Source organism: Amblyraja radiata, chromosome 1 (assembly GCF_010909765.2).
Source record: "Amblyraja radiata isolate CabotCenter1 chromosome 1, sAmbRad1.1.pri, whole genome shotgun sequence".
NCBI lineage: Eukaryota > Metazoa > Chordata > Chondrichthyes > Rajiformes > Rajidae > Amblyraja > Amblyraja radiata.
This window is the reverse complement of record NC_045956.1, coordinates 169,035,251-169,107,339: the sequence shown is the minus strand read 5'-3', so window position 1 is coordinate 169,107,339 and position 72,089 is coordinate 169,035,251. Positions and strand designations below refer to the sequence as shown.

At 46.1% G+C, this 72,089-nt stretch overlaps 1 protein-coding gene across 1 annotated transcript; it reads right to left on the bottom strand.

The window, feature by feature from the left end:
• Positions 1-36,015: 36,015 nt before the first annotated feature.
• LOC116981931 (transmembrane protein 127-like) lies at positions 36,016-70,106 on the bottom strand. The gene is made up of 3 exons (XM_033035157.1): positions 69,849-70,106; positions 43,047-43,211; positions 36,016-36,629 (listed from the first exon to the last, which is right to left on the bottom strand). Exons 1-3 carry the CDS (start codon positions 70,060-70,062, stop codon positions 36,352-36,354), a joined length of 657 nt encoding a protein of 218 aa, XP_032891048.1. The 5' UTR covers positions 70,063-70,106; the 3' UTR covers positions 36,016-36,351.
• Positions 70,107-72,089: the final 1,983 nt, after the last annotated feature.

Below are 72,089 nucleotides of genomic sequence, written 5' to 3'. Positions count from 1 at the left end.
ATCTGCCTCAGAAAACAATCCCACCTGGACAGTCCATCCTCAAATTTAAAATATCCAGCCCTGGCACATCCTGGTAAATCTCCAGGTGGGCAGCACGGTGACAGAGCGGTAGATTTGCTGCCTTACAGCGCCAGAGACCCGGGTTCGATCCTGACTGCAAGTGCTGCTTGCACAGAGTTTGCACATTCTCCCTGTTACCACAAGGGTTTCCCCAGGTGCTCTGATTGCCTCCCATATTCCAAAGATGTACAGGTTTGTAGGTTAATTAACAGGTAAAAAATGGTGAATTGTCCCTAGCGCTAGTGTACGGGGATCGCTGGTCGGTGCGGACTCGGTGGGCTGAAGGGCCTGTTTCTGCGCTGTATCTCTAAACTAAACTAAGGGCACTCCCTTATGCTTGAATTAATTGAATTCCATTTGAATTTTCCTGACCAGATGAACGAAAAAAGGCTCAAGGTGCTTTATAGCCCTGTCCCACGGTGCAAGTTCATTCCAAGAGCTCCCCCGAGTTTAAAATAAATCAAACTCGTGGTAAGCACGGAGAATGAACGTAGTGGGTACGTCGGAGCTCGGGGACGTCTCTTAGCGCTAACGGCAGGTAATCGGGAAGACTTGCTAACCACAGGTAAGCATGGGAAGACTCGTGAAGATTTTCAACATGTTGAAAAATGTCCACGAGTGCCCCGGATACCGATGGGTGGCCATTACCGTAAATCTCCGAGTTCGAATCAGGGCAAACTCGGGAGAGCTCTTGGAATGAACTCCTACTGTGGGACAGGGCTATTAGTCACTCAGTAGTTCTTAAAGCATCTCTGGAGAACATAGGTGACATATTCAATTGGGACCCTTATTCAGACTGATGACAAATGAATTAATAAATGGGTGTGCTTACGCATGCATATTTGCACGCCTAAGTGTTTGTGCGCATGCATTTGCATGTGTGTACACACATACTTATTTTGTTTTTAGTTTAGTTTAGAGATACTAAACTAAGGCTCTTCAGCCCACCAAGTCCGCGCTGACCAGTGAACTCCACACACTAATAGTATCCCACACACACACCAGGGAAAATTTACAATTTTACCAAGCCAATTAGCCTACAAACTTGTACATCTTTAGAATGTGGGAAGAAACCGGAGCTCCCAGATAAAACCCACCACGCAGACACAGGGAGAACGTACCCGATATTCCCGATGTTGGGGAAGTCCAGGACAAGGGGTCACAGTTTAAGGATAAGGGGGAAATCCTTTAGGACCGAGATGAGAAAAACATTTTTCACACTGAGAGTGGTGAATCTCTGGAACTCTGCCACAGAAGGTAGTTGAGGCCAGTTCATTGGCTATATTTAAGAGGGAGTTAGATGTGGCCCTTGTGGCTAAAGGGATCAGGGGGTATGGAGAGACGGCAGGTACAGGATACTGAGTTGGATGATCAGCCATGATCATATTGAATGGCGGTGCAGGCTCGAAGGGCCGTAAAGGCCTACTCTTGCACCTATTTTCTATGTTTCTATGTTTCTAAACTCCGTTCAGACAGCACCCGTAGTCAGTATCGAACCCGGGTCTCTGGCGCTGTGAGGCAGCAAATTTAGCACTGCGCCACCGTGCCACCCTCTGTCACTTGACACATTTCATTAAAGCAAGATGACTAACTGCACCTGTCTGAGCGAGCTGGCAATGAGTCAGTGCCATTCATCTAAACTCTATTTATATTATCAAGCAGCTACTCAATAGAAACATCTGAGATTAAGTTTGTAAACATATTTGCGGCATCAAACCCGAGGAATAATCTATCCCGTGAGATGTGATCTTCTCACCATTCAACCAGACAACAACACACTTTGTTTTGTTCCACTGTGTGTGCGAATCCAAAATATATGAAGATGAGAGACAACAGAAGCAGATTGATGGCCATCTGGAATCAGTGAAGTACATCAATCACAAACCTCAATACACTGCAAGTTTTTCCAGTTCATTCAGATGTCTACAGATCATGGTATTTTCAAATCAAGTTTCTTTGCCTTAATTAATGATGAGTAATCAGGCTGAGCCCAATTTGATCTGATAGGCTATTAGGAGAAAGGGAATGAAATTCAATCCTAGCGAAAGGGACCAGGTTACAAAAAATTGTGTCGCCCTTATGAACTTATGAACAAACATCATAGTGTCATAAAGAAATGGGCCCTTCGGTCCACCACGCCCATGACAAGCTAATTTCCTATCTATACTAATCCAATAATTTCCCCACATTAAGTCCATTATGCTCCCATGTCTTGCCTATTCAAGTCTCTTTCTTAATGTCTCTTCAACAAAACGATCGTACCTGATTCCACCACTCCTCTGATAGTGAATTACGGATATCTCTGCCAATTCATTGCCACAGAAGGCTGTGGAGGCTGTCAATGGATATTTTTAAGGCAGAGATAGATAGATTCTTGATTAGTATGGGTGTCGGGGGTTATGGGGAGAAGGCGGGTTGAGAGGGAAAGATAGATAAGCCATGATTGAATGGAGGAGTGGGCTTGATGGGCCGAATGGCCTAATTCTGCTATCACATGAACTTGAACTTATGAACGTGGTCTTGGTGGGCAGAAGGGCGTGTTCCCATGCTGTATGACTCAATGAAGATAATCATGCTATATGCCTTCTTCACCCCCCTGTCTACCCAAGTCAACATCCTTACTGCTCCACCATTTACTGTACATGAGTGCCGGAGTAACTCAGCGGGTCAGGCAACATCTGTGTTGGCGATGGACGTCAATTTGGAGGAGCCCTTCTTCAGATGTATGTGTTCCACACCCGTTTGACATTCCAAAATCACCAGCTCACACTTGGGATTCAATTCCACCCACCAACGCCCTGTTGGACTTTCCAACTAATCTACACACTGCTGTAGCTTTACCAATTGTCCTCGCTATCGACAACGCTGCCAATTCTTACGACAACCGCAAACTTATTAATCACACATTCTGCATTCACGTCCAAGGAATTTATATATATATTTAAACAAAGGTCCCAGTACCAGTACCAGGGATCACAGACCTCCAATCGGAAAGGTGTCGTTCCACCACCTCACTCGAAAACGTCAACCCATTACTAGCTAAAGAAAGACCGAGCATTTATAAAAGCAACTTTCTCGTTCACAGATATGAGAAATGATTACGGCTGTTGTGACAAGCCATGAGGAATTTTTAAAATACATTGTGCACACACATACACGTGCCTATGTACACATTTGCATATAAACACACATACACGCGCACGCACACACACACACATACGGCATGGTGGTGCAGCACTAGAGTTGCTGCCTTACAGCGCTTGCAGCACCGGAGGCCCAGGTTCGATCCTGACTATGGGTGCTGTCTGTACGAAGTTTGTACGTTCTACCCGCGACCTGCGTGGGTTTTCTATGAGATCTTCGGTGTCTCCCACACTCCAGAGACGTACTGGTATGTAGGTAAATTGGTTTGGTAAATGTAAAACATGTTTCTAGTGCGTGTAGGATAGTGTTAACATGCGGGGATCGCTGGGGGTCGGCAAGGACTGGATACAGGAGCCTGAAATCTGGTACATCCAGGTTCATGAACAGATTCTTCCCCACAGCCATCAGGCTATTAAACTCACCATCAAACAAACTCTGAACTATAACAGCCTATTGCACTGTATCTGTTTATTTATGGTCTTTGCCGAATAGACACACTGAACTCTTCTGTATTTATGCTTATATTCTGTTGTGCTGCAGCAAGCAAGAATTTCATTGTCCTATCTGGGACACATGACAATAAACTCTCTTGACTTGACTTAATGGACCAAAGTTGTCCGTGTTGTATCTCGAAATTAAATTAAACATATGCGTTTTAACCTGGACAGCTAAATTAAACATATGCGTTTACACACACACACACACACACACACACACACACACACACACACACACACACACACACACACACACACACACACACACACACACACACACACACACACAAAGGATTACCCCCTTATCCTTAAGCTGTGACCCCATGTTCTGGACTTCCCCAACATCGGGAACAATCTTCCTGCATCTAGCCTGTCCAACCCCTTAAGAATTTTGTAAGTTTCTATAAGATCCCCCCTCAATCTCCTAAATTCTAGCGAGTACAAGCCGAGTCTATCCAGTCTTTCTTCATATGAAAGTCCTGACATCCCAGGAATCAGTCTGGTGAACCTTCTCTGCACTCCCTCTATGGCAATAATGTCCTTCCTCAGATTTGGAGACCAAAACTGTACGCAATACTCCAGGTGTGGTCTCACCAAGACCCTGTACAACTGCAGTAGAACCTCCCTGCTCCTATACTCAAATCCTCTTGTTATGAATGGCAACATACCATTCGCTTTCTTCACTGCCTGCTGCACCTGCATGCCTACTTTCAATGACTGGTGTACCATGACACCCAGGTCTCGTTGCATCTCCCCTGGAAGTTTGGGGGGCTCTGTCCCTGTTGCGACTGGGGGGAGGGGGACCAAGTGCATAGCTGTGGGATGCAAAGGAGACTCAAGTGAGGGCCTCATCTATGATTGAAGAGGGGAACCCCCATTCCCTAAAGAATAAGGACATCTCCGCTGTCTGGGTGTGGAACACCTCATCATAGGCACAGATGTGGCGTAGACAGAGGAATTGGGAGTAGGGGATAGAGTCTTTGCAGGAGGCAGGGTGGGAAGAAAAGTAGTGTAGATAGCTGTGGGAGCCAGTCGGTTTATAATAGATGTCAGTCAATAGTCTATCTCCTGTGATGGAGGCAGTGAGATCAAGAAAAGGTAGGGAGATGTCGGAGATGGTCCAAGTGAATTTGAGTGCAGGATGAAAATTTGTAATGAAGTTAATGAAGTCAGTGAGTTCTGCATGGATGCAGGAGGCAGCACCGATGCAGTCGTCAATGTAGCAGAGGTAGAGTTCAGGGATAGGGCCAGCGTATGCCTGTAACATTGATTACAAGGATTTCAAGAGAGAGTTAGATTTAGCACTTTGGGCTAACGGAATCAAGGGATATGGGGAAAAAGCCGGAGCGGAGTACTGATTTTGGATGATCAGCCATGATCATATAGAATGGCGATTCTGGCTCGAAGGGCCGAATGGCCTACTCCTGCACCTATTTTCAATGTTTCTATGCTCAACTTACCTTACAAAGAGGCAGACATAGCTGGACCCATACAAGTGCCCATGGCTACGCCTTGGATCTGGAGGAAGTGGGAGGGGTTGAAGGAGAAGTTGTTAAGAGTAAGGACCAGCTCTGCTCGGCAGAGGAGAGTGTTGGTAGACTCTGAGTCGCGCTGAGTTACACCAACAGGGTTAATCTTCGTCAGGTGTACCCGAGCTACAGTGGAAAGCTTTACTGCATGTTATCAAATCAGATAATGCTGTACCTAAATACAATCGGTATACCCTCGTGTCTTTCATTTAATAAACCAACATCTGCAGACCCTTGTATCTACATGTAGCCTCTGTCAAGGACACCTATGTTACTGCTAATTGGTGGGCACAGTTAATGGACTGTTTCCCCACTATACGTCTCCTTGTCTATTAACTTAATCTCTTTCTAATGAGTTACAGCAGCAATGATCAAGGTGGGCTCTGAATGCAAAGCAGAGGTGTTGGGATGAGGATAATTACCCCACCTGTACTCACTGCCAAAGGAGAGAATTACATTCTGCTGATTCTGCCTCTGGTGCTAACATCAACATTAAAAAACTGTAGACTTTCCTATTTCATTAGTGTGACAGAAAGGTGAATGCTCATGGTGTGTGTGTGTGCAGAAATCATAAAAATCAGGGCTATTATCCTCAGAATGGAATGAGAGCTTGTGCCATTAAACCTTTAATGATGTTGTGGTGTTGCACAAGGCTGCTGCCACAGAGAAGCTGAGTTTTCGCTCCACAACATTCGCTGAGTGTTGAGAAAGGTCATCAGATGCCGTCCTCTACCCTGCTTATAGCTTCGCCGTTTCTGCGGGGGTCAGTTATTGAAGCACCCCTTCGTCGTGGATGCTTTGCATGCAAAGGAGATTCACGAGGATGTTGCCAGGACTAGAGGGTGTGAGCTACAGGGAGAGGTTGAGTAGGCTGGGTCTCTATTCCCTGGAGCGCAGGAGGATGAGGGGTGATCTTATAGAGGGATACAAAATCATGAGGGGATTAGATCGGGTAGATGCACAGAGTCTCTTGCCCAGAGTAGGGGAATCGAGAGCTAGAGGACATAGGTTCAAGGTGAAGGAGAAAAGATTTAATAGGAATCTGAGGGGAAACATTTTCACACAATGGGTGTATGGAACGAGTTGCCAGAGGAGGTAGTTGAGGCTGGGACCATCCCAACGTTTAAGAAGCAGTTAGACAGGTACATGGATAGGATAAGGTTGGAGGACATGGACCAAATGCAGGCAGGTGGGACTAGTGTAGCTGGGACATACTGGCCGGTTGGGTCAAAGGCTTGTTTTCACACTGTTTCACTCTATGACATAGGCGAGCTGTGGGTATAATCTGAGGTAGCATTGATTTGAAGTTAGACATAAAAAGCTGGAGTAACTCAGCGGGACAGGCAGCACCTCTGGAGAGAAGGAATGGGTGATGCTTCTTCAGACTCTCAGCATTGATTTGATATTTCTTTTCCTTTGTAGGTGGGATTTGCAACAACAGCAACAATTTTTTTTTTTTTATGATATTGATTCTATTTAATAGTCTATTTAATAGTTGCCAACACCTTTTCACTTCAGGGATGGTAAACTCAAATATAAAGTGTTAATCCAGAAACTTTCAGGTAGTGAGCATAGGAACACAAGAAAGTCGGAGCAAGAGCAGGCCTCCAGAAGGCTCCAGCCACACCAGCAATTAAATGAGATTTAGGTTTAGTTTTAGGTTTAGGGCTTGGAAACAGACCCTTCAGCCCACTGAGTCTACGCCAACCAGCAATCCCTGTACACTAGTTTAGTTTAGAGATAGACACTGTACTCTTGATTAGTACAGGTGTCATGATATTATGGGGACTGGGGTTAGGAGGCAGAGATAGATCAGCCTAAAAGGGGTCTCAACCCGAAACGTCACCCATTCCTTCTCTCCAGAGATGCTGCCGCACCCACTGAGTTTCTCCAGCACTTTTGTCTATCCCTATACACTAGTTTAGTTTAGAGATACAGCACTTGATTAGTACAGGTGTCAGAGGGTATGGGGAGAAGGCAGGAGAATGGGGTTAGGAGGGAGAGATAGATCAGCCTAAAAGGGCCTTGAAACGTCACCCATTCCTTTTCTCCAGAGATGCTGCCTGTCCCGTTGAGTTACTCCAGCATTTTGTGTCGATGATAGGTCAGCCATGATTGCTGGGCAGAGTAGACTTGATGGGCCGAATGGCCTAATTCTGCTCCTATTCCTTATGAGCATGGAAAGAGTATCTTCGGCCCACCGAGTCCACGGTCCTCACACACTAACACTATCCTACACACACACTAGGGACAATTTACAATTTTACCAAATCCAATTAACCTACAAACCGGCACTTCTTTGACAAGTGGGAGGAAATTGGAGCACCCGCAGAAAACCCATGGAGAATGTACAGACGCACAGATCCACACAGGTGTATTTCATTTATTTCAGACTTCATGCCCACTTCTGAACTTAGAACATAGCACAGGAACAAACCTTCAGGCCCACAATGATGCCAAGTTAAACTAATCCCTGCCTTGCCTGTGATCCATAGCCCCCCCCCATTCCTGTGCCAGTTCCCCATAGGTCTCAATCAGAAAATTTGATTTTTCAAAATGTTCCTTTATCCCTTTTAATACCTCCAATGATCCAACCTACACAACCCTGTGGGGTAAAGAATTCAAGAGATTCACCACCCTCTAGGTGAAGGAGACTTTTCCCCATTTCCCACTGATCCTTTCACTAAAGCCTGTTGTTAGATACCATGTGAACTAGGGCCTTCCTGCTCACACTTTCTAGGGCTCTCATTATTTTAGATTGCTCAATTAAATCTCCATCTGCCTCAGAAAACAATCCCACCTGGACAGTCCATCCTCAAATTTAAAATATCCAGCCCTGGCACATCCTGGTAAATCTCCAGGTGGGCAGCACGGTGACACAGCGGTAGATTTGCTGCCTTACAGCGCCAGAGACCCGGGTTCGATCCTGACTGCAAGTGCTGTTTGCACAGAGTTTGCACGTTCTCCCTGTTACCACAAGGGTTTTCCCCAGGTGCTCTGATTGCCTCCCATATTCCAAAGATGTACAGGTTTGTAGGTTAATTAACTTAGGTAAAAAATGGTAAATTGTCCCTAGCGCTAGTGTACGGGGATCGCTGGTCGGTGCGGACTCGGTGGGCTGAAGGGCCTGTTTCTGCGCTGTATCTCTAAACTAAACTAAGTGCACTCCCTTATGCTTGAATTAATTGAATTCCATTTGAACTTTCCTGACCAGATGAACGAAAAAAGGCTCAAGGTGCTTTATAGCCCTGTCCCACGGTGCAAGTTCATTCCAAGAGCTCCCCCGAGTTTAAAAGCAATCAAACTCGTGGTAAGCACGGAGAATGAAGGTAGTGGGTACGTCGGAGCTCGGGGACGTCTCTTAGCGCTAACGGCAGGTAATCGGGAAGACTTGCTAACCGCAGGTAAGCATGGGAAGACTCGTGAAGATTTTCAACATGTTGAAAAATGTCCACGAGTGCCCCGGATACCGATGGGTGGCCATTACCGTAAATCTCCGAGTTCGAATCAGGGCAAACTCGGGAGAGCTCTTGGAATGAACTCCTACCGTGGGACAGGGCTATTAGTCACTCAGTAGTTCTTAAAGCATCTCTGGAGAACATAGGTGACATATTCAATTGGGACCCTTATTCAGACTGATGACAAATGAATTAATAAATGGGTATGCTTACACATGCATATTTGCACGTCTATGTGTTTGTGCGCATGCATTTGCATGTGTGTACACACATACTTATTTTGTTTTTAGTTTAGTTTAGAGATACTAAACTAAGGCTCTTCAGCCCACCAAGTCCGCGCTGACCAGTGAACTCCACACACTAATAGTATCCCACACACACACCAGGGAAAATTTACAATTTTACCAAGCCAATTAGCCTACAAACTTGTACATCTTTAGAGTGTGGGAAGAAACCGGAGCTCCCAGATAAAACCCACCATGCAGACACAGGGAGAACGTACCCGATATTCCCGATGTTGGGGAAGTCCAGGACAAGGGGTCACAGTTTAAGGATAAGGCGGAAATCCTTTAGGACTGAGATGAGAAAAACATTTTTCACACTGAGAGTGGTGAATCTCTGGAACTCTCTGCCACAGAAGGTAGTTGAGGCCAGTTCATTGGCTATATTTAAGAGGGAGTTAGATGTGGCCCTTGTGGCTAAAGGGATCAGGGGGTATGGAGAGAAGGCAGGTACAGGATACTGTGTTGGATGATCAGCCATGATCATATTGAATGGCGGTGCAGGCTCGAAGGGCCGTAAAGGCCTACTCTTGCACCTATTTTCTATGTTTCTATGTTTCTAAACTCCATGCAGACAGCACCCGTAGTCAGTATCGAACCCAGGTCTCTGGCGCTGTGAGGCAGCAAATTTAGCGATGCGCCACCGTGCCACCCTCTGTCACTTGACACATTTCATTAAAGCAAGATGACTAACTGCACCTGTCTGAGCGAGCTGGCAATGAGTCAGTGCCATTCATCTAAACTCTATTTATATTATCAAGCAGCTACTCAATAGAAACATCTGAGATTAAGTTTGTAAACATATTTGCGGCATCAAACCCGAGGAATAATCTATCCCGTGAGATGTGATCTTCTCACCATTCAACCAGACAACAACACACTCTGTTTTGTTCCACTGTGTGTGCAAATCCAAAATATATGAAGATGAGAGACAACAGAAGCAGATTGATGGCCATCTGGAATCAGTGAAGTACATCAATCACAAACCTCAATACACTGCAAGTTTTTCCAGTTCATTCAGATGTCTACAGATCATGGTATTTTCAAATCAAGTTTCTTTGCCTTAATTAATGATGAGTAATCAGGCTGAGCCCAATTTGATCTGATAGGCTATTAGGAGAAAGGGAATGAAATTCAATCCTAGCAAAAGAGACCAGGTTACAAAAAATTGTGTCGCCCTTATGAACTTATGAACAAACATCATAGTGTCATAAAGAAATGGGCCCTTCGGCCCACCACGCCCATGACAAGCTAATTTCCTATCTATACTAATCCAATAATTTCCCCACATTAAAAGTCCATTATGCTCCCATGTCTTGCCTATTCAAGTCTCTTTCTTAATGTCTCTTCAACAAAACGATCGTACCTGATTCCACCACTCCTCTGATAGTGAATTACGGATATCTCTGCCAATTCATTGCCACAGAAGGCTGTGGAGGCTGTCAATGGATATTTTTAAGGCAGAGATTGATAGATTCTTGATTAGTATGGGTGTCGGGGGTTATGGGGAGAAGGCGGGTTGAGTGGGAAAGATAGATAAGCCATGATTGAATGGAGGAGTGGGCTTGATGGGCCGAATGGCCTAATTCTGCTATCACATGAACTTGAACTTATGAACGTGGTCTTGGTGGGCAGAAGGGCGTGTTCCCATGCTGTATGACTCAATGAAGATAATCATGCTATATGCCTTCTTCACCCCCCTGTCTACCCAAGTCAACATCCTTACTGCTCCACCATTTACTGTACATGAGTGCCGGAGTAACTCAGCGGGTCAGGCAACATCTGTGTTGGCAATGGACGTCAATTTGGAGGAGCCCTTCTTCAGATGTATGTGTTCCACACCCGTTTGACATTCCAAAATCACCAGCTCACACTTGGGATTCAATTCCACCCACCGACTTTCCAACTAATCTACACACTGCTGTAGCTTTACCAATTGTCCTCGCTATCGACAACGCTGCCAATTCTTATGACAACCGCAAACGTATTAATCACACATTCTGCATTCACGTCCAAGGAATTTATATATATATTTAAACAAAGGTCCCAGTACCAATACCAGGGATCACAGACCTCCAATCGGAAAGGTGTCGTTCCACCACCTCACTCGAAAACGTCAACCCATTACTAGCTAAAGAAAGACCGAGCATTTATAAAAGCAACTTTCTCGTTCACAGATATGAGAAATGATTACGGCTGCTGTGACAAGCCATGAGGAATTTTAAAAATGCATTGTGCACACACATACACGCGCCTATGTACACATTTGCATATAAACACACATACACGCGCACGCACACACACACACACACACACATACGGCATGGTGGTGCAGCACTAGAGTTGCTGCCTTACAGCGCTTGCAGCACCGGAGGCCCAGGTTCGATCCTGACTATGGGTGCTGTCTGTACGAAGTTTGTACGTTCTACCCGTGACCTGCGTGGGTTTTCTATGAGATCTTCGGTGTCTCCCACACTCCAGAGACGTACTGGTATGTAGGTAAATTGGTTTGGTAAATGTAAAACATGTTTCTAGTGCGTGTAGGATAGTGTTAACATGCGGGGATCGCTGGGGGTCGGCAAGGACTGGATACAGGAGGCTGAAATCTGGTACATCCAGGCTCATGAACAGATTCTTCCCCACAGCCATCAGGCTATTAAACTCACCATCAAACAAACTCTGAACTATAACAGCCTATTGCACTGTATCTGTTTATTTGTTGTCTTTGCCGAATAGACACACTGAACTGTTCTGTATTTATGTTTACAATACTGTTGTGCTGCAGCAAGCAAGAATTTCATTGTCCTATCTGGGACACATGACAATAAACTCTCTTGACTTGACTTGACTCAATGGACCAAAGGGCCTGTTGTCCGTATTGTATCTCGAAATTAAATTAAACATATGCCATTTTACCTGGACAGGTAAATTAAACATATGCGTTTTTACCTGCACCCACACACTCAAAACCGCACACACACGCGCGCACGCACGCACACACACACACACGCACGCACGCACGCACGCACGCACGCAAGCACACACACACACACACACACACACACACACACACACACACACACACACACACACACACACACACACACACACACACACACACACACACACACACACACACAAACTGCATAGAAAGTGTGTAGGAAGGAACTGCAGATGCTGGTTTACACAGAAGACAGACACTAAATGCCGGAGTAACGCAGCGGTTCAGCCAGCATATATCTACGGTGCATAGAAAGGCTTACAAGTGACAAGAAAAGAAAATGGCCAATTAAACTGTTTTGGTAGCATCTGTTCAGAGAAGATCAATGGCCGAGAGCCTATTAGAATTTTATCTCACGTCATTGTGTCTTTTGTGGAGCTAAATGTTATAAGTCTGTATTGAAGAGTCTGTATTTACAAGCTAACACCATAGAGGGGTTTGGATTTACATCTAGTCCAGATGATATAAGGAAAGGATGTTAAAGAACCAGATAGGATTTATTTTAGTTTAGAGATACAACGCTGAAACAGGCCCTTTGGCCCACCGAGTCTGCACGGAACAACGATCCCCGCACATTAACACTATCCTACACACACTAGGAACAATTTTACATTTATACCAAGCCAATTAACCTACAACCCTGTTCGTCTTTGGGGTGTGGGAAGAAACCGAAGATCTCAGAGAAAACCCACTCGGTCACGGGGAGAACGTACAAACTCAGGACAGACAGTTGGGATCGAACCCGGGTCTCTGGCGCTGCGAGTACTGTAGGGCAGCAACTACCACTGTGCCACCATGCATACAGTTTCACGGTTGCCACTTCTGAGACTTGATCATTTTTCAAATTCCAGATTTATTTAATAGCTCGATGGGATTAGAACTTGTTTTTTTTGGATCAATGATTTAAAAGCTCAGGCTGCCAGTTCTGCAATTTAATTGTTATGCTGTTATCTCCTGCTGTGGGCCATTAAACCATAATCTGCCGCCTCAGAATTCTGCTCATGGACTATCTTCAGGTAGCAATGTTACAAAATTTTGAGACTTTAAAAATCAAGTCTGCAATTTATCCCATAAGATAAAGCATAAAAAGAAGTTTAATTTGACACTTTAATTCACTTTCATATCTTCAGTATAAACCGTTGGAACAATTCTTCAGCAAAAGCTTGCACTCCGAGAAAATATATCCAGGACAGGTAGGAGAAAAAACGCATTTTAACCCTGCCCCCCCTCCCCCCTCAAAGGCGCCAAAGTCACGCACACGGCTAGTGGTAGAACTGCAGCACCGCTGAAGGTAAGTTTTGTAACATACCTACTTCAGGGGGAAACAAATAAATGTCTTTGAAATGCTTCCAGCGTTCCCACATTAACATCAGAAATAATCTTTCCTGGCCTTAAAAATAAATGTAATAACCACCTTCAGTGCTATATATAAACACACAGACCAAGGGGCATGTGCTACAGATTGATTCAGCGTCATTGCATTTCTCATTGCATACATTAAGAGCAGGGAGAAGAGGTGCTTGAGGTTCCAAGACCCAATAATCGCAAGACAAGTGCAGACTGGGCGATCGTTTCACTGAACACTTACGCTCATTCCGTTTTGGCCTACAAGATCTCCCAGTTTCCAAACACTTTACCTCCACTTCCTATTCCCACACTGCCCTTTCTGTCCAGGGCCTCCTCCACTGTCAGAGCGAGGCCACACGCAAATTCAAGGAACAGCACCTCATATTTTGCATAGGCAGCTCACAACCCAACGCTATGAATATTGATTTATTTAATTTTAAGTAACCCAATCAGTCCCTCTTTCACCATCCCGCCCCCTCCCTAGTTGTACTACAAACATAGAAACATAGAAAATACGTGCAGGAGTAAGCCATTCGGCCCTTTGAGCCGCACCGCCATTCAATATGACCATGGCTGATCATCCAAAATCAGTACCCCGTCCTGCTTTCTCCCTATATCCTTTGATTCCGTTAGTCCTAAGAGCTAGATCCAACTCTCTCTTGAATACATCTTGAATACAAGTGTAGACAAAATACTGGAGAAACTCAGCGGGTGAGACAGCATCTATGAAGCGAAGGAAATAGGCAACGTTTCGGGTCGAAACCCTCCTTCAAACTCCTGTTCTTCAGACAAATACAAATGTATTTTGAATACAGGTGTATCTTGACTACAGGTATATGTTGAATACAGGTACTGTCCTGCTAGATTCACTGCTCGGATCCTTCGTTATCACCGACCAACAATGGACCATTGTGGGCTCTGCCTTTCTTGAGTCACCAGTGCCGGCTCTGATTTGTTCTGTGCCTTTTGATACCCCTAGTTTTCCTTATCCCCTGACTCTCAGTCTAAAGAGAGGTCCCAACCTGAACCGTCACCTACTACGTTTCTCCATTAATGCTGCCTGACTCGAGTAGGAAGGAACTGGCTTAAACCAAAGATACTCACAAAAAGCTGGAGTAACGCAGCGGGCCAAACAGAATCTCTGGAGAAAAGGAATGGGTGACATTTCGGGTCGAGATTGGTCGATACCCATTCCTTTCCTCCAGAAATGCTGTTTGAGCCGCTGAGTTACTCCAGCTTTTTGTTTCTATAATCTACCTGATTAAAAATAGGCTTTAGTGTTTGTAGATAACAAATTGACTGGTTCGGATTCACAGTGCATTCTCTGGATACAAACAAAGTGCAGAAGACAAAAGGACAATTGATCCTAGAGGGCCCAGAGAGTAATACTTCATATCCACTCGTTAATTTTCACAAGCTGGCTGTCTTTACACCATCAACATCACCATCAACTAATCCTATTGCCGAACTCTGTCAGGGGAATGGTATTATGAATATATTAACCAAGAGAATACTAATTAATATAGTAATCATTCTTTTACTGATGGAATTTATCGCCCTAATTTTTCACAATTCTAATTTTCCTTGGCTTTGTTACGCTCAAGGCAGGCGAACATTGCAATGTATTAATCTTTCACTGTGCGGGTAATGGCTGCACTCATACATTCATCTCCTTCCTCCAACAATCCTGTCTTTATATTTGGTAGCACTGAAACATGACCTGTTTAACCTGACCTTTACTTTGAACCTTAGAGGATCATCTTGATTCATCAATAAAAGATTCAACAAAGAAAATTGGAACAGGTTGAACATGTTCTCTAGAGATGCTGCCTGACTTGCTGATTGCTCCCCTTCCCAGCTCTCCCACAGCCCACTGTCTCCGCCTCTTCCTTTCTTCTTCCTGCCCCCACCACCCCCACATCAGTCTGAAGAAGAGCCTCGACCCGAAACGTCGCCTCGTCCTTCGCTCCATAGATGCTGCCTCACCCGCTGATTTACTCCAGCATTTTTATCTACCCGCTGATTTACTCCAGCACTTTGTGTCACTTTTTCATCACATGGAGCAGATTTGGATTTGCATGAGCAACAGGCTTCACCAGGGCAATTCACTGGGTGAGCAAGTTCCACCATGTGATGGTCAAGATAGACACAGGTGACCTGACGTCCACGACCAACACCACAGCACTGGTCAAGAGAGCCCACCAGCGACTACACCCTCTCCGAAGACTACGGAAAGCAGGTCTCCCCACTACACACCTACAAACGTTTTATAGGGGGACAATCGAGAGCACATTAACCTACGGCATCACTTCCTGGTTCGGGAGCTGCAAGGCGTACGAACGGCACCAACTAGACAGGATTGTGAAGACCGCCAGCAGGATTATTGGTGCTCCACTCCCTTTCCTGCTGGACATATACAGGAAGAGATGTACCAGCAGAGCCATCTCCATCATCAAAGACCTCTACACCCATCGCATCACATATTCTCCATCCTGCCATCTGGGAAGAGGTACAGGAGCATTAGCTGCAAAACCAGCAGGATGCTCTTCAGCTTCTTCCCGCAGGCTATAAGACTGATAAATGGACTTTGCCCCCTGCCAAAGTATCGCACACCAACCACCAACCTGGACACACTGCAACAGAGCCACTGTCGTGCCACTGCCGATCGGAACGCCTGTTGATGTTTAGTAGAGAGTAGAGTGTTTAATTTGTTCATGATATATGTATTTTTATTTCTATTTATTTTTTACTGCACACTGAATGGACACTGGTTGAGCAACGTTTTTTCGTTTCCTCTGGGTATGTGAGTACTCAGGAAAATGACAATAAAGATATACTTGATGCTTGACTTGAAAATGCTGCAGTAACTCAGTGGGTCAGGCAGCATCTCTGGTGAAAAGGTAACGTTTCGGGTCGAGACCCTTCTTCAGACTGAGAGTCAGGGGAGAGTGTCTATCTTCATGTGATGGTCAAACTATCCTTTGTGTTCAGTCTAGATAGGCACAAAATTCTGGAGCAACTCAGCGGACAGGCAACATCTCTGGAGTGAAGGAATGGGTAACATTTCTGGATGAGACCCTTCTTCAGACTGAGAGTCAGGGGAGAGGGAGACATAGAGATATGGAAGGGTAAAGTCTGAAGACACAGACCAAAGGGAACAAAGACCAAGAAGATGTAGAATGGTACATTGTTAGCTGAGGAGAAGGTGTCAACAAGCCATACAATCTAATATTTAATCAGGAAGGCAATGAAACTAGTCAGAGAACTAGGATGGGAGAGGGATGGAGAGGGAAAGCAAGGGTTACTTGAAGATAGAGGAATCAATATTCATACCGCTGGGTTGTAAGCTGCCCAAGTGAAATATGAGGTGTTGTTCAGTCTACCCTTTCCAACTGGGCACTTGATTTTACAATGATAGAAGCAGAAAATAGGTGCAGGAGTAGGCCATTCGGCCCTTCAAGCCAGCACCGCCATTCAATATGATCATGGCTGATCATCCAAAATCAGTACCCCGTTCCTGCTTTTTCCCCATATCCCTTGATTCCGTTAGCCCTAAGGACTAAATCTATCTCTATCTTGAATACATCCAGTGAATCGGCCTCCACTGCCTTCTGTAGCAGAGAATTCCACAGATTCACAACTCTCTGGGTGAAAAAGTTTTTCCTCATCTCACTCCTAAATGGCCTACCCCTTATTCTTAAACTGTGACCCCCTGGTTTTGGACACCCCAACATGGGGAACTTTTTTCCTGCATCTAGCCTGTCCAATCCTTTAAGAATTTTGTATGTTTCTATAAGATATCCTCTCATCCTTCTAAACGCCAGTGAATATAAGCCCAGTCAACCCATTTTTTTTATCACCACAGCAAAGTTTGTGGCCCTTCTGCCCCTTTGTGTCTCAACCAGCTTTTTGAAAGTTTTCTCGAATTATCCCACTATGCAATTTCTATAGCCTTGCAAATGTTTCCACGTTAACTATTTATCCAATAGTTAATTCATTTCTCCACAGTGGGAAGCCCACGCTGCTAATTTGTACAATTTATTCAACCATTTCTTTTAGATTCTGCTTAGTTGACACCATTCTTCTTTCATATTTGTCCCATTACCCTTCACATATCTTAAATGAATATTAATAGTAGCTGTGGTGCTACGATAGACATAAAAGTGTTGGTTTAGTGGGTTAGGCAGCATCTCTGGAGAAAAAGGATGGGAGATTTTTCAGGTTGGGACTAAAGATCCACGTCATGGCGGGCTTGGGCCTCGTTGAGGTGGAGGTGGAGGAATACAAAAGGTGAGGCCTCTGTTGAGGACATACCATTCTGTTTCAGAAATGGGGAGGTCACGGGGTATGGTGAAAACACGACAAGGATGCGGGTTGAGGTCAGAGGGGAGTGGACGGGGGATTAGGTGATGTACTGCCGGGGGTTGATGGAGGTTCAGAGGGGAGGGGTGCATGAGGAGTCGTGAACGGGTGGGAGATAGTCGGGGTAGGCTGGTCTGCAGAAGCCATGATCACAGTGAATGGCGGTGCTGCCTCGAAGGGCCGAATGGCCTACTCCTGCACCTATTGTCTATTGTCTATTGATTCCAACCCAAAACGTTACCCATCCTTTCTCTCCAGAGATGCTGTCTGATCCGTTGAGTTACTCCAGCAATTTATTTCTATCTTGACCAGAAACATCAGTCTCAAGAAGGGTCTCGACCCGAAACGTCACCCATTCCTTCTCTCCAGTGATGCTGCCTGTCTCGCTGAGTTACTCCAGCATGTTGTGTCTATCTGGAGTTCCTTTCAACACAGTTCTGAAGCTAATCTATTTACTCTGCGACGTTATCTTCACAATACTCAGAGACCTGTTCCTGATATACCGGGCGCTCACTCTTCAGCAACAGTGGAAGCTTTCAGCTATTTAGTGAGTGTTTGAAACCCAAACAACAAGAAGCCTACAACAGCTCCAGCCGAGGCTCCCATAATAGAAACATAGAAAATAGGTGCAGGAGTAGGCCATTCGGCCCTTCGAGCCTGCACCGTCATTCAATCTGATCATGGCTGATCGTCCAACTCAGTATCCTGTACCTGCCTTCTCTCCATACACCCTGATCCCTTTAGCCACAAGGGCCACATCTAACTCCCTCTTAAATATAGCCAATGAACTGGCCTCAACTACCTTCTGTGGCAGAGAATTCCAGAGACTCTCTGTGTGAAAAATGTTATTCTCATCTCGGTCCTAAAAGATTCCCCCCTTATCCTTGAACTGTGACCCCTTGTTCTGGACTTCCCCAGAACAAGGGGTCACAGTTTAAAGATAAGGGGGGAAATCTTTTAGGCTGAATAATGGCAGAATGTCAATCAAAGGTGAGCGTTACAGCAACTACTAACACACAACAAGCCGGGATATGTGCTCTGTTGCAGTTCAGCAGCAGGGCAGACTGGTTCTGTTCTCAGGTGCGATTACACTGTGAATCCCAGTGGCAGAAGCCTTTAAGCACAAAGTAACGGCAGCAAAAACAACTGAGCTCTCACCTGGCTGCACAGCATGTGTTTCTGAATGTGCTTGCGGCAACTACATGCATTTACCCTGTGAATCACTCAATTTCCCTCGCCAATCCATTCCACCTCTCCCATGTGTAGTCCTCAGATCCTGCAGCTTATCCAACTCCATGCAGCAACCAGTTCTTGGAGTCTTCAGGTAGAGGTGAGGGAGGGAGTCTACATAGAGGGTTGCCATGGCAACAGCAGCAAGCCAATCAATTATTATAAAGATGCAGGTTTTTGGTTAAGCAACTGAGGGAATGCGTTTTAAAGCAACCTCAAAATTCATTGGACATTTCTTTTGTTGGCTGTTGGAGGCTGGGTCATAATTGACACTGCGGATCCAAGGCAGGTACAATTTGGATGGAGAATCAAGGAACCGGAACTTGGAGTAGCAAAGCAGCACGTTGCATCCACCGTGAGCTAAACTCGTGCGTGCGTGGCTAGGATTTTAAAATTGTTTGTATTGTAAGTTCCTCAAAGTGCGAAATGATGCTGGCAAATCCCTGGGTGAACGGGAAAAGTAAGCCAGTGGGGTACCTCCTTAATCAGGCAGACAGACAGACAGAGGGATCGCAAAATTAGCTGCCCATGGAATGCAAAGGAATCCAAGATCGAAGAAAAGGAAACCTTGAAAAATAAAGAATTGGGAAACAGAAAAATGGACTCAATAGGTAGTTGGGTGGGGAGGTAGGTAAGAGGTGGGTGTAACACAGTATACAGCAAGGAACTGCAGATGCTGATTTAAACCGAAGATAGACACAAAAGCTGGAGTAACTCAGCGGGTAACTCAGCGGGTAACTCAGCGGGTGACGTTTCGGGTCGAGACCTTTCTTCAGACTTATTGACCCAGTCTGACCTAGTCTAAAGAAGGGTCTCGACCCGAAACGTCACCCACTCCTTCTCTCCAGAACCACTGCCTGTCCAGTTGAGTTACTCCAGCTTTTTGTGTCCATCTTCTTCAACTAAATATAAGCGGATTACAAGGATTCGGATCAATGAATGGAGAAGGGACATTTTCCAAAATGCAGAACCCTAGCGGCACGGTGGTGCAGCGGTAGAGCTGCTGCATTACAGCGCCAGAGACCCGGGTTCCATCCTGACTATGGGTGCTGTCTGTAGGGAGTTTGTACGTTCTCCCCGTGACTGCGTGAGTTTTCTCTGGGTGCTCCAGTTTCCTCCCACATCCCAAAGACGTGCCGGTTTGTAGCTTAATCTCATCAGTCTGAAGAAGGGTATTGACCCGAAACGTCACCTATTCCTTCGCTCCATAGATGCTGCCTAAAGGGCCTGTCCCACGAGCAAACGATTGCATGCGGGAAGCGCGACCAAACCAGAAGCGGGGGCCGCGCGGAAGTCGAGTGAGTGACATGAAGTTCGAGCGAAGTCCGCGGGAAGTTCGCGCGTGATGTACGGCGTCGAGGCGGTGCGTACGGCGTTGAGGCGGCTGCGGGCCGGCAGGCCGTTGCCGCGCGGAATTTTTGAACACTGTCAGTTTTTCGGAGCCCCGCGTGATGTCGGGACCAGCTCCGCACAACTCCATACGGCTCCGGCGATTGAAGTAGGACCGGCCCCGCAAGGCCGTACGGCTCAAGCGACCACGTTAGGTCACGCTTGCCGCATGGAGTCGCATGCTCGTGGGACAGGCCTTTACCCGCTGAGTTTCTACAGCATTTTTGTCTACCTCCGGTTTGTAGGCTAATGCTTCTGTAAATTGTCCTACGTGTGATGACTGGTCGGAGCGGTCTCCGTGGGCCGAAGGGCCTCCTCCCATGCTGTATCCCAAAACTAAACTAAAAAGACCTTTCTGGTCCCAGTATGGATAATTAATTCTGAAGGTTATGATAGTTTGACTAATGTTAAGTGAATGGAAACACCACCCTCAGGGGGAGAGAGAGAGGTACTTCACCTTCGGGGAGGGAGGGAGGGAGAGAGAGAGAGAGCCCGGACATTGGTGTGCAAATGTCAGGCTTGTCGAGTTCTCAAAGCCAGCAATAGCACCCAGGAGTTTTGGATGTGCAGAGGGTGTGAGATGTTGCTTTGTCAATAATTATCCTGTATTTTGCTATAATTAATATCCTTGTTTGTACTCTCCAAAACACTCTTTCTCAATTCATTGGTCCAAATCTTTGAAACCTGTTTATATATTGTCACAGATGGTAGGTAGGTGAATGAGTTTATGAATGAATGAATGAATGAATAGATAAATAAATAAATGAACAAATAAATGAATGGACGAATAAATAGATAAATTAATTAATAGATAAATGAATAAATAACTGATTAGATAGATGGATAGACAGACAGACATGCAGCCAAAGATAGATAGATCTTTGGTGTGGGTGGTTGGATAGATAGATAGATAGATAGATAGATAGATAGATAGATAGATAGATAGATAGATAGATAGATAGAGAGAGAGAGAGAGAGAGAGAGAGAGCGAGAGAGCGAGAGAGCGAGAGAGCGAGAGAGAGAGAGGAGATAGATAGATAGATAGATAGATAGATAGATAGATAGATAGATAGATAGATAGATAGATAGATAGATAGATAGATAGATAGAGTCTCCACCGGTCCCCTCCTCTTGAACTCTCCAGAATGGCCCTTGCCCTCTCTAGACCTCTTTACTTCTAACTGCCGGCGTGACATCAACTGTCTCAACTTTTCCAGTCCCCTCACCTACTCTAACCTCACCCCCTCTGAAGGTACAGCCCTCCACTCACTCTGCACCCTGAAATTATAATCAAACCTGCCGACAAGGGAGGTGCTGTGGTAGTCTGGCGGGCCATGAACTCTACCAGGCTGAGGCTCCTCCTACTTATCCTTGGACCATGATTCCCACAGATTAGCACCAGGCCTTAATCTCAAACATCGTTACTGATTTCATCACTTCTGGCTGTTTGCGTCCACAGCCTCCAACGTTACCCTTTCCCAGCCCCGCACAGCCCGTATTTACCTTCTCCCAAAAATCCACAACTGCCCTGGCAGACCCATTGTTTCTGCCTGCTCCTGTCCCACGGAAATGATTTCCATGTACCTCAACTCCATCTTATCCCCCCTGGTTCAATCTCTCCCGAACTATGTCCAAGATACCTCACATGCCCTTCGTCTCTTTAATGACTTCCGCTTTCCGAGCCCCCACCCTCATCTTTATTATTGGCGTTCAATCACTCTACACCTCCATCCCCCACCAAGAAGGCCTTAAAGCCTTCCGTTTCTTCCTTGACTGCAGAACCATCCAATTTTACTAACACTCTACTCCACCTAGGTCCTCTGGTCCTCACCCTCAACAACTTCTCCTTTGACTCCTCCCACTTCCTCCAAATCCAAGGCGTAGCTATGGGCACCCATATGGGCCCCAGCTATGCCTGCCTCTTTGTAGGGTACGTTGAACAATCCCTGTTCCAGGAATACACTGGCCCTATCCCCGACCGCTATCTCTGCTACATTGATGACTGCATTGGTGCTACCTCCTGCACCAATGCAGAGCTCATGGACTTCATCAAGTTCATCACCAATTTTCATCCTGCACTCAAATTTACTTGGACCATCTCCAACACCTCCCTCCCCTTTCTTGATCTCATATTCTCCATCACAAGAAATAGACTATTGACTGGCGTCTATTACAAACCCACTGACTCCCACAACCATTTCGATTACACTTCTTCCCACCCTGCCTCCTGCAAAGACTCTATCCTCTTCTCCCATATAAATTTCTATTCCTATTCCCGTTAAATCTTTTCCCCTTCACCTTATACTTATGACCTCTGGCTCACTGACTCTGGTCAAGCGACTCTGAATTTACCAGATCTATTCCTCTTATCAGTCAATCTATCTATCTGTCTATCTGTCTATTTGTCTATCTATCATCTTGTTTGCCTGTCTGTCTGTCTGTTTGTGAGATCAAGGAACTACGCCAAAACGGTACACAATAGCACAAAAATCTTTGCAGAATCTTATTTAACTTTTCCCCATGGTCGTTAGAATCAAGTTTCTTCACATTTGATGTTTAAAGTCATTGATATTTAAAGTTTAAAAAAAGCCAACTTTGAAAATAATAACTGCCTGTGAGAGTAAGACTTTTCTAGCAGCTTCCAGTGATGATGTCACAATGCCTTCTCACAGTCGTCCAATCACAATGGGATCTCATTAGCACAAGCTGCCGTGAAGATTCCAAAAACTGAAAATGACATCACAATGTGATCTCTGCTGTTCTCGGCTGCTGATCTCTGTTGTAAGGAGAGGGAAGAAGTGGGGGAGCTTTAAAAGTTTTAAAGTGACATTTAAAAGTTGGTTTTTTTCAAAGCTGCATTGGCAGTTAGGCAGTTATGACGTTACAATACCCTACCGGCCACAATGTTTCTATCCCAGAACACTGAGTCCTTCACACCAAATGTCCTTTAGGGAAAGAATCTACCAGCCTAACCCGGCACAGCAAAGTTTAATGATTAGATTTGAATAACAAAAGATGGCCTTGTCGGTGGCACCAACATCACATTACATCTTAGTGCAATTGTATTTTTTTAAAGTTTAAAATGACTGGCACAGTGAGTGAGTGTGGAAACGGGTAGCGTTGGGGGAACAGGTTACGTTGGGGGAATGGGTGATGGGGGTGCCTGTCTCCAGGGTGAGCACCGACGCCGCATTCGGAGACCAACCCTCCTCCCGTGTGACGCCGCCCCCCCCCCCCCCCCGCATCGGGGGACAGGGCACAACAGGACCCACTTTGGCAACATCGCCAAACTCGGACCCTCTCTCACACCGCCCGCTGCTGAAAGACTCATCCATGCCTTCATCTCCTCCCGACTGGACTATTGCAACTCACTTCTCCTTGGCATCAGCTCCACCTACATCAACCGACTCCAACTGGTCCAGAACGCAGCCGCCCGACTCATCACCCACACCAAATCCTGGCATCACATCACTCCAGTCCTCAAAAAACTTCACTGGCTTCCCATCTTCCACCGGATCACCTACAAAATCCTGGTCCTCACCTACAAAGCCCTCCACCATCTGGCCCCCCCATATCTCACCGACCTCCTCTCCCCCTACCAACCCTCACGGTCCCTCAGATCCACATCAGCCGGTCTCCTCTCCATCCACAACTCCAACCTCCGCAGTTTTGGGGGCAGAGCCTTCTCCATGGCAGCTCCCAGGCTCTGGAACTCCCTCCCCCAACTAATCCGCAATTCCGTGTCCCTCACCATCTTCCAGTCCCACCTCAAGACCCATCTCTTCACCTCTGCCTATCCTTAGCCCCACGTCCCCGTCCCTTTTCATCTGTGCATTAATTGCGTCATACTGTTTTTTGTATTGAATTCTGTCTTTACTTTGTGTACTAGTCATGTCTCTACTATTTATTTCATTCCCCTTACATGTTTTTCCTCTACATGCTCATTTTTTGTAAGGTGTCCTAGAGACTCTTGAAAGGCGCCCATAAATAAAATGTATTATTATTATTATTATTAGTATTACAAAAACTCTCATCTAGTTATCTTCTGGTTTGCGTTGTTTTTACATTTGCACAAAAACGGTACAAGATAGCGCTACGATCTTTTGCCACCTTACTCACCATTCTCCTGTGCTGCAAGTGCAACAAGTTTTGATCAGATCGGCAGTATATTTTAAAAGTTATTAAGGTTTAAAAATATTTAAAACCACGCATGCACAAATTGGTCTCCTCTCCTGTCAGTCGTTATCGGGACGGTGAAGCCCCTTCCTCCACCATCGCCACACTGATTGGCTGCGTCCGCTGTCAGTCACCATCAGTGCCCGCCTCTGCCCGCCGTTGCCTCCGGTCGGCGCAGCCTCCAGTCAAGGCAACCTCTGGTCAGGGCAAACTCAAGATCCTGAGGAGGTGAGGAGGGAGAGTGGGGGAATTGAGGGAGTGGAGGAGGTAGGGAGGGAGAAGGTGGAAAGTGGTGGAGGTGAGGTGGGAGGGAAGAGTGAGGGTAAAGTGGTGGAGGAGAGGAAGGAGGGAAGAGATTGGGGAAAGGTAGGAGGACGGGGGAAAGAAGAGGGACGAGAAGGATGGAGAGTGGGGGAGGAGGGGGAATAGAGGGAGAGGAGGGGGAGTGCGGGAGGTAGGGAGTGGGGAGTAGAGGGTGAGGAGTGTAGTGGGGAGGTGAGGAAGGAGACTGGGGGATTGATGGAGAGGAGGGGCAGGGAGAGGGCGGGGAATGTGGGGGAGGTGAAGAGGGAGAGTGGGGGAGGAGGGGGATAGAGGAACAGGAGGGGGTAGGGAGGGTAGCGGAGTTATGGAGGGAGGGAGGGAGTGACTGAGGGTAGGGGAAAGGAGAGGGAGGGAGAAGAGAGGGAGCGATTGGGGGAAGGGAAGAGGAGAATGGAAAGAAGAGGGAGGGTGAAGAGGAGGGGGAGAGAGTACTGGAGATGAGGAGAAATGAGCATGTGGGGGCTATGGGTGAGTGGTGGAATATTGCGTTGGGGGAACGGGTTGCGCTGGTGGACCAGGCCTCCCGTGTGACAGGGACCCAACGGGTCCCACTTAGTCTAGTGTTTCTTAAATGTTGCGATCATACCTGCCTCATCTACCCCCTCCGGCAGCTCGTTCCCTACACCCACCATCCTTAGTGTAAAAATATTATCCCTCTTGTTCCTATTAAATCCTTCCCCCCTCACCTTAAACCCATGTCCTCAGGTTCTCGATTCCTCTCCTCTGAGCAAAAGACTCTGTGCATTAATCCGATCTATTCCTCTCATGATTTTGTGCACCTCTATATGATCATTCCTCATCCTCCTACGCTCCGAGGAAACTGTTGTAGCAGTAATGATGGAGTCTGGGACCAAACAGTTGCTTTATTTTCCTGGCACGTACACCTTGCTCTATAACTGTCAGAAGTGGCACTGAAAGAGAAAATTACCTGTCCTCTACAAATTTGATTTAATTTAAACGGATGTGTAACATGTAGCACAGGAGCTGTGTAGAATTAGTGGAGCAAATCCGACCCTGGGCAAGCTTGGCTAATCTGTTCACCCTGGGGTTTGTTTCACAGTCTGTAGCAAACGTGCAGCTTTGCCACTGAATAAATTATCGAGGTGAATCCTTTTAAAGTTAATGTGTAGGAAAGAACTGCAGATGCTGGTTTAAATCGAAAGTAGACACAAAATGCCGGAGTAACTCAGTGGGATGGGCAGCATCTCTGGAGAGAAGGAACGGGTGAGGTTTCGGGTCGAGACCCCTCTTCAAACTGATGCATTTTGTGTCTGCCTTTTAAAGTTAAACTCCATCTGATGAAGAGGTAAAGCAAGAGAAACAGGTGGTGAAAAAGGAGGTGAAGGTCATAAGGTGAGAGCTTACAACCCAAGAGTGGCCCTTGTGGCTAAAGGGATCAGAGGGTATGGAGAGAAGGCAGGTACGGGATACTGAGTTGGATGATCAGCCATGATCATATTGAATGGCGGTGCAGGCTCGAAGGGCCGAATGGCCTACTCCTGCACCTAATTTCTATGTTTCTATGTTTCTAAGTATGAACTCTTTTAAGCAACTTCTACAAACGCCACCAGTATAGTGGCGCAGCGGTAGAGTTACTTCCTTACAGCGCCAGAGACTCTGGTTTGATCCTGACTACGGGTGCTGTCTGTACAGAGTTTGTACGTTCCCCCTGTGACCTGTGTGGGTTTCCTCTGAGATCTTCAGTTTCCTACCACACTCCAAAGATGTACAGGTTTGTAGGTTAATTGGCTTTCTATAAATGTAAATTGTCCCTAATATGTGCAGGATTAGTGTGCGGGGATTGCTGGTCAGTGCAGACACGGTGGGCCGAATGGCCTGTTTCCGCGCTATATCTCTTAACTAAACTAAAAGCCTCCCTTCCCTTTCTCCCCAAATGTTCTCCCTCAACATTTAAAAAAAGTTTAGACAGGTACATGGATAGGACAGGTTCAGAGGGATATGGACCAAACGCAGGCAGGTGGGATTAGTGTAGAAGGGACATGGTGGTCGGCGTAGGCAGGTTGGACCGAAGGGCCTGTTTGCACACTGTATGACTCCAAGACTATCAAATATGGGTGACTTCCCACTGCGAATAGTGGACAAGAGAACAAACGTCACTTGGTTAAAGAGATTGCACGAGATTCAGTGAAGGCTTGTATTTTTCCATTTTCGGATGATTTGGCATTATGCCCATTGCGTCCCAAACTATGGAGGCAGGAAAAAACTATATGAATTTAAATTCTAAATGTTTTTTTTTCTAATTAGATGTATTATCTCTTGCTCAATGGCCATTGTCCATCATTAGGAGAGAATAGAAACTCCCAGAGATGTACTTTAATTTAGTTTAGTTTTTCCATACACATGTAAACAGGCCCTTCGCCCCACTGTCCTCACCAACCTGTTCACACAAGTTCCATGTTAGCCCACTTTTTCATTCACTCCCTGCCCACTAGGGTTAATTTGCAAAGACCAATTAACCTACAAACCCGTACATCTTTGGGATTAGCAAGGAAACCGGAGCACTCAGGAAACACATGCAGTCACAGGGAGAACGTGCAAACTCCACACAGAGAGCACGCAAGGTTAGGATCGAATCCGGGCCTCCAGTGCTTCGAGGCAGCAACTTTACCAGCTGCGCCGATGGAATGGAATTGAATACTTTATTGTCACATGTGACAAGGCACAGTGAAATTCTTTGCTTGCGTACCCAAGATATGCAAATAGTGGCCACCTATGGACAATGGCGCTGACAAAGCTATAAAGTACGCCGGGTCCTCCATTGTTTCCCCCCCCCCCCCCACACAGCGGCCCCCCCACACACACACAGCAGCCCCCCCACGCCAGGTCCTCCATTGTTTCCCCCCCCCCCACACACACACAGCAGCCCCCCCACGCCAGGTCCTCCATTGTTTCCCCCCCCCCCCCACACAGCAGCCCCCCCACGCCAGGTCCTCCATTGTTTTCCCCCTCCCCCCCCCCCCCCCCCACACAGCAGCCCCCCCACGCCAGGTCCTCCATTGTCCATTTTTCTTCCCCCTCCCTCACGTCGGTCTCCCCACGCAGGGTCCCAAGTGCCGCCCTGATGGGGAATGGGGATCTATCAGACCATTGACACAATGACTGTTCCGGTGTGCGGTTCATAGAAACATAGACAATAGGTACAGGAGGAGGCCATTCAGCCCTTTAAGCCAGCACCGCCATTCAATGTGATCATGGCTGATAATCCAAAATCGGTACCCAGTTCCTGCTTTCTCCCCATATCCTTCGATTCCGTTAGCCCTAAGAGCTAAATCTAACTCTCTCACCGATGGGTACTGCCGTACAGGGTGACTTTTGTCACTTTCACTCCCTTTCCCTTTCACCTTGAAAGTGCCTTCTAAATGTCTCCATTCCCTCAGCCGGAGTGAACAGAGAAACCAAACTAATAGCCAATCTGTACTCTGTCGCCATCTCCTGGGATGACCAGGTGTAAACGTGACTGATCGCTGCATGGAGACTGTAGGTGGCAGGTTCAGATCCAACTCTTAATTCACTGTAAGCCATCGTGCTGAGAGCAAGGTGCACCATTTTGTCCAGAAATTGTAATAAAAACTTTACTAAGCACTTCAACGCCAAGTCATTAATCGGCAATAGATTTTCACTGTGCTCTTGGCCCTGTGTTCAGCTCTTTGCATCGCGTTTTACCACAGATGGTGCATGAAGCTTAAGTGATGTCAACCTGTCTGCCACAGATGGTCGAACATCTCCAGAGAAGGTGAAGATTGAGTGACCGTGCGTGGATTGTTTGGAAGTCAAGTGAAGTGATGTAGTCTCTACATCAATCTCTGTGACCTCTTCCTGTCCAACAAATCATAAGATCATAAGCAGTACGTTACAATAATACAATAATAAACCAATACCAAGGCCACATGATGGGTTGGGGAGAGAGAAAGAAGGACACAGATCAAATGCCCACAAGCCATTGTTGCACTGCCCGCCCCAAGGCTCGTCGAGCATCTACACCAGTCCCACCACCTACTTTGGCCCATGTCCCTCCAAACCTGTCCAATCCATGTACCCAATGCTTTTAAATAGGGCAATGGAACTGTAGGGAATAGAGGGATATGGATCTTGTACATGCAGATGCAATCAGTTTAACTTGGCATCATGTTTGGCATAAACATTGCGGGCTGAGGGGCCCATTCCTGTGCTGTACACGAATTCCAAGAAAGAAGATAACTGAGGATAGTGGGAGAGCCTAGGACTAGAAGTCACGGGCCTCGGAATTAAAGGACATTTTAGGAATTTCTTTAGTCAGAGGGTGGTGAATCTGTGGAATTCTTTGCCACAGAAGGCTGTGGAGGCCAAGTCAATGGATATATTTAAGGCAGAGATAGATAGATTCTTGATTAGTACGGGTGGCAGGGATTAGGGGAGGAGGCAGGAGAATGGGGTGAGGAGGGAGAGATAGATCAGCAATGATTGAATTGCGGGGTAGACTTAATGGGCCGAATGGCCTAATTCTACTCCTATCACTGCGATACGGTAAAATCTGTTTTGCGTGCTATCCAAGGAAATTATTTCATACACAATCAAACTGTATACGAGTACATCAGGTTGTGCATGGAGAAAATATACAGAGTGCAGAATATAGTGTTATAGCCACAGAGAGACTTTGACCTGGAATGGAGATTGTATTGAGTGGAACGATTGTTGTGGATGATCGAGGATCCAGCATGTGAAGAGTTGTTACGCTCTGGTGCCATCTTGCTGCAGATGTCATCTCCCAACACCAGAGGAATTCTAGGCGATGACCTGCTCCATCCCCAACACTGCGGACAATCGGGCAGCACAGCAGTAGAGTTGCTGCCTTACAGCGCAGGAGACCCAGGTTCGATCCTGATTACGGGTGCTGCCTGTACGGAGTTTGTACATTCTCCTTGAGACCACGTGGGTTTTCTCTGGGTGCTCCGGTTTCCTCCCACACTCCAAAGACGTATAGGTTTGTAGATTAATTTGTTTCGGTAAAATTGTAAATTTAAAACTCTAGGGTAAGTAGGATAGTGTTAGTGCACGGGGTGATCGCTGGTTAGCACGGGCTCGGTGGGCCGAAGGGCCTGTTTGCCTGCTGTATTTCTAAAACCCAAAGACTCCAAGAAGTAGAAAGCAGCCCAATATCATTGAGAAATTTAATCATCCTAGCTGAGACTACAGTAAGCTTCTTGGGGCTGGAAATGGGATGAAAATCAACTAAGGTCCTGTACAAGAGTGGGCCATTCAGCCCCTTGAGTCTATCCAGACTTCCAATCCTAACCCCTGCATCTAGAAATGTCTCCAGGAAGATCGTTCTGCACTCACTACCTGCAAGACAAGTACTTCTGTGCGGGAAGGAACTGCAGATGCTGGTTTAATCTGGACAGATACAAAAAGCTGGAGTAACTCAGCAGCTCAGACAGCATCTCTAGAGAAAAGGAAACTGAGACATTTTGGGTCGAGACCCGTCTTCAGTAGTTCTGTCAGTCCAAACATACATAAGGGCTACCACTGCTTTTGGCCTTAGTGAGATATCAGAGAGTATTGAACTGGGGGTGAGATGGTGGGAATGAGACTCAGCATATCATAAAATCAGAAGTGATAGGAGCAGGATTAGGCCATTCGGCACATCAATTCTACTCCGCCATTCAATCATGACTGATCTATCTCTCCCTCCTGACCCCATTCTCCTGCCTTCTCCCCATAACCTGATACCCATACAGATCAGTAGAGTGCAATTTCTTTAAATGATGAATTTCACCCCAATCTTTTTAAATCCTATCTTCTGACGAGCCATAGAACGTCGCCCAAAACGCACATTTAATATCCTTGTTTTAATTTTATTAATAAAAAGAATGCAGTCTGAAGAACAATCACATGCAAACAATGCAAAGTGTGCATTATTGATGGTGGAAAGGTTGTTTGAGATAAGAACATTAAACAGATGGCTGCTAATCCCATCATATCCTTTACTGCAGAAAATGCAATTATATCCCATAACAATTTGCATATTTACGTTCCAACACAGCACGATGTTTTCTCATTAGTCCAGCAATGAAGTCTCTTTCATTAGTGAGATCCCAGCAGGAGGATGCTGTTGGATGTCTCTTGGGTCCACTGAGGATCATAGCAGCGGACTCCTTGCTGTGCACAATAACGCTGTCTCTGCCAAGCCAACCAGCCAGTCATTAACACCAGCGACCTTAACGGTGTTCCCTCCCCTCCCAGATCTCCCTCTGCGTCAATCTGCCCATTTCCTCCCTCTGTCTCTCCGATGTTTTACCAGAAACAGGTCGCCACCATCAACCTCTCATGTCTCCCCATCACCCCCCCCCCACCCCCCCTCAAACTAAATTGAATCTATTTCAACACATTTGTGTTCTTTTTCAACTGCTTGGTTAATGCTTCCAGCATCTCTGTTGATCATTTTCCTACTTTTCAGTTACATAACATAACACCCTGTTTTCCCGGGGGTTAATATTAGTTTAGTTTATTGTCACATCGGTACTAGTTTATCGTCACATCACCTCGGTACAGTGAAGAGTTTTTGTTGCGTGCTAACCAGTCAATACATGCCCCTCGGAGCTGGGGCAGCCGCAGCGGCCACCCGACCCGACCGCGGGCCCAGTGGACGACATCGTCGGGAGCTCGCAGGTCACAGGTTGGTGACCTGTTCTCCGGAGCTCCCGCAACAACAGCTGCGTCCGCTGGACTGGAGGGCGTCAGCTTCGGCAGCTTCGACCACCCCGGGCCGCGGAGTTGAACCGGCCCGTTCGCGGAGCTCGGATTCAGCCGCGGGACTGACATTACTTACCATCGCCCGGCAGGGTCACAACATCTGAAGCCTGGATCGCCTCGGTGCAGAGGGAGAATAAAAAGGGATGAGACAAAGACTTAAGACTTTTGCCTTCCATCACAGTGAGGAGGTGCCTGGTGAACTCACTGTGGTGGATGTTAATTTGTGTTTATTGTGTGTTTTTGTCATTTTTACTATATGTAGGACTGCAAGGCAACACAATTTCGTTCAGACCGCAAGATCTGAATGACAATAAAGGCTACTTTGACTTTGACTTTGACAATTGAGCCATCCACAGTGTACAGATGTGTGATGAAGTTCAAATATAGTCTGAGGGTTTCCAATGAGGCAGACAGCAGCACTGTTAACAATATTGATAATATGTCATAGTATTCCTCTGTGAGAATAACCCAACCACAATCTCTAATACATTAAACAATGCATGATCAGTCCCCAGGTGCCCTGTATGATCAATTCACACACAGAATGTAACAGATCACATAGTATCTGTTTAAACAGGTATTGGCAGCCTTGCATCCCCAACACACTATGATATAATATTACCAATCTAATTCTTGCACAGACTTAATTCAATCAGAAATATATACGTATATATATTTATTGCTCATATTCTATGTTCGCTCTTCTGGGGAGATGCTAACTGCATTTCGTTGTCTCTGTACTGTACACTGCACAATGACAATAAAATTTGAATCTGAATCTGATATAAAAGCAAACTATGACAGGGTGCAGGTATCAGAGTTGACATAGAATGAGCTCCAATAATTTTGAATCGTACAGCATGGAAACAGACCCTTCGGCCCAACTTGCCCACACTGGTCAACATGCCCCATCTACACTAGTCCCACCTGCCTGCGTTTGGTCCATATCCGACTAAACCTATCCTATCCATGTACCTGTCCAAATGTTTTTTAAAAGTTGTGATAGTCCCTGCCTCAACGGCCTCCTCTGGCAGCTCGTTCCACGCACCCAGGTGCACTGTAGGGTCAATTCACACACAGAATGTATCAGTTCACATGTAGAAGGTATCCGTTTGGGCAGGTATCGACAGTCTTGTGCCCCCCCCCCCCCAACACACATTTAATGGTGAACTATGATATAATAATTCCAATCTAATTCTTGCACAGCCTTAAATCATTCAGAAATATAAATGCAAACTTTGACTCGGGTATCACAGTTGGCCTAGAATGAGCTACAATAATTTAGAGTCGTTGCCCATACCAACCAACATGCCACAACTACCCTAGTCCCACCTGCCTGCGTTTGGCCCGTATCCCTCTAAACCAATCCTATCCATGTACCTGTCCAAATGTTTCTTAAATGTTGTGTTAGTACCAGCCTCAACTACCTCCTCTGGCAGCAGGTTCCATACACCCACCACCCCTTGTGTACTAAAGTTGCCCCTCAGGTCCCTAGTAAATCCCCCCCCCCCCCACCTTAAGCCTGTCCTCAAGTTCTTGATTCTTGTATTCTGGGTAAAAGACTTTCCTCCGTTTCAGTTACGTACATAACACCCTCTTTTCTCGGGGATCGATATTATTGAGCACATATTAGCAACCGTGATAATATGTCATAGTCCAATCTCAATCTCTATTACATTAAACAATAGGTGATTCTCAGGTGCATTGTATGGTCAATTCACACACAGAATGTATCAGTTCACATATAGAAAGTATCCCTTTACACTGAGTCTTGCACCGCCAACACAACAAGGGTTGCATTTATTGGTTAACTATGATATAATAATCCCAATCTAATAATTTGCACAGTCTTAAGTGTCAGAAGTATAAAAGGAAACTATGACTCTGGAACAGGTATCACAACTGAGCTACAATTTCCTTTAATTTCACACAGAAGAGATCGAGGTTGTGCATTTCAACCCTCCCACAGATTCCATCCCCTCCCCCATCTCACATGAAACACAAAGGGCTGAAGTGTAGGTACAAAAGATACTATCATGAGGAAGTGTAACAGAATGATAGGTTTTATTGTACAGATAGGAGCGAAAAGTACAGGATGTTGGTGAGTCCTTGAATAGTGCATACATTTTATTGGTCTCCATTTTAAAGAATATAAAAGAATTTCATAGAATTGCAGTGAACATTGCTTCCTGAGATATAGGTCAGAGTCATGGAGTGATACAGTATGCAAACAGGCCCTTCGGCCCAACTTTCCCACACCAGCCATCATGTCCCAGCTACACTAGTCCCACCTGCTGCGTTTGGTCCATATCACTTCAAATCTGTCCTATCCATGTACCTGTCTAACTGCTTCTCAAACGATGGGATAGTCCCAGCCTCAACTACCTCCTCTGGCAGCTTGTTCCATACACTCCCCGCTGTCTGTGTGAAAAAGCTACCCCTCAGATTTCTATTAAATCTTTTCCCCTTCACCTTAAACCTTTGTCCTCTGGTCCTCGATTCCCCTACTCTGGGCAAGAATCTCTGTGCATCTACCCGATCTATTCCACTCATGATTTTATACACCTCTATAAGATCACCACTCATCCTCCTGCGCTCCAAGGAATAGAGTCCCAGCCTACACAACCTCTCCCTCTAGCTCACACCCTCTAGTCCTGGCAACATTGTTATAAATCTTCTCTGAACTCTTTCACGCTTGGCAACATCTTTCCTATAGCATGGTGCCCAGAACTGAACACAATACTCTATCAACATCTTATACAACTGCAACATGACTTCCCAACTTCTAAACTCAATACTGACTGATGAAGGTCAATGTACCAAAAGCCTTTTTGACCACCTTATCTGCCTGCGACTCGACCTTCAGGGAACCATGCACCTGTACTCCTAGATCCCTCTGCTCTACAACACTCCTCGGATCCCTACCATTCACTTTGTAGATCCTGCCCGTGGTTAGACTTCTCAAAATGCAACACCTCACCTTTCTCTGTATTAAATTCCATCAACCATTCCTCAGCCCACCGATCAAGATCCTGCTGCAATCTTTCACAACCATCTTCACTATCTGTAGGTGGTAGGTTGAGAAGGTTAAGCCTGTACTCCTCGAAGTATAGAATGAGTTATAACAATATGTTATAAGATTTTGAGTGAGGCCAACAGGATAGATGCTGAGAAATGTTTCCCTGGACACATGTCTAGAACTAGTGGGGGGACATTAGAGAAGAAAGTGCCACCATTTAAGATGTACTCTACTCCTAGCTCGTCTCCTGCACGTCCCCGAGGCCTGGAACTCGGAGAGAGGGATGAGGCAGTCGGCGACGTTAGCGGTTGCTAGAAATAGGGCCGGTAAGAAGAGCCGGGGGTCTTGGCTTCCGCGCCCTCAAGATCGGCTGTGGGAGGCACTCCCAGGCCACAAAGGCTAAAGGTGGCCGAGCGAGGAGAGGAATAACAGTTCACTGGACAATGTGGATGGAGGCGATGGCTGCATACCTGGTGACTCTTGTATATAGACTCAGTGGGCTGTCTCTATACATACTGTACTTAATTGGGTTATACTTATGTACTATTGCCCCTAATTTGTCAGAAGTGGATATGAAAGTGGGATAACATAGAATTTTATAAAATTATTAAGGGATTGGACATGATAGATGCAGGAAATATGTTCCCTATGTTGGGGGAGTCCAGAACCAGGGGCCACAGTTTAAGACTGTTTCAGTCTGAAGAAGGGTGTTGGCCCGAAACGTTGCCTATTTCTCTCGCTCCATAGATGCTGCCTCACCCGCTGAGTTTCTGCAGCATTTTTGTCTGTCAGCCATAGTTTACGAATAAGGGGTAGGCCATTTAGAACTGAGATGAGGAAAAACGTCATGAATTTGTGGAATTCTCTGCCTCAAAAGGCAGTGGAGACCGGTTCACTGGATGCATTCAAAAGAGAGTTAGAAAGAGCTGTTATGGCTAGCGGAATCAAGGGGCATGGGGAGAAGGCAGGAACGGGGTACTGATTGTGGATGATCAGCCATGATCACATTGCATGGTGGTGCTGGTTCGAAGGGCCGAATGGCCTCCTCCTGCACCTATTTTCTATGTATGTATCTATATAACTAGTGAGAATGGGTGCTCAATGGTCAGTCTGGAGTCAAGGGCCTGTTTCCATGCTGTAGCTCTAAACTAAACTGAACTGCATTAATAGTGGTTACATTCAGGCCACCGAGAAACAGACAATTGGAATGTGTTAAAGGGAACCTTGTGGGTTAGATTCAGATATTCTCTATCCGCTAATGCCCCAACATTGAGAAATTCTTCGGGTCATGTTCACAAGTTCGAGGAGTAGGATTAGTCCATTTGGCCCATCTAATCTACTCCGCCATTCAATCATGGCTGATCTATCTTTCCCTCCCAGCCCCATTCTCCTGCCTTCTTCCCATAACCCCTTGACACCCGTACTAATCAAGAATCATCCCTGGTGAGTCAGACTCAGTGAGGTTTATTGGATATAAATCACCATTGTCTGAGCAACAACTTCAGAAAATCTACTACTTCAGAAAATCTACTACTTCAAGTGGTGGCGATTGTACAAAGAGTAAAAATATACATTTAAAATAATGTATAAAGCAAACATTACAGCTTTTCCTCCTCGTGCAGTCCAACACGTCGTTCCTGTTGCTCTACAGCGAGCTGTCCATTGCAACCTGGGCTGCATTCTGACCCTGTGCTTTGACCCCATCCGTTAGCACCGCTGCACACAGCTCACTGGGTCAAACGGACAACTCCAAGGGAGCCCAGAGGGCTGGTAGTGCAAAGAGTTTAGCCGCTCTCTTCATTGTTTTCACAGGGCTGTGGAGCCACCAGGGCCGACTCCTCTTCTGTCCTCCCCTCCGGCACTCTCACGTCCTTCAGAAGGACCTTGTGTAGACTCAAGGCCGAGGCGGTCACCGCAAACATGAGAGCAAACACGGCAATCACGAAGCTCTCTCCCAGCGTCGTCTGCATGGTCATCTTCTCAAATTTCTTCCTCCTCAGCTTTGACTTCACCTGGAAGTACAGGTAGGAGCACAGTGCCAGTGACCCAATGTCCAGAATGGCTGAAAAACACAAGGACAAAACCATCTGAGGTTAGTTCAGCTTATAGTTTAGCTTAGCTTGATGAAGGGTCTCCACCCAAAACATCACCCAGTTCTTCTATCCAGAGATGCTGCCTCTTCCGCTGAGTCACTCCAGCATCTTGTGTCCATCTTTAGCTTAGCTTAACATATAGTTTACCTTAGTATAGTGTACCTTATAGTTTAGATTAGCATCGTTTATTTTATTGTTTAGCTTAGCATAATATATCTTATAGTTTAGCTTAGAGTAGTTTGTTTATAGTTTGGCTTATAGGTTAGCTTAGTTTAGCTTATAGTCTTAGTTTAGCTTATAGTCTATCTCAGTTTATCTTATAGTCTATCTCAGTTTAGTTTATAATCTATCTTAGTTTAGTTTATAGTCTATCTCAGTTTAGTTTATAGTCTATCTCAGTTTAGTTTATAGTCTATCTCAGTTTAGTTTATAGTCTATCTTAGTTTAGTTTATAGTCCACCTTAGTTGCATTTATAGTCTAGCTTAAGGCCTAGCTCTAGCCTAGCGTGAGTCATCGTCACCATCCAGTACAGCTGGCGATCTCGAGGGGCAAGTGTTGGTATATTTTTGTCACGTGTACCAAGCTATGGCGCCCAGGCCAGGCGACTCTTTGTGTGCTGGTCACAGAAGTGGATCTGCAATCACGCATTACAATTGCTCTACTTTTTTAAATCTCTACTCCAACAGTGGCTTTAACTATGCTCACTAAACGCATTCCTTTATCCCGTATTTGTACACTGTGAATGGCTCAATTGTAATCAAATATTGTCTTACTGCGGCCTTTTAGCATGCAAAAAAAAGCTTTTCACTGTACCTTCTGCCCAGCTAATCCATTTGACCAAAATGCTCCATTCAAGCTAGATTTATTTGTCTACGTTTGGCCAATATCCCTCCAAACATTTCCTATCCAAGATCCTAGTCAGTGTAGAAATAGGAGGATATTGCAGATGAATAAGTGGCTTGAAAAATGGTGCAAGGGGGAGGGATTCAAATTTCTAGGGCATTGGAACCAGTTCTGGGGGAGGTGGGACCTGTACAAACAGGACGGTCTGCACCTGGGCTGGAATGGAACCAATGTCCTTGGGGGAGTGTTTGCTAGTGCTGTCGGGGAGGATTTAAACTAATGTGGCGGGGGGATGGGTGCAAGAGCAGAGAGACAGAGGGGTGTAAAATGCGGGTAGAAGCAATAGGTAGCAAGGAGAAAAGTAAAAGTGGCAGGCAGACAAATCCAGGGCAGGGACTGGGTGAGACTACACCTGGAGTATTGCATACAGTTTTGGTCTCCTAATCTGAGGAAAGACATTCTTGCCATAGAGGGAGTACAGAGAAGGTTCACGTGATTCCTGGGATGGCAGGACTTTCATATGAAGAAAGACTGGATAGACTCGGCTCGGCTAGATGCAGGAAGATTATTCCCGATGTTGGGGAAGTCCAGAACAAGGGGTCACAGTTTAAGGATAAGAGGGAAGTCTTTTAGGACCGAGGTGAGAAAATCATTTTTTACACAGAGAGTGGTGAATCTGTGGAATTCTCTGCCACAGAAGGTAGTTGAGGCCAGTTGAGGCCCTTGTGGCTAAAGGGATCAGGGGGTATGGAGAGAAGGCAGGTATGGGATACTGAGTTGGATGATCAGCCATGATCATATTGAATGGCGGTGCAGGCTCGAAGGGCCGAATGGCCTACTCCTGCACCTATTTTCTATGTTTCTATCCTGTCCAAGTGTCGTTTGAATGTTGTTATAGTACTGGACTTTACCTTGCTCTAAAAGGTATTCATGTTATTCCATCCATACACTTTGGATGGCTCATTTGTAATCATTAATTGTCTTTCCACTGACTGGTTAGCACGCACCAAAAGCTTTTCACTGTACCTCAGTACACGAGACAATAAACTCAACTCAATGTGTGGAAAAAGTTGTCCCTCAGGTTCCTATTAAATCTTTGCCCTCTCACCTTAAACCTATGCCCCCTGGTTCTTGGATTGCCTAAATCTGGGTAAGAGACTGTGCATTCACTCTCTCTATTCCCCTCATGGTACCCCACTGCTTCAGATGCTGAAAATGTGAACGACGAAATGGCAAACAGGCAATCAGGAGGTCAGGCAGCAGGTGTGCAGAGAGAGAAAGATTTACACCTTCAACTTTTTTAGTCAGGGTGGTGAACTGTGAAATTATTTGCCACAGAAGGCGGTGGAGGCCAAAACCAGTGGATATATTTAAGGCAAAAATAGATAGATTCTTGATTAGTACGGGTGTCGGAGGTCATGGGGAGAAGGCAGGAGAATGGGGTAAGGAGGGAGAGATAGATCAGCCATGATTGAATGGTGGAGTAGACTTGATGGGCCGAATGGCCTAATTCTGCTCCTATAGAAGCTGGGATGTAATGTTAAAATTGTACAAGGCATTGGTGAGACCAAATCTGGAGTATGGTGTACAATTTTGGTCGCCCAATTATAGGAAGGATGTCAACAAAATAGAGAGAGTACAGAGGAGATTTACTAGAATGTTGCCCTGGTTTCAACAACTAAGTTACAGAGATAGGTTGAATAAGTTAGGTCTTTATTCTCTGGAGCGCAGAAGGTTAAGGGGGGACTTGATAGAGGTCTTTAAAATGATGAGAGGGATAGACAGAGTTGATGTGATCAAGCTTTTCCCTTTGAGAATAGGGAAGATTCACACAAGAGGACATGACTTCAGAATTAAGGGACAGAAGTTTAGGGGTAACATGAGGGGGAACTTCTTTACTCAGAGAGGGGTAGCGGTGTGGAATGAGCTTCCAGTGGAAGTGGTGGCGGCAGGTTCGTTGGTATCATTTAAAAATAAATTGGATAGGCATATGGATGAGAAGGAAATGGAGGGTAATGGTATGAGTGCAGGCAGGTGGGACTAAGGGAAAAAAGTTGTTCGGCACGGACTTGTAGGGCCGAGATGGCCTGTTTCCGTGCTGTAATTGTTATATGGTTATATGGTTATCACTAATGATCTTATGGTCAACTTGATGAGCATTCATTAGATATTGATTTGATGATGGAGTAGACAAAAAGGAATCATTGTCAAATGGAAGGTTTTAGTTAATATATAATTAATAGTAATTAGTTTACCTGTGTCCACTGTGAGATCTGCCTGCAATGTTTAATTATTTTGCTCTCCACTGCCACGAAGCTAACTGCTATTATTTCTCACTCCTTCCATTGACAGACACCTGGTCCTAGATACACTGCTGTGTTACAGAGATTCTCGAAACATTAATCTGAGCATGTTTCTTCCTCTCCCACTTCCCTGAGACCATTAAGCAAATGTTCCATCTGGCTGGGATATTCTGCAGACACTTGGGGGACTTCTTTTGTAAACGCATTGTTAAATATATCTGCATTAAAAATTCAAGTGTCATTTTGATGAGGTATTTCAAATGCCTGAAATAAGCAGCAAAATAACATTTAAATAGTATTTTCCTCAAGGTAGCGACAAATGAAAATTAAGCCTAATCGTCCCAACTCTCTTGACGTGTACATGAGTTAATTATTTTGAGATAGCATTGCCAAGTCTGGTCTGAAGATCAGTCCAACACTTTGGCATCTCCCTGAATGGAATCCTAAAGGAAATATTTAGTCAGTAGTCACATACTTCAGTTGACAGCAGAACTCTTGGTATGTGTACTGAAGATTACATTCACTTGCTCCATGTGTTCACTCCTTCACCAGATTTGACGCTGAAGTCACCTTTAGTTCCTTCCTACATTTTGTCTGCTCTACTGCAAAATCTCCTCAAGGTATGTCTACTTTGAAGAAGTTCTCCTCCTCTCTCTGATGAGAGATCTGCATCATCCTCTCTTGCTGCTCCCCCTGTGATTCCTCCTACTCCACGACCATATTTTAACCCAGACTCAATATCACAGACTTTTTGCACATCTGTCATTCATTTGTTCTATATCTCTCTAGATCACTGTCTATATCTCTCGTCCCCATCTCCCTGACTCTCAGTCAGAAGAAAGCGAATGGCATGTTGGCCTTCATAACAAGAGTTGAGTATAGGAGCAAAGAGGTCCTTCTGCAGTTGTACAAGACCCTAGTGAGACCACACCTGGAATATTGTGTGCAGTTTTGCTCCCCTAATTTGAGGAAGGACATTCTTCCTATTGAGGGAGTGCAGCGCAGGTTTACAAGGTTGATTCCTGGTATGGCGGGACTGTCATATGCTGAGAGAATGGAGCGGCTGGGCTTGTATATCTGGTGTTTAGAAGGATGAGAGGGTATCTTATTGAAACATATAAGATTATTAAGGGTTTGGACACGCTAGAGGCAGGAAACATGTTCCCGATGTTGGGGGAGTCCAGAACCAGGGGCCACAGTTTAAGAATAAGGGGTAAGCCATTTAGTACGGAGACAAGGAAACACTTTTTCACACAGAGAGTTGTGAGTCTGTGGAATTATCTGCCTCAGAGGGCGGTGGAGGCCGGTTCTCTGGATAGTTTCAAGAGAGAGCTAGATAGGGCTCTTAAAGATAGCAGAGTTAGTGGATATGGGGAGAAGGCAGGAACGGGGTACTGATTGAGGATGATCAGCCATGATCACATCGAATAGGGGTGCTGGGTCGAAGGGCCGAATGGCCTACGCCTGCACCTATTGTCTATTGTCTACCTGAAACATCACCTATTCCTTTTCTCCAGAGATTCTGCCTGATCTGCTGAGTTACTCCAGTTTTTTGTGTCTAACTTTGGTTTAAACCAGCATCTGCAGTTCATTCCTACTTTTAGTTTAGTTTAGTTACAGCACAGAAACGGGCCCTTTGGCACAGAACTGGCGATCACCCCATACACTAGCACTATCCTACATACTAGGGACAATTTACAATATTTGCCGAAGCTAATTAACCTACAAACCTGAACGTCTTTGGAGTGTGGGAGAAAACCGAAGCACCCAGCGAAAACCCGCGCAGGTCACGGGGAGAACATACAAACTCCGTATAGACAGCATCCATAGTCAGGTTTGAACCTGAGTCTCTGGCGCTGTGAGGCAGCCACTCTTCCACTGGGCCACCGTGCCACTTGTACTGTCTCCCTCACCATGATATTTATTCTTTAAATGTCATAATGAATGAAAAGTTATCCACTTTTTCATTACAGTCTTCCATGTGAATGAACACCACTTACCAGATTTAATTATAATTACAAACAAAGAACTACAGATGCTGGTTCGTACCAAAGTTAGACGCAAAGTGTTGGAGTCACTGCGTGGGTCAGGCAGCCACATTTTCTGCAAAGAAGGTGCTGTCAGACGCGCTGAGTTACTCTAGCACAGTGTGTACATCTTTATTTTTATTTATCCTGCACACTCATGGAATCACCAGCAATGGCTTCACTTTCTATTCCTTCAGAATCCTGCAAAGTACACGCGGCCCTCTTTATTTTTGTTCTACTTACTGCCCAGGAGGACATGGGTGATATGGTGGGGCTGCCATAGAGTTGTTGCCTTGCCACACCAGAGAACAAGGTTCGATCCTGACTACGGGTGCTGCCAGTACGGAGATTGTACATTCTCCCCGAGACCAGAAGGGTTTTCTCTGGGTGCTCCGGTTCTTTCCACGCTCCGAAGACGTTTGGGGTTATGGGTTAATTGGCATTGGTAAAAATTGTAAATTGTCCCTAATGCGTAAGATAGTGCTAATGTACGGGGATCGCTGGTCGGTGCAGACTCAACGGGCCAAAGGGCTCAGTTACCACGCTAGGGTTGGACAGGCTAGATGCAGGAAGATTGTTCCCGATGTTGGGGAAGTCCAGAATAAGGGGTCACAGTTTAAGGATAAGGGGGAAATCTTTTAGGACCGAGATGAGGAAAACATTTTTCACACAGAGAGTGGTGAATCTGCGGAATTCTCTGCCACAGAGGGTAGTTGAGGCCAGTTCATTGGCTATATTTAAGAGGGAGTTAGATGTGGCTAAAGGGATCAGGGGGTATGGAGAGAAGGCAGGTACAGGATACTGAGTTGGATGATCAGTCATGATCATATTGAATGCCGGTGCAGGCTCGAAGGGCCGAATGGCCTACTCCTGGCATCTATTTTCTATGTTTCTGTGTTTCTATATATCTATAAACCAAGCAGGTGTTCGAGCGTTCGAAATGGGACTCAAAAAGATTTGGACTTTGAGATGAGAGAGTCAGTTATACATACCACATGCCTACTTTACCAACCAATGCTACTCCGATGCTACTAATTTCAGAGATCTTTGGACGCGTATACCAACGTGCCTCCATTCCACAGTATTCCCTCGCATCCCACCAATTAACAGTGCAAAAAACTCAGCCACAACCAATGCCCCAAGACAAGGGGAGGATTGGAAGAAAAACAAAGGCAAATTAAACAATGAGAAGAAAAAGGAAGAGGGGGTTACCCGTTATAAAATGTAACATAATTGGTATGTTAAACAACAGAGGATGCCTTGATCCCAAGAAGCTCAAAATGAAGGCCCCAAAGCCAGTCAGTATTCCGATGTAGCTGCATGTGGCCATCACTATCAGGAGAGCGATTCCTTCATAATTCATGACAGTATTCGGATCTGCAGAAGACAGTGGAGGAAAGATGGGTTAGTTTGATTCAATAATCAAATAATTTTTTTTATTGAAGACAAAACAATGCACTACAATGCACAATCTTTTGTTCCTTTTTGAATCAAGCAGTTAAGAATTCCATTAAGATCTCTGCAACATTTTGCATGGCGGCACAGTGGTGCAGCGGTAGAGTTGCTGCCTTGCAACGCCAGAGACACGAGTTCATTCCTGACTGCGGGTGCTGTCTGTACGGAGTTTGTACGTTCTCCCTGTGACCTTAGTGGGTTTTCTCCGATAGCTCCGGTTTCCTCCCACACTCCAAAGATTTACAGGTTTTTAAGTTAATTCGCTTTGGTAACAGTCTGTACTAAACTAAACTCAAACCGCTCTTGGATTCTGGGATACCAGTCACTCACATGATGGACCTAGTGTTCACTATGACGAGTGCACCTTTAATTACAAATACCTGGGAAACAACAGTGATGATAACATGCAATTGGGATCATTCCAGGCAATTCATTATATTATCAGTTTGCACCCTGTGAAGGGTGAATTTCCGCGGCTTCCAACCATTGCTCGAGTGGGATCAATTTACTTTTATTCCAAAACTAAATAGATCCCACGTTTCTGTTGCTGCTGGCTGGGATTCCCATTCACCGCTACCCCATTGAGGACATTAGACATTGTCTATTGAGCTGATGTGCTACAAAGTTGAGAATGACATCCTGCACTCTCTATCAGTCTGAAGAAGGGTCTCGACCAGGAACGTCACCCATTCCTTCTCTCCAGAGATGCTGATTAATTAATGATTAATCGATCAATTTACAACAAACATTATGTTGATTTATATATTGGATTTTGATTTGGTTAAATCTCACGATAATCTTCTATGCATAACTAAAACTCTAATCTTGTGTTCTTCCGATTTGCACGTTTTTTACTATTTGCGCAAAAACGGTACGCGATAGCGCTATGATTTTTCGTCAGCTCACTCGCTGTTCTCCTATGCTGCGAGTGCACCACGTTTCGTTCCAATCGGTGGCTTATTGTAAAAGTTAGCGAGGTTTAAAAATCTTTAAAACCGCACATGCGCAGATTGATCTCCACTCCTGCCAGCCAGCGCCGCGCGGATTAGTCTCTTCTCTGGTCACTCTCCAGGACGGTCCGCCCCTTCCTGCTCCATTGTGTCTTTACTGGAGCTGAGGGTGGCTGGCGGAGATCTCCAACTGGACTTAATTTTCAGAGGGACCGGAAGCGGCCCAGCCCTGTCCAGTCCGGCCCGGCCCGGCCCAGCCCAGCCCAGCCCAGCCCGGTGCGGAGTCAGAGATGCCGCCAATATCGCAAACGGAAAGCGGAGACTCTGATCCCGGCGAAGGAGAATGACCAGTGACCAGCTCCCGCTATGAGTCCTTATCGCACCACCAGCTCCAGCCCTTTCCCCTCTGTTCTCCTTCGTTGGCTACTGCCCCCTTCCCCGTGATACCCCCCACTCCCCCATGACTCTTCACCCGTCTTTTATCCAAGCTTTCTCTCCCCCTCCCCCGCCCACTCACCACCCACCCCCTCATACACCTTCTAGCCCACACACATACCCCCTACCCCCTCCCCTCCCACCCCACACCACCCTGTCACACACCGCACTTCGCTCCCCTCCCACACATGAAGAGGAAGGGGAGGGAGTGCTCAGGGATGAGGGGAAATGAGCCGCGTCTGTGCAGTTAGGGGCTATGGGTGAGTGGTGGAATATTGCGTTGGGGGAATGGGTTGCGTAGGGGGACCAGGCCTCCCGTGTGACTGGGACCCAACGGGTCCCACTTAGTCCCGTATATTTTTTAGAACAACAGTTACTGACAATATGAAGTAAACCCAGAACAATCTGGAAATGCATAAGATCTGAGGCAGCATCTGTGGAGAGAGAGAGGAAGCGAGTTCATCTTTCAGGCAAATGTTTTCTCACCAAAATATCTAGAATTGACCAGAAATTTGCTCTAAGCACAATGCCACAATGAAGGGACTATTATTAGTTAATTTGTTTAGTTTATTGTCACGTGTACCGAGGTACAGTGAAAAGCTTTTGTTGCTTGCTAACCAGTCAGCAGAAAGACAATATATGATTACAATTGAGCTATCCACAGTGTATAGGTACATGATAAAGGGAATAATGTGAAGAATGTTCAGCGCTGAATGGTTCAGTTGCCTGATAAGAGCTGGGAAGAAACTGTCCCCGAATCTGGAGTAATGTGTTTTCACACTTCTATATTCTTGCCTGTTGGGAGACTACCTATTGCCCTATGGTTTGGTTACTTTGTATAACAGATAATTTATTGTATTATTGTATATTTATTTATTTATTGTGTTGTTAGTTTAATGTGCCTGTAAAGCTGCAACAAGAGTGTGGACAAGAAATAATTTCATTGTTCGGGTGCCAGGACATTGTACAATTGACACTGACTCTTGCTTTTGAAATATGAATTGCTTCTGACTTAAGCATCTCCCTCTGCCAGAAATTTGTTGGCCAACAGAAAAAAAAGTGCTATGTTATGTTTATGGTTATTAAAACGTAATACGTTAAAATTAGTTAAAATTTCTCAATTTCTCATTTGCGGACTTGAACAAATTGCAGCGCTGTAGATGTAGCCCAGTCCATCAGAGAGACCAAACTTCCCACCACTGACTCCATCTATACTTCATGCTGCAGCGGGAGAGCACCCAACATTCTCGACTTTCCCATCCCAAACATTCCTTCTCCTCTCCACTCATAGAAAACATAGCCCCCTCATCCTTCTAAATTCCAGTGAATACAAGCCCAGTCGACCCATTCTTTCATCATATGTTAGTCCCGCCATCCCGGGAATTAACCTGGTGAACTTATGCTGCACGCCCACAATAGCAAGAATGTCCTTCCTGACCCAAAACTGCACTCCCACTGGGAAAGGGTACAAAAACACTTGAAAGCAAGTGCACCAGACTCAGGATAGCCTCTTCCCCTCTGTTACCTGACTTCTGAAGACCTTCCATAAGCTAGGATACAATCCCGACTTTCCGCCTACCTCATTGCAGACACTGGACTTTTTCCTCTGGAACTGTTCTGCTACAATGCTTAGAAACTATTTTCTGAACACTGGTACTTTTCTCTTCGCTCTACCTGTTGTACTTACGGTGGCACAGTGGTGCAGCGGTAGAGATGCTGCTTTACAGCTCCAGAGAACCGAGCGATTCTTATTATGGGTGCTGTCTGTACGGAGTTTGTACGTTCTCCCTGTGACCACCTGGGTTTTCTCCGGTTTCCTCCCGCACTCCACAATGCCGTACAGGTTTGTAGGTTAATTGGCTTTGGCAAATTTGTAAATTGTTCCTAGTGTGTAGGATAGTGTTAGTGTGCGGGGATCATTGGTCGGTGTGTGCTTGGTGAGCCCCACACTGTACCTCTAAAGTAAAGCCTAAAGTCGTTTTGTGTACGGCTTGATTGTACTCATGTATAGTATTATCCAACTTGATTGACTAAACGACAAGAAGAGCAAATGGAAAGCCCAAAAGAATGGCCTACCACAAGGCAGCGTACTGGCCCCCCTCCTCTTCAACATCTACACCAACGACCAACCACCTCCCCCACAATGCCGCCGCTTCATCTATGCTGATGACCTCTGCATCACCACCCAACAGGAGAACTTCCAGAAGATCGAGTCTGTCCTGGAAAGCGCCATCCAAGAGATGACAACCTACTACAATAACAACCACCTGAAACCCAACCCATCAAAAACCCAACTATGCAGCTTCCATCTTAAAAATCGAGATGCAGGAAAACAACTGAGCGTCTCATGGGATGGCCACAAACTCTCCAACCACTTCCACCCCGTGTACCTTGGAGTCACACTCGACAGGACACTCTCTTTCAAAACCCACCTTCAGAACACCAAAGCCAAGGTCAACACTCGCAACAACATCCTGCGCAAACTGGTAAACTCAAAGTGGGGCGCTGATCCACCAACCATCCGTGCAACTGCCCTAGCCCTGTGCTTCTCCACAGCTGAATACGCGTGCTCAAGCTGGAGCCGCTCCCACCACACCAAACTGGTTGACACAGCCCTCAACGACACCTGCCGCATTATCACGGGATGCATAAAGACAACGCCAGTCCCGTGCCTCTACGCCCTAGCTGGTATTGCCCCCCCCCCCCCCCCATATCAGACGATCCATCGTCGCCCAAGACGAGCGGAGAGCACAGGAGATCGATACCAGGCACCCCCTGCACGGACACACAGCACCTCCACCCCGACTGAAATCCAGAGCCAGTTTCTTGCAGACAGTCGCACCTCTCCAGACAACCAAAGAAACAGCAAGGACCAACATCTGGAAAGATGAATGGAACCAGCTCAACACACGAGCCCACGACTGGATGGAGAGAGGAATCACTCCGACTGAATGCCTCGCCAGCGGGTACGACCTCCCATGGCCAACCTGGAAGACCCTCAACAGATTACGAGTGGAGCAGGGGAGGTGCAAAGCACTTATGAAAGCATGGAACTACCAGGCAGAAGACACATGCAGCTGTGGAGCAGTACAGACAATGTCCCACCTACTGGAGTGTGACGACGCCCTCCAGTGCAGCCCCCAGGACCTGGCTGAACTGACCCGACCAGCTGTGACCTGCGCCAGATACTGGCAGAACGACATCTGAGATTGCAACGGACTCGAAGAAGATTGAATAAAAACACGCAAATAAAAACTTTTGACCGTATCCCACTATGTGACAATAATAATAATAAACCAAACCAAACGTTGCAAAATCTGGTTAGTTTTTCCCCCAAAGTAAATGAGTTTGGACCCGTGTACAGGAATTAGCTTGTTCATGAGATCAGACGACACACAGCTGCTATGAAGATACAAAGAAATACAGATGCTGGAACACAAAGTGCTGGAGAGATTCAGTGGGTCAGTCAGCATCTGTGGAGGGATTGGATAGGCACGGTGGCACAACGGCAGAGTTGCTGCCTTAAGGGGCTGTCCCACTGCGGCGACCAAATCCGTGAGTTCAGAAGAGTTCGCCCTCGACTCATACTCGCAGCATGGTCGACACGAGGTCCTAGGAGGTCTTTGTAATTCTTGAGAGTGCTTGATGCTTGAGAGTAGTCCCCGCGTACTCGAGGCCTCAGCTAGGTCGCGGCGTGTTTTTCAACATGCTGAAAAATGGCTGTGAGTAAAAAAAGGTTGCCGTGGAAAAAAATCTATACTTTTTTTACTCGTAGGTTTAGTCGAGGTAGGTCGTAGTAGTTCGTCATGTTATTCATAGGTAATCGAGGGTAGTCAAAGGAAATCAAGGGTAGTTGAATGTAAAGCTCGTTGAGAAAAAAAAGGTAAGTAAAGCGACCGGTAATGTTAAATGGCGGCTAAACTTTATTAAAAGTTGTCTGGCTTCTTAAAAGTGTTTCCACTCCTTCTCCCCACCTTCTCACCCCTTCTCTCCCCGCTCTCTAAATTAAGTGTGTGTGTGTGTGTGTGTGTGTGTGTGTGTGCGTGTGTGCGTGTGTGCGTGTGCGTGTGTGTGTGTGTGTGTGTGTGTGTGTGTGTGTGTGTGTGCGCGTGCGTGTGTGCGCGTGTCTCGCAGTTACATCGCTGGCGGTCCATCCAGCTAGAGGTTTTACAGGCGAGTGCCTTTGAGCTTGATGGTCGAAGACAGTCGCTGAGAAGTCGCATTAGTGGGACAGGAAACCACTAGTGTGGGAGGAAACGGAAGATCTCAGGGAAAACCCATGCGGTCACGGGAAGAACATACAAACTCCGTACAGACAGCACACGTAGTCAGGATCGAACCCGGGTCTCCGGTGCTCTAACATAGCAACTCTACTGCTGCTCCACCATGCTGCCCGGGTGTACCACCACATACAGGAACAGCTTCTTCCCCTCCATTACTAGGCTTCTAAACAGTTGTTCCATATGCTCAGGTGCTGTTCAATTCACCTCTACCCCATTGAGGACGTTGGACTTGATCTATGGAACTACGATGTGTCACAATGCAGAGAACTATATTCTGCACTCCGTATCTCCCCTTTGCTCTATTCATTGTACTTGACTTTGATTTGATTGTATCTGATCTGTTTGGATCACATGCAACACAAAGCTTGTCATTGTACCAAGATACATGTGACAATAATAAACCTAAGCCTATTGCTGATGTCACTGAGACTTGATTAGTACGGGTGTCAGGGGTTATGGGGAGAAGGCAGGTGAATGGGGTTGAGAGAGGAAGATAGATCAGCCATGATTAAACGGCAGAGTAGACTTGATGGGCCGAATGGCCTAATTCTGTTCTTAGAACTTATGAACATGACATGGTTGAAAAATGGGCAGGACTAGCAACTTAATTTTCTGGTGAGATAGCTGGGAATGAAAAAGGGGAAGACATATTGCACTGTTAGTCAAAGGGATACATTACTTCCCTTTTAAGAGAGGATATAGAATCAGAGTCATACAGCTCGGATACAGGCTATTCGGCCCAACTTGCCCATGCTGACCAAGATGCCTCATCTACACTAGTCCCACCTGCCTGCATTTGGCCCATATCCCTCTAAAACCTGTCCTATCCATGCACCCATCCAAATGTCTTTTAAATGTTGTTATAATACCTGCCTCAATTATCTCTTCTGACAGTTCGGTCCATATACCCACCATCCTTTGTGTGAAAAAGTTTTCCCTTCAGGTCTTTCCCCTCTCGCCCTAAACTTATGTCCTCCGATTCCTAATTCCCATAATCTGGGTAAAAGTCTTTGTGCATTCATCTAAGATGGCTCCTCAAATTAGTCCATATGGTAAGCTATTAGTAAGGGGAAAGGGTGTAGCTGCTTTGAAGGGTGTGTATTACCGACCTCGCAGCAGACATGGGGAGATAGTCACAGATATGTAGGCAGATATCAGGGAGATATAAGAAAAAAAATAGGATTATACAACAGAATTTCAATTTCCCAAATACCATTTTTTTAGGTATGTCTAGGAGAGCCTTCACATGCAGTTTGTTGATAGACCAACAAGGGACAGAGCATTACTGAACTTTATCTAGTGGGTGTGGAGAGAGTAAACCTGAACACATTTGTCTCCTTTTCGGAAGTGGGTAAAACTAGAGAACACAGGTTTAGGTAAGGGGGAATATGAGGAAATCCTTCTTTATCCAGAGACTGGTAAGTACCTGGAATACACGTGCATGGCCGCTTCGACAGGGACAATCTAGAGACAGCCATCAAGGCTGTGCTCCCTGCCGATCACCAACCCCTCACACTCACCCCCTACGACGTATTCGTGGCACTGAGTAGGACTAATGCACGTAAGGCTGCTGGCCCTGACGGCATCCCCGGGCGCGTGCTCAGGGCCTGTGCTGCGCAGCTGACAGACGTCTGGACTGACATCTTCAACCTGTCACTTGCCCAAGCAGTTGTCCACACGTGCCTTAAAACCACCTCCATCGTGCCAGTGCCAAAACACTCCACTGCGGCAAGCCTCAACGACTTCCGCCCAGTTGCACTTACCCCCATCATCACCAAGTGCTTCGAGAGGCTGGTCCTGGCACACCTCAAAAGCTGCCTACCCCCCACACTGGATCCCTATCAGTTTGCCTACCGCAAGAACAGGAGTACGGAGGATGCCATCTCAACGGCACTTCACTCCGCCCTCTCCCACCTCGACAACAGAGACACTTACGTAAGAATGCTGTTCATCGATTACAGCTCAGCATTCAACACCGTTATACCATCTAAACTGATCACCAAACTCGGTAACCTGGGCATCGATCCCTCCCTCTGCAACTGGATACTGGACTTTCTAATCAACAGACCACAGTCTGTTAGGTTAGACAAGCACACCTCTTCAACCCTCACACTAAACACCGGCGTTCCACAGGGCTGTGTGCTGAGCCCCCTCCTCTACTCCCTCTTCACCTATGACTGCACACCTGTACATGGTACTAACACCATCATCAAGTATGCAGATGATACAACGGTGATTGGCCTCATCAGCAACAACGATGAGTCGGCCTACAGGGAGGAGGTCCAGCACTTAGCAGCATGGTGCACTGACAACAACCTGGCCCTTAACTCCAAGAAGACCAAGGAGCTCATTGTAGACTTCAGGAAGTCCAGGGGCGGCACGCACACCCCCATCCACATTAACGGGACGGAGGTGGAACGTGTTTCTAGCTTCAGGTTCCTGGGAGTCAACATCTCCGATAACCTCTCTTGGACCCACAATACCTCAACTCTGATCAAGAAGGCTCACCAGCGTCTCTTCTTCCTGAGGAGACTGAAGAAGGTCCATCTGTCTCCTCAGATCCTGGTGAACTTCTACCGCTGCACCATCGAGAGCATCCTTACCAACTGTATCACAGTATGGTATGGCAACTGCTCTGTCTCCGACCAGAAAGCATTGCAAAGGGCGGTGAAAATTGCCCAACGCATCACCGGTTCCTCGCTCCCATCCATTGAGTCTGTCCAAAGCAAGCGTTGTCTGCGGAGGGCGCTCAGCATCGTCAAGGACTGCTCTCACCCCAACCATGGACTGTTTACCCTCCTACCATCCGGGAGGCGCTACAGGTCTCTCCGTTGCCGGACCAGCTGTCACTCTACTCAACAACGTACCTCGGTGACTGCCAATCACCCCCCCCCCCCCCCCGGACACTCCTCCCACAGGAAAAACACTATGTCTGTATATATGTTAATGTAAATATTTATTCAAATCATATGCTATGTCGCTCTTCCAGGGAGATGCTAAATGCATTTCGTTGTCTCTGTACTGTACACGGACAATGACAATTAAAGTTGAATCTGAATCTGAATCTGAATGAAGCAGGTTTGTAGAGAGCATTTAAAGAATTGGCTAGATGAGCATCTAAACTTCTACAGATGCTTCTACAAAGCATTTTATCGGGATGCTTCACTTGGTTTGGGAACAGCTCCATCCAAGACCGCAAGGAATTGTAGAGAATTGTGGACGCAGCCCAGACCATCACACAAACCAACTTCCCTTCTACTGAATCCATTTACACCTCACGCTGCCTCGGCAAGGCCAGCAGCATAATCAAGGACGAGTCGCACCCTGGCCACTCCCTCTTCTCCCCTCTCCCATCAGGCAAAAGGTATAGAAGTGTGAAAACACATACCACAAGATTCAGGGACAGTTTCTTCCCAGCTGTTATCAGGCAACTGAAACATCCTACCACAACCAGAGAGCAGTGCTGAACTACTATCTATCTCTTTGGTGTCACTCGGATTATCCTCGACTAGACTTTGCTGGCTTTACTTTCCACTAAACATTATTCCCTTATCATGTATCTACACGCTGTAAATGGCCTGATTGTAATCATGTATTATCTTTCTGCTGGCTGCATAGCACACAACAAACGCTTTTCACTGTATGTTAGTACACATGACAATAAACTAAACTGAAACTGAAACCGAAAAAAGCACCCACTTCCAGAATCAGGGACAGTTTCTTTCCCAGTTGTTTCCAGGCAACTGAACCATCCTACCAACAACTAGAGAGCAGTCCATAGCTATTGTCTACCTCATTGGTGACCCTCCGGCTATCTTCAATCGGACTTTACCTTGCACTAAACGTTATTCCCTTCATCGTGTATCTGAATACTGTTGGCGGCTCAATTATAATCATGTCTTGCCTTTCCACTGACTGGTTAGCACGCAACAAAACCATACCTTGGTACACGTGACAATAACTGTACCTTGGTACATGTGACAACAAACTAAACTAAACAGAGAAGAGTGTGGACCAAGTGCTTAATATGCGTAGGAAGGAACTGCAGATGCTGGTTTAAACTGAAGATAGACACAAAAAGTTGGAGTAACTCAGCGGGGCAGGCAGCATCACTGGAGAGAAGGAATGGGTTACGTTTCTGGTCAAGACCGTTTCTTCCGACCTGAAACGTCACCCATTCATTCTCTCAAGAGTTGCTTAATATGGATGGGTGACCGCTGGTTGGTGTAGACGTGTTGACTGGAATGACCCGTTTCCATGCTGATTGATTCTATGATCTACTGACCGGTGGTGACGCATCATCAGAGTTGCAGGTCAGCCCACTCGTATCACAAATTAACCAAATGGGCTTTCTGAATATATCTATAACTTACCCCTTACAATCTAGACCACGCAAGTAGGAATAAGAAAGAATGACTGTGCAACAAACCATACCGTCTCAGCCTCATGCCCACAATAGGTGTTCCCGTGTCAGATTTAGCAACAGATTTGACACACCGCTCATTTGACCCAGGATAAAACCAGATGCGTCGGAAGAAAAGGTGACAAGGAGCATCAAAGTACATTACATTGTATCCATCACAGCTAAACTCACTTTTACTTTCACACCATCCTACTCAGCAGTGTTCATGACTCCCTTTGATGTATGGTTAACCCAAGTGACCTTCCACTTTCAGAGACTGAAATTTGATCTCAGAAGGTATTTGGAAAGTCCCTCCACATATCTCCCAGCCTAAGGCAAAGGGTTTGCAAATTAATGTAGACCCAGCTTCATTTAATATGAAGATAGACACAAAATGCTGGAGTAACTCAGCGGGACAGGCAGCATCTCTGGAGAGAAGGAATGGGTGACGTTTTGGGTCGAGACTCTTCTTCAGGCCGATGGGTGATGAAAGGCAATGGCAAGACGTTGTTATTAACACAGTGGCACAGCGGTAGAGTTGCTGCCTGACAGAACCAGAGACCATCACACAAACCAACCTCGATCAGGGTTCGATCTAGATGTACTAGAGGACAGAGGACCTAGGGTGCCGGAGGAACTGAAGGAAATTCACATTAGTAAGGAAATGGTGTTGGGTAGACAGATGGGACTGAAGGCTGATAAATCCCCAGGGCCTGCTGGTCTGCATCCCAGGATACGCAAGGAGGTGGCTCTAGAAATTGTGGACGCATTGGTGATCATTTTCCAATGTTCTATACATTCTGGATCAGTTCCTGTGGATTGGAGGGAAGCTAATGTTATCCCACTTTTTAAGAAAGGAGGGAGAGAGAAAGCAGGGAATTATAGACCTGTTAGCCTGACATCGGTGGTGGGGAAGATGCTGGAGTCGATTATCAAAGATGTAATAGCGGGGCATTTGGATAGCAGTAACAGGATCAGCCCAAGTCAGCATGGATTTACAAAGGGGAAATCATGCTTGACAAATCTTTTGGAATTTTTTGAGGATGTATCAAGTGAAATGGACAAGGGAGAGCCAGCGGATGTAGTGTACCTGGACTTTCAGAAAGCATTTGATAAGGTCCCACATAGGAGATTACTGGGCAAAATGAGAGCACATGGTATTGAGGGTAGGATATTGACATGGATAGAAAATTGGTTGGCAGACAGGAAACAAAGAGTAGGAATTAACGGGTCCCTTTCAGAATGGCAGGCAGTGACTAGTGGGGTGTCGCAAGGCCCGGTTGCTGGGACCACAGCTATTTACAACATACATTAATGATCTAGATGAAGGACTTCAAAGTAACATTAGCAAATTTGCAGACGAATGACACAAAACTGGGTGGGAGTGTGAACTGTGAGGAGGATGCTATGAGAATGCAGGGTGACTTGGACAGGCTGGGTGAGTGGGCAGATGCAGTATAATGTGAATAAATGTGAGGTTAGCCACTTTGGAGGCAAGAACTTGAAGACAGATTATTATCTGAATGGTGTCCATCTGCAGTTGTACAGGGCTTTGGTGAGACCACACCTGAAGTATTGTGTGCAGTTTTGGTCTGCTAATTTGAGGAAGGACATTCTTGCCATTGAGGGAGTGCAGCGCAGGTTCACGAGGTTAATTCCCGAGATGGCGGGACTATCATATGCTGAGAGAATGGAGCGACTGGGCTTGTATTCACTGGAATTTAGAAGGATGAGATGGGTCCCTGTGACACAGGAGGCTTTGCCCCCAACACAATATTCCACCCAATAGCTCACCCATAGCCCCCAACTGTAAAGGCACAGCTCATTGCCCCTCATCCGTAGCACTCCCATCTCCTCCACTTCACCCTCTTTCTTCTTTCCCCTATCCTCCTCCCCTCCCCAATCCCTCCCCCAACTCTCTCTTCCTCTCCTTTCCCCTACCCTCAGTCACTCCCTCCCTCCATAACTCCTCTCCCCTCCCTACCCCTTCCTATCCTTCTACCCCCCACCTCCCCCAATCCTCACCTCCCCCTATCCCCCCATTATCCCTCCTCACCACCCCCACTGCCATCCTCTCCATCTATTCCCCACTCCCCCCTCCTCCCTCACTCTCCCTCCTCCCTCTTCTTTTCCTTCTCCTCCTACCCTCCGCCGATCCCTCCCTCACCTCTACCCTCAGTCACTCCCTTCCTCCCTCCATAACTCCTCTCCCTTTCCTACTCCCCTCCTCTCCCTCTATCCCCTTCCCCAAACTCCCTCCTCACCTCCCCAGGATCTCGAGGTTGCTGTTCCTCTACGATTCTTGCGTGCCCCGGAGGAGCATCAGCCGTCGGCGCTCTCGGAGCCAGGTCTCGGATCCTCGGATCGGCCCGGAAGCACCAGCAGCTGCGGCTGCACCGGCGTGTGGGCGGGGGGGAGAGTAAAGACGGGGAAAGAGCCATGGGGAAGAGGGGGGTATCACGGAGGAGAGGGGGCAGGAGACAATGAGGGGGACCAGAGGGAAAGGGGCTGGAGCTGTGGGGCATTGCGATGGTGGTGCGTTTGGGATTCACAGCGGGCGCTGGATGCTCTCCTTTGCCGGGATCACTCTCCGCTTTCTGTTTGGCGACATTTCCGACTCCGGACCGCTTCCTGTCCCTCTGAAAATTGTGTCCAGTTGGAGAGCTCCGCCGGCTACCCTCAACTCCAGTAAAGACGCGATGGCGCTGGAAGGGGCGGACCGTCCCAGGGAGTGAGAGGAGAGACCAATTGGCGCGGCGCTGACTGGCAGGAGAGGACATCGATCTGCGCACGCACGGTTTTTAAACCTCGCTAACTTTTACAATATACCACCAATCGGGACGAAACTTGTTGCACTCGCAGCTCAGGAGAACAGTGCAACATTGATTTTAGAAACAATGCTGCCACGTACGGCTGTGATTTTTGGCCATCTTACTCAGAGTCCCCCTCCGCTCATCAGGTGCCGAGAATTTTTCCCATCGAGGATTTCTCGCAGCTCTCTCGCGTACCGTTCTTGCACAATTAGAAAAACAGCGCAAACCGAAGGAGCACAAGATTACAGTTTTAGTTATGTACTAGACTAAGTTGGACTAAGTGGCTAGTATGGACATTGTGGGCCGAATGGATTCTTGGGCTGGCGGGTCAGTCACTCAAGCCTGTTGTGCTGGCAGCTCACTCACTCACGGCTGGTGGACTGGCAGTTGACTCACGGCAATTCCTTGAAATTCCCCACTTCAAGCAGGGTGCAAGGCCACCAAATTCAAGTAGTTTCATAACATTTCAAGCAGGATGCAAGGCCACTAAAGACAGCGAGTCGTGACCTCTCCCGCCTCCATCTTGCAGAGGCTGAGCCACGCCCACACTTCTGGGTTTTATAGCCCCTACCCCCCTCCCACCAGAAGGGGTGTGGCCTTCATGGCGTGAGTGACAGGAGAGAGAATCTCAACATTTTTTAAACACTAATAACTCATTTATTTTTCATCGATGGGAAAAATCCTCGGCACCTGATGAGCGGAGGGGGACTCTGAGTAAGATGGCCAATAATCACAGCCGTACGTGGCAGCGTTTTTTCTAAAATCAATATAAAGCACAAACAGGAAGTGGTCAAGATTAGACTTGTAATTATATAGAAGGTAAGATAAGGCAACTTTAATTAGGCAAGGCAACTTTACTTAGGCAAGGCAACTTTAATTAGGCAAGGCAACTTTCATTGTGATGGTATTTCAGTCACAGTCACAGAGAATCCTTCAGTGGGGTGAACACTCGAAAAGCACCTGGTATACCCAGTCATGTTCTAAAAACCTGTGCGGACCAACTGGCTGGAGTTTTTATGGACATTTTCAATCTCTCACTTCTGAGGTCTGGGGTTCCCACCGGCTTTAAAAGGGCATCAATTATACCGGTGCCCAAGATGAGCAAGGTGACGTGCCTCAATGACTATCGACCAGTGCCACTAACGTCGGTGGTGATGAAGTGCTTTGAGAGGTTGATCTTGGCGCAAATCAACTCCTACCTCGACAAAAACCTGGACCCACTGCAGTTCAATTACCGCCACAACAGGTCAACGGTGGATGCGATCTCACTGGCTCTCCACTCCGCTATGTACCACTTGGACAACAAAAACTCATATGTCAGGCAGTTATTCATTGATTATAGCTCGGCATTTAATACAATCATCCCCTCCAAGCTGGTTACCAATCTCGCAGAACTTGGTCTCTGCGCATCCCTCTGCAATTGGATCCTCGACTTCCTCATTCACAGACCACAGTCTGTTCATATTGGTGGAAATGTGTCAGCCTCGATAACAATCAGTACGGGAGCACCTCAAGGCTGCCTGCACTCACTCTATACTCATGACTGCGTCATCAAGTTCACTGACAACACCACTGTTGTGGGACGTATCACTGATGGGGACGAGTCAGAGTATAAAAGAGAGATCGAGCGACTGACCATATGGTGCCAGCACAATAACCTGGCTCTCAACATCAGCAAAACCAAGAAACTGATTGTGGACTTTGGAAGGGGTAGGATGGGGACCCACAGTCCCGTTTATATCAACGGGTCGATGGTGGAAAGGGTCAAGAACTTCAAATTCCTGGGCGTGCTTATATCTAAAGATCTTTCCTGGTCCGAGAATATTGGTGCAATAATTAAGAAAGCACATCAGCGCCTCTACTTCCTGAGAAGATTACGGAGAGTCGGTATGTCAAGGAGGACTCTCTCTAACTTCTACAGGTGCACAGTAGAGAGCATGCTGACCGGTTGCATCGTGGCTTGGTTCGGCAACTTGAGCGCCCTAGAGCGGAAAAGACTACAAAAAGTAGTAAACACTGCCCAGTCCATCATTGGCTCTGACCTTCCTTCCATCGAGGGGATTTATTGCAGTCGTGCCTCAAAAAGGCTGGCAGCATCATCAAGGACCCACACCATCCTGGCCACACACTCATCTCCCCGCTACCTTAAGGTAGAAGGTACAGGAGCATGAAGACTGCAACGGCCAGGTTCAGGAATAGCTACTTCCCCACAGCCATCAGGCTATTAAACTGGGCTCGGACAAAACTCTGAAAATTTATAGCCCATTATCTGTTTATTTGCACTTTATCTGTTTATTTATTCATGTGTGTATATATTTATATAATGGTATATGGACACGCTGATCTGTCCGGAAGGGGCGTGGCCTTCAGGAGGGAGAATCTCAACATTTTTTAAACACTAATAACTCTTTTATTTTTCATTGATGGGAAAAATCCTCTTGTCCTGCGCAGCGGAGGGGAACTGTGAGTAAGATGGCCAAAAATCACAGCCGTAAGTGGCAACGTTTTTTCTACAATCAATATACAGAACAACAGGAAGTGGTCAAGATCAGACTTTTAGTAATATAGATAAATATATAGATTGGACATGCTAGATGCAAGAAACATGTTCCCAATGTTGGGGAAGCCCAGAACCAGAGGCCACAGTTTAAGAATAAGGGGTAGGCCATTTAGAACTGAGATGAGGGAAAACATTTTCACAGAGAGTTGTGAATTTGTGGAATTCTCTGCCTCAGAAGGCAGTGGAGGTCGATTCACTGGATGCATTCAAAAGAGAGCTAGATAGTTAGGGCTAGCGGAATTAAGGGGTATGGGGAGAATGTGCAGTAAAGAACTGCAGATGCTGGTTTAAATCGAAGGTAGACACAAAATGCTGGAGTAACTCAGCGGGTCAGGCAGCATCTCTGGTGAGAAGGAATGGGTGATGTTTTGGGTCGAGGTCCTTCTTCAGATGTATGGGGAGAGGCAAGAACGGGGTACTGATTGTGGATGATCAGCCATGATCACATTGAATGGCAGTGCTGGCTCAAAGGGCCGAAAGGCCTACTCCTGCACCTATTGTCTATGTATTTATGTATCTATGATCCTGACTATGGGTGCTATCTGTACGGAGTTTGTATGTTCTTCCTGTGACCGTGTGGGTTTCTACGTTTACCTCCCACATTCCAAAGATGTGCAGCTTCTGTATCTTCTGTAAATTGTTCCTAGTGTGTAAGATAGTGCTGGTGTATGGGGTGATGGTCAGTTAGCATGAACTAGGTGGGCCAAACAGGTGGTTTCCACACTGTATCTCTAAAAGTTCAAAGCAGTGGAATATTCAAGTCCCGATACACAACTTTGCAATGGGTGAGTGGGAACTCCCTGCCCTGCTGCAGAAAGGAATGATTGATTTACTGAATGAGATTGTGTTTCATTCGACAAGGGCCATCTGCAATGAACAGAAGAACCTTAATGAGACCTCTCTTGGGGTTAACTCGAGCCAGAACCGCCATTCAATATGATCATGGCTGATCTTCCAAAATCAGTACCCCGTTCTGCTTTCTCCCCATATCCCTTGATTCTGTTAGCCCCAAGAGCTTTATTTAACTCTTTTCTTGAGAACATCCAATGAATTGGCCTCCACTGCCTTCTGTGGCAGAGAATTCCACAGATTCACAACTCTCTGGGTGAAAACGTTTTTCCTCATCAGTGACCCCAGGTTCTGGACTCCCCCAACATCGGGAACATTTTTCCTGCATCTGGCCTGTCTAATCCCTTAAGAATTTTATATGTTTTCTATAAGGTCACCCCCTCATCCTTGTAAATTCCAGGGAATTACAATTCCCTTTAGGATGTCATCATCATCCTGTCTCGGTAAACATCACTGTCTATGGAAGGCTGTGGAAGGAAGGTGAGGTGCAGCGAGACCTGGGTGTCATGGTACACCAGTCATTGAAAGTAGGCATGCAGGTGCAGCAGGCAGTGAAGAAAGCGAATGGTATGTTAGCTTTCATAGCAAAAGGATTTGAGTATAGGAGCAGGGAGGTTCTACTGCAGTTGTACAGGGTCTTGGTGAGACCACACCTGGAGTATTGCGTACAGTTTTGGTCTCCAAATCTGAGGAAGGACATTATTGCCATAGAGGGAGTGCAGAGAAGGTTCACCAGGCTGATTCCTGGGATGTCAGGACTGTCTTATGAAGAAAGACTGGATAGACTTGGTTTATACTCTCTAGAATTTAGGAGATTGAGAGGGGATCTTATAGAAACTTACAAAATTCTTAAGGGGTTGGACAGGCTATAGCAATCTAGCAGGAAGATTGCTCCCGATGTTGGGGAAGTCCAGGACAAGGGGTCACAGCTTAAGGATAAGGGGGAAATCCTTTAAAACCGAGATGAGAAGAACTTTTTTCACACAGAGAGTGGTGAATCTCTGGAACTCTCTGCCACAGAGGGTAGTCGAGGCCAGTTCATTGGCTATATTTAAGAGGGAGTTAGATGTGGCCCTTGTGGCTAAGGGGATCAGAGGGTATGGAGAGAAGGCAGGTACGGGATACTGAGTTGGATGATCAGCCATGATCATATTGAATGGCGGTGCAGGCTCGAAGGGCCGAATGGCCTACTCCTGCACCTAATTGCTATGTTTCTATGTTTCTAGGACAGACACAATCGATTAGACAATTCTAATGCATTTTGAAAGCCTTCCAGCAATTGCTGCCTACTTTCAAAATGTTCTTTACGGAAAGAAAAGTTCCAGAGTCACAACAGTCTAAGGAAACAACCTTTGCTTCATTTCTGTCCTAAATGAGTGACTTCGTATGATCTTGTTGCTATTATTAATTTCCCAACTCACTATCTATTGATCAGCCAATTTAATGTTTCTTTTAAATATCTGCAGAGAAACTACAATTAGCACTTTGTACATTTCTGGCCAGCTTTGCTTTCCACTCCAATGCTTCCTTCCTCATTCATCTTTTAGTCATTCTTCGCTCTTTTTATATCCCACCACTTTCTTTCCGCAATTCTTTGTGCATTTTCTGTAAGACTAATGATACTATCTTTAACTTATTTTGTGAATTACAGATAGTGGGTCCACCCCTTGGAATTTGCATTCTGCATTTCGAAAGATGCCCTTAGTTCAGTTTAGTTTATTGTCACGTGTACCAAGGTACAATGAACAGCTTTTGTTCCGTGCTATCCAGTCAGTGGAAAGACAATGCATGATTAGTACAATCGAGCGATTTACAGTGTATAGATGCATAAGGGAATAATGTTTAGTGCAAGGTAAAGCCAGCAAAGTCTGATCAAGGATAGTCCGACAGTCATCAATCAAGTCAAGTTGTCACATTTATTTATATAGCACATTTAAAAAACAACTCTCATTGGCCAAAGTGCTTTACATTTGTTATAAGAATAGTATAAACAAACAAACTACATACATATAGCCCTCGCCAGTGGACGTCAGGAAAGGCTTGGGAGTATAGATACGTTTTTAGTCTTGACTTAAAGGAGTCGATGGAGGGGGCAGTTCTGATGGGAAGGGGGATGCTGTTCCACAGTCTAGGAGCTGCAACCGCAAAGGCGCAGTCGCCCCTAAGCTTATGCCTAGACTGCGGGATAGTCAGCAGCCCCAAGCCGGCCGATCTGAGGGACCTGGAGGTGGAGTGGTGGGTGAGAAGACTTTTAATGTAGGAGGGGGCAAGCCCATTGAGGGTTTTGTAGACATAGAGGAGGGTCTTGAAATGTATACGGAACCGCACAGGGAGCCAGTGGAGAGAGGCCAGGATCGGGGTGATGTGGTCCCTTTTTCGGGTGCCCGTCAGGAGTCTCGCTGCGGCGTTTTGGACCAGTGGCAGGCGGGACAGGGAAGATTGGCTGATGCCAGTGTATAGAGAGTTGCAGTAATCTAGGCGGGAGGAGATAAATGTGTGGGTGATCTTTTCGAGGTCAATAAAGTGGAGGAATTGTTTTATTTTAGCTACCGTCCGAAGCTGAAAGAAGCTAGCTATCAATGAGCTAGATAGTAGTTCAGCACTGCTCTCTGGTTACAAAATGTCTTGACTGTCTTATCCTTAAAAAATAACTGTGTTTTCTCACCTTACCCCTCCATATCCGTATGTCGCCCTCTCCCCTGACTTTCAGTCTGAACACAGTCTTGACCCGAAACGTCATCCATTCCTTTTCTCCAGAGATGCTGCCTGTCCCGTTGAGTTACTCCAGCATTTTTGGTTTATCCTTAAAAATAACTATCCAGTTCACTCAATCCACCTCTGCTTTCGTGCCCTCATCATAAATTATAGCAGAATTAGGCCATTCGGCCTATCAGGTCCACTCCACCATTCAATGAAGCTGATCTATCTTTTCCTATCAACCCCATTCTCCTGCCTTCTCCCCTGACACCCATACTAATCAAGAATCTGTCAGTCCCCGCCTTAAAAATATCCATTGACTTGGCCTCCACAGCCGTTTGTGGCAATGAATTCAACAGATTTACCAGACTATGACTGAAGAAATTTCTCCTCATATCCTTCCTAAATTATTGTTCTTGATTTAAGTTTGAAATACTTTCCTCCCACCCATTCTCTCAATTTGAGTTTAAAATCAATTGTGATATCATTGTCATCAATTACAGCTGCTTGCCAGATGAGGTCATTAATTAATTTAAGAAAATCATTTTTCCCCCCTACAGATGCTGGTAATCTGAAATAAAAATAGCAAGAGCAGGAAACACAGCTGACAAAACAGCAGACGTGGAAATTAACAAAATAATTCACATTTCAGGTCAAAGGTCTTTAATTAGATATTATTGGACTTCAAATCTTTGCAATAAAATGTTCAACCCTTTATCTTTATCTGTATCTGTGCACTGTGGATGGCCTGATTGTATTCATGTATAGTATTTCCTTTGACTGGATAGCACGCAATAAAAGCTTTTCACTGTGTCTCGGTACATGTCACAATAATGATCTAAACGAAGAGGACCTGCATTCGCTCACATCTCCAGTTTATGTCTGAATGGTGCCAAGCACTGCGTGTTGTGGAAGTCCACTCAACCCGTCAAGCGGTGGTGTGTCCTGTAAACCTCATTACAGGTTGTCCCCGGTTTACGAACACTACACTTATAGACATCCCTACATATGAACGGCTTCCTATAATGTTATTCGATTCTAAAGTCCAACAAGGGTTCACGTTAGTTTGGCAGAACCAGTGTCCTCTCTCCCCTCGCTCCACTTAAAGTAATTGTGCAATCTCGTTAGTCTTATGTACCTACAATACTGTGGTATATCAAGTGACTTTTCCAAACCTACGGACAAAATCAACAGAGTCATTGAGTCACAATCTTACAGCATGGAAACAGGCCCTTCAGCCCAACGTGCCCACACTGACCAACGTCCCATCTACACTAGTCCCACCTGCCTGCGGTATCTCACATCGTTCATTTTCAATAAAGAGGTTTCTTGGCAAGTATAGCACAATGGCTTTGAAATATTTCATAATATCATTCAGGAAACAAAACTGCAGTTTCAGTTTCCTCTTGTTGTGCTCAGAAATCCAGCTGGTAGATTTTTCCATTCTCAATTACTGTAACATTCAACCCTGGTGTCAGACTTCTGAAGTAAGTAGTTTCGCTGGCATAAACCGAGGTGGCTTGGTTCATGAATTACAACAGAATCTTTGGGTCAAGCCATCAATGCTGAATAAGTCACATTGCTGCCCCTTTTGCACAGTTTAGACACAGATTAGATCCTTTCCTTCACTCCACCATTGTAAACTAAGTACATTGTGTACTCCCTGGAGTTTAGAAGAATGAGGGGCGACCTCATTGAAACATACAGAATAGTGAAAGTCTTGGATAGAGTATATGTGGAGAGGATGTTTCCACTCGTGGGAGAGTCTAGGACTAGAGGTCATAGCCTCAGAATGAAAGGGCGTTCTTTTAGGAAGGAGATGAGGAAAGTCAGAGGGTGGTGAATATGTGGAGTTCTTTGCCACAGGAGGCTTTGGAGGCCAAGTCAGTGGATATTTTTAATGCAGAGATAGATAGATTCTTGATTTGTACGGGTGCCAGAGGTTATGGGGAGAAGGCAGGAGAATGCGTTTAGGAAGGAGAGATAGATCAGCCATGATTGAATGGCGAAGTAGACTTGATGGGCCGACTGGCCTAATTCTACCTATCCATTATGACCTTATGAACTGGCTTCAAACACAAAGGAATGGATAAAGGTTTGAAGAAGGGCCTCAACTCAAAACTTCACCCATTCCTACTATCCAGAGATGCTGTTTGTCCCGCTGAGTTACTCAAGCACGTCTCTTCGGAATGGATAACCGTCAGGCTTGGGAAGCCTGGATGATTTTCTTGTTACTTTAGACGTGGAATCAGGCCCTTCGGCCCACCAGCAATCACCCATACATCAGCACTATCCTACACACTATGGACAATTTTACAACTTACCACAGCCAAGTAACCTACAAACCTGTACGTCTTTGGAGTGTGGGAGGAAACTAGAGAACCCAGAGAAAACCCACGCGTTCACAGGTAGAACATAGAGACAGCACCCGTAGTCAGGATTAAACCCGGGTTTCTGCCGCTCTACCACTACGCCACCGTGCCACCCTAAGCAGCTAAATCTTGTTCTGGGCCCAGCTTTCCTTCATTTCTGTAAAATGTGAAATCTTAATACCAGAAGGACACAAAGCACTGGAGTAACTCAACAGGTCAGGCAGCATGTCTGAAAAACATGGATGGGTGACATTTCAGGGTGGGACCCTTCTTCAGACTGATTCATACTGAATGGTTCTGAATCTTCATACCACACTGGTTTTATGAGGCATTCACTTCCGGTTACTTTTTAGGGCGTGTGGTCCAAACTTATCTGATATTATTTTCGTTTGTTCTCAGGATGTGGGCAGCACACATTTATTCCCCATCCCCACTGCCCGAGAGAGCAGCAGAGAGACTGTGACTGAAGCCATGCAATAGAATAATTGGTGAGACCGACCGCGTGGTGGCCTTACAGCAACCAACCAATTCTCTACGACACAAAGTTGCAAGGTATCAACTGCCCAAGAAACACTCCGCCAGTAAGCCACAATCCCACTGCAACCCTCCAACTGGCCTCCCAACATAGTCCTAGAGTCATACAGCATAGAAACAGGCCCTTCAGCCAACGGCAAGCAACATGCCCCATCTACACTAGTCCCACCATATCCCTCTGAAACTAAACAAGAACCCTCTAAACCCTCCAAGCCCAGAACAAGAGCAAAATGGGCTCTTCATTAGCAAAATGAATCAGAATTGTAGCTTTTGACTCTAAATGACTGCTGTTCTCAGGGTGGGAAAAGTTGCTAACTTTAGTGAGATTCAAAATCAAAGCAGTGGCTAATAAGACAAAGGGAGAAGATAGAACAAAGAACAGCACAGGAACTGGAACAAGCTCTTCAGCCCACAATGACCACACCAAACATGATGCCAAATTAGTCAAATCTCTTCTGCATGTAATTCATATCCCTCCATTGCCTGCCTATATTAAAGCTTCTTCAATGCCACGATTGTATCTGACTCAACCACCATCCTGGGTTACATCTTACATAGATACATAGATAGACAATAGGTGCAGGAGTAGGCCATTCGGCCCTTCGAGCCAGCACCGCCATTCAATGTGATCATGGCTGATCATCCACAATCAGTACCCTGTTCCCGCATTTTCCCCATACCCCTTGATTCCGCTAGCCCGAAGAGCTCCATTTAACTCTCTTTTAAATGCATCCAGTGAATCGGCCTTCTGAGGCAGAGAATTCCACAAATTCACAACTGTGTGAAAAGGTTTTTCCTCATCAGTTCTAAATGACCTACCCCTTATTCTTAAACTCTGGCCCCAGGTTCTGGACCCCCCCCCCCCCCCCCCAACATTGGGAACATGTCTCCTGCATCAAACAAGTTCAATCCCTTAATAATTTTATGTTTCTATAAGATACCCTCTCATCCTTTTAAATTCCAGTGAATAAAGCCCAGTCGCTCCATTCTTTCATCATATGACAGTTCCGCCGTCCCAGGAGTTGACCTCATGATCCTACGCTGCACTCCCTCAACAGCAAGAATGTCGTTCTTCAAATTAGGAGATTAAAACTGCACACAATACTCCAGTTGTGGTCTCACCAGGACGACCTCTTTGCTCCTATACTCAACTCTTCTAGTTATGAAGGCCAACATGCCATTTGCTTTCTTCACTGCCTTTCAGTGACTGATGTACAAGGACACCCAGGTCTCGTTGTACTTCCTCTTTTCCCAACTTGACACCATTCAGATAATAATCTGCCTTCCCGTTCTTGCTTCTAACCCCACATTTATCCACATTAAACTGCATCTGCCATGCATCTGCCAACTCATCCAACCTGTCCAAGTCACTCTGCATCCTCATAGCATCCTCTTTACAGTTCACATTGCCACACAGCTTTGTGTCATCTGCAAATTTGCTAATGTTACTTTTAATTCCTTCATCTAAATCATTAATATATATTGTAAATAGCTGCGGTCCAAGCACCGAGCCTTGCAGCACCCCACTAGTCACTGCCTGCCATTCTGAAAGGGACCCGTTAATCCCTACTCTTTGTTTCCTGTCTGCCAACCAATTTTCTATCTATGTCAATACCCTACCCCTAATACCATGTGCTCTAATTTTGCCCACTAATCTCTTGTGTGGGATCTTATCAAATGCTTTCTGAAAGTCCAGGTACACTACATCCACTGGCTCTCCCTTGTCCATTTTACCTATTACTTCCTCAAAAAATCCAGAAGATTTGTCAAGCATGATTTCCCCTTCATAAATCCATGCTGACTTGGACCGATCCTGTTACTGCTATCCAAATGCGCCGCAATTCCATCTTTGATAATCGACTCCAGCATCTTCCCCACCACCAATGTCAGGCTATAATTCCCAGTTTTCTGTCTCCCTCCTTTCTTAAAAAGTGGGATAACATTAGCTACCTTACAATCCAGAAACTATAGAACATTGGAAAATGATCACCAATGCATCCACAATTTCTAGAGCCACCTCCTTGAGTATGCAAGGATGCAGATCATCAGGGGATTTATCAGCCTTCAGTCCCATCAGTCTACTCAACGCCATTTCCTGACTAATGTGAATTTCCTTCAGTTGCTCAGTCACCCTAGGTCCTCTGTCCACTAGCACACTTGGGAGATTGTTTGTGCCTTCTGCATTAATTTGTACTGCCATCCATGTAAATCATTCTATGAAGCATAACAACAGATGACTCCACACAAGCTTCCTCCAGGAAGATCTGAAAGCCAATTTGGTGCACTTATTGCTATAAGATAAGGTGCTTATTTATAAAGACAATGGTGAAGATGTTCTTGAATTAAGATGTAATACTGCCTACTGCCCTATCAGGGTATTGGAAGCAGAAACCCTCATCAGAGGAGCAGCACGATGGCACAACAGTAGAGTTGCTGCCTTACATCACAAGAGGCCTAGGTTCGATTTTGACTATGGGTCTCTCTGTACGGAGTTTGTACCTTTTGACTGCGTGGGTTTCCTTCAGGTGCTCCGTATTCCTCCCACATTCCAAAAACATGTGGGTTTGTAGGTTAATTGCTTCTGTCCCTAGTGTGTAGGAAAGGACTAGTGTATGGGTGATCATCGTTCGACAAGGACTCGGTGGGCCGAATGACCTGTTCTCACTCTGTATCCCGAAACATTTAAAAGATATCTGGATTAGTATTTGTAGAGCAATGGCCTGTAAGGCTAACAACCAAGAGCTAGGAAGGATGAGCTAACGATTTGGCGACCTATTGAAAAAAGGAAGTGATTTTGGTAGGTCTCCAAGACTAGGCTGATTACTAAGACGCAAAGACATACCACAAGGCCCAGCTACATTTTTCCAGTAACGTCAATAACATTTTACAATTATTAAATTAGTTTTTTAACAGCCATAAAGTAGCGCATGCTTACACGAGTTTTATATCCACAAAATCAGATTACATTCCATCTGTTTCAGAATTCTGAAGAGTCCTTGTTTTGCTCCACAAGTGACTGTTATATTTAATGGTTGCATGTGACACAGAGAAGTCACAAGGGAGCATCATGACTTGTGAATAATTAATGGAAGTCCAAATATTTTAAAAGCAAATCCCTTTTTTCCCCTTTTCTCCCATCTGTCTAGAGATTTATGTTGGGCTGCCGCAAGTAGGAATTTCATTGTTCCGTTTCGGGAAATATGACAATAAATCATTCTGGGCTCTTGATCTGAGGAGGATGAACAACGTCAGGTTCCAAGTGCGGACATTTATCGGATGAAACAAGCCAGCGAGTCCTCAATGTCATGGGTGTGTTTAAGGTGGTCGGGTCCTCCTCTGTATTATGGAATGGTTCTAGTTAGGATAGAGAGGGAATCACAAGCACAGTCCTGGTCACCACAATACAGAAAGAATATGAGAGTGGTGTTGGGGAGAATGTAACCGGGAACAATGATTTAGTTATGGGCTAGGCTGGCATGGTCTTCTTTCAAACCGTGGAGACCAAGTGAGGGTGCTTGTGTTCGCTGAGATAATAGAATTATGGTTTAAGTTTATATTTATTATTTTCACGTATACCGAGGTACAGTGAAGTTTTGTTTTGCCTATTATCCAAGCAGATCAGATACCACGTAATTTTTCCTTTGGAAAGAAGATGAGGAGGAATTTCTTTTTCGTCAGAGGGTGGTGAATCTGTGGAATTCTTTGCCGCAGACGACTGCGCAGACCAAGTCATTGGGTATTTTTAAGATGGAGATTATTGGTTAGTAAAGTTGTCAGTAAGTGGGGAGAAGGCAGGAGAATGGGGTTGAGAGGGAAAGCGAGATCAGCCATGATTGAATAGCGGAGTAGACTTGATGGGCCGAATAGCCTAATTCGGATCTATAACTTTACGAACTAATTAATTACCTTGTTGTTTATTGACGTCCGACACAAAGTTCATTGCCACACTCCCCAAACAGGAGTTGTACCTCAAAACACTTTTCACTGGCGTTAACACGCTTTAGAACATCTTGGGATGTCCTGCAGCGAATTATATAAACAAAACAAGTTTTTCTTAAGTCGGCAATTCTCAACTCAGCCTTGACAACATTGACGTCCTCGGTGTTACAATGGAACCAGGAGTTATACATTTTGCGTTGGAAAGAACTGCAGATGCTGGTCGAAATCGAAGGTAGACACAAAATGCTGGAGTAACTCAGCGGGATAGTAGGCAGCATCTCTGGAGAGAAGGAATGGGTGATGTTTCGGGTCGAGACCCTTCTTCAGTCTGAGTTACCCCAGCACGGGATACTGAGTTGGATGATCAGCCAAGATCATATTGAATGGCGGTGCAGGCTCGAAGGGCCGAATGGCCTACTCCTGCACCTAATTTCTATGTTTCTATTTGATGTGTCTATCTTCGTTATGCAGATCTTGCTTTCTGTTTCGGAGGCAGCGTGTGTGGGTGGTTGAAGAGAGAGAGCTTCAGAAGGAGTTGAGTTTCATTTGGTTTACAGGTGTTTACAAGTACGAGAGTTGGACCCAGTGCACAGGGACGTGTGAAATAGCAACGCCCCGTTTCCTGGATGCAGAGAGCAGCAGGTTAAGGGCGGGTCATGTCACCTTGCACCAGCCCTCAACTTGCACCCAGCCCGACCCCCTCCCCTCCCCTCTGCCCCCGTTACCTGCCGTGATGTTTCCCTGCAGCCGTACCACGTACGCCACCCCGTAGATCTGCGGGGAGGTGCCGTTCAGGACGACCTGGAACCAGTTGGGATCGGCCACCGCCGTGCACAGGGCGACCACCGAGAAGCACTGGGTGACAGCGGCGGGCAGGTTGCGATTGACCCGCAGCCTGCTTGCCATCGCCACTGCCACTGGCGGCTGCTGCTGCTGCATTCGGCCCGGGACACGGACACAGACACCGCCTGACGCGCCGCCGGCGTCCGTCTGACGACACACAGAGGGAGCACTGTTAACCCCCTCCCTCCCTGCCTCCCTGCCTGTGCAACCCAACGCTGGCTGGATCCTCCTGTCCACATCAGATCACAAGTGATAGTAGTAGAATTAGGCCATTCGGCCCATCAATCATGGCTGATCTGTCTCTCCCTCCTAATCACATTCTCCTGCCTTCTCCCCATAACCCTCAGGTACCTGTACTAATCGAGAATCTATCTATCTCTGCCTTAAATATATCCACTGACTTGGCCTCCACAGCCTTCTGTGGCAAACAATTCCACAGATTCACCACCCTCTGACGAAATATATTCCTCCTCATCTTCTTCCTAAAAGGAATTCCTTTAATTCTGAGGCTGTGGCCTCTAATCCTAGACTCTCCCACTAGTGGAAACACCCTCTCCACATCCACTTTCACTATTCACTTCACTTTCACATTCACTTTCACCAAGCCTTTCACTATTCTGTACCTTTCAATGAGGTCCCCCCTCATTCTTCTAAACATCCAATTTGACAGGGCACTGTCCAATTCACCTCTACTGCATTGAGGACATTAGACATTGTCCATGAAACTGATGCGCTACAATGCTGACAACTATATCCTGAACTCTGTATCTTCTCCTTTATTCTATACTGTATCTACTACCCATTGCACTTGAGTTTGACTTGATTGTCATCATCATCGTCGGCGGTCACTCAAAACGAGTATGACTGTCCTCTCCTCCCCATAGGGTCGTCTCCTTGTGGGTCTGCAGATGTCTAGAGGCCGATCCGCGATCCACACACCTTGGTGCAACGTGGGCAGTGGAGACTGGCGGTGGTTGGTAGTTGTCGAGCCCCCTTCTCTCTCTCCTTACAATGCTGTCGCTTTGTCTCTGCGACACGGCGTAGTTCCATTTCGTGACGTGCAGCTCCTTCCTGCACGGATTTCCTCCAGGAGCGCCTGTCCAGTGCAATGTGCTCCTAGTTGCTTGATGTGATGTGAAATTTCTTCAGACTGTTCTTGGTGTTTTCCTTGAAGCGTTTCTTTGGCCCACCGGGGGCTCACCGACCTTCCCTCAATTGAGAGTACAGGATTTGTTTAGGGAGTCGTGTGTTGGACATGCGGATGACATGGCCAGTCCATCGAAGTTGGTGCTGCATTATTGTGGTGGTGATGCTGGTCATGTTGGCTTCCTCCAAAACGCTGATGTTGGTGCGTTTGTCCTTCCAGCGTTTGTCCTCCTCAGAATGTTTTGTAAGGATCTTTGATGGTATTGTTCCAGGGCTCTCAGGTGCCTGCTGTTGGTGGCCCATGACTCGGCTCCATACAACAGGGTGGAGAGGACAACAGGTCTCCAAACAGGTCTTTTGTTTGAGCCTTTCGGTCTCGGTCTTCAAAGACTCTTTTCCTCAGTCTGGCGTAGGCTCCGCTGGCACAACTCAGGCGATGGTTGTCCTCAGAGTCGATGTCAGCTTTTGAGGAAAGAATGCTGCCAAGGTAGGGGAAGTGGTCAACGTTTTCAAGAGTGGTGTCGTCCGCTTTTATAGTGGGCTGGGTAGACGGCTGGTTGGGTGGAGGTTGATGTAGGACCTGGGTCTTCTTGATATTTAAGGCTAGGCCCATGGCTCTGTATGCTTTGGCAAAGGTATTCAGGATTCCCTGGAGGTCTTCTGCAGAGTGCCAAGTCAAGTCAAGTTAACTTTATTTGTCACATACACATACAAGATGTGCAGTGAAATGAAAGTGGCAATGTCTGCGGATTGTGCAAAAACTACAGAACAGAATAGAACAGAATCAGTATTTACACGTTAGAAAAGAGTTTTTCACAAGACACAACACAACAGTAAATTAGTACATTTAATTAGTCCCCGGTGAGATAAGAGTTTACAGTCCTGATGGCCTCTGGGAAGAAACTCCATCTCATCCTCTCTGTTTTCACAGCATGACAGCGGAGGCGTTTGCCTGACCGTAGCAGTCTGTTGCTGGG

What these genes read in the sequence shown, in the direction of transcription:
- LOC116981931 (XM_033035157.1), bottom strand. Translation starts at nt 70,062, where the DNA reads ATGCAGCAGCAGCAGCCGCCAGTGGCAGTGGCGATGGCAAGCAGGCTG. An exon ending in GCAGGGAAACATCACGGCAG is followed by an intron (nt 43,212 to 69,848) that starts GTAACGGGGGCA and finishes TGTCTTCTGCAG; the next exon opens with ATCCGAATACTGTCATGAAT. An exon ending in TATGTTACATTTTATAACGG is followed by an intron (nt 36,630 to 43,046) that starts GTAACCCCCTCT and finishes TGTGTTTTTCAG; the next exon opens with CCATTCTGGACATTGGGTCA.